General features: G+C 36.6%; 7 protein-coding genes across 8 annotated transcripts; 2 read left to right on the top strand and 5 right to left on the bottom strand.

The window, feature by feature from the left end:
* Window positions 1-4,515: 4,515 nt before the first annotated feature.
* Window positions 4,516-5,667, bottom strand: LOC109157774. The gene has a single exon (XM_019305614.1). The coding sequence runs from the start codon at window positions 5,665-5,667 to the stop codon at window positions 4,516-4,518; it is 1,152 nt and encodes a 383-aa protein (XP_019161159.1).
* A 2,562-nt stretch (window positions 5,668-8,229) lies between these two features.
* LOC109157773 lies at window positions 8,230-9,407 on the top strand. The gene is made up of 3 exons (XM_019305613.1): window positions 8,230-8,331; window positions 8,749-8,887; window positions 9,160-9,407. The coding sequence occupies exons 1-3, from the start codon at window positions 8,230-8,232 to the stop codon at window positions 9,405-9,407; spliced, it is 489 nt and encodes a 162-aa protein (XP_019161158.1).
* Window positions 9,408-22,090: 12,683 nt separating this feature from the next.
* Window positions 22,091-24,201, top strand: LOC109157837 (reticulon-like protein B12). Its single transcript, XM_019305673.1, has 4 exons — window positions 22,091-22,408; window positions 22,725-22,905; window positions 23,169-23,380; window positions 23,828-24,201. The coding sequence occupies exons 1-4, from the start codon at window positions 22,342-22,344 to the stop codon at window positions 23,995-23,997; spliced, it is 630 nt and encodes a 209-aa protein (XP_019161218.1). The 5' UTR covers window positions 22,091-22,341; the 3' UTR covers window positions 23,998-24,201.
* Window positions 24,202-26,235: 2,034 nt separating this feature from the next.
* On the bottom strand, window positions 26,236-30,224 carry LOC109157836 (E3 ubiquitin-protein ligase Hakai). 2 transcript variants are annotated; one of them, XM_019305672.1, is made up of 5 exons: window positions 30,106-30,224; window positions 28,885-28,927; window positions 27,951-28,276; window positions 27,744-27,802; window positions 26,236-27,461 (listed from the first exon to the last, which is right to left on the bottom strand). In XM_019305672.1, the coding sequence occupies exons 3-5, from the start codon at window positions 28,200-28,202 to the stop codon at window positions 26,390-26,392; spliced, it is 1,383 nt and encodes a 460-aa protein (XP_019161217.1). In that variant the 5' UTR covers window positions 28,203-28,276; window positions 28,885-28,927; window positions 30,106-30,224; the 3' UTR covers window positions 26,236-26,389. The 2 variants fall into 2 exon arrangements, with proteins under 2 accessions (XP_019161217.1, XP_019161216.1); XM_019305671.1 differs by lacking the exon at window positions 28,885-28,927.
* Window positions 30,225-44,967: 14,743 nt separating this feature from the next.
* LOC109157835 (fructokinase-like 1, chloroplastic) lies at window positions 44,968-47,760 on the bottom strand. Its single transcript, XM_019305670.1, has 2 exons — window positions 46,854-47,760; window positions 44,968-45,726 (listed from the first exon to the last, which is right to left on the bottom strand). Exons 1-2 carry the CDS (start codon window positions 47,694-47,696, stop codon window positions 45,034-45,036), a joined length of 1,536 nt encoding a protein of 511 aa, XP_019161215.1. The 5' UTR covers window positions 47,697-47,760; the 3' UTR covers window positions 44,968-45,033.
* A 14,820-nt stretch (window positions 47,761-62,580) lies between these two features.
* LOC109157838 (heme-binding-like protein At3g10130, chloroplastic) lies at window positions 62,581-63,538 on the bottom strand. The gene has a single exon (XM_019305674.1). The coding sequence runs from the start codon at window positions 63,305-63,307 to the stop codon at window positions 62,690-62,692; it is 618 nt and encodes a 205-aa protein (XP_019161219.1). The 5' UTR covers window positions 63,308-63,538; the 3' UTR covers window positions 62,581-62,689.
* A 1,044-nt stretch (window positions 63,539-64,582) lies between these two features.
* Window positions 64,583-65,677, bottom strand: LOC109157772 (L-type lectin-domain containing receptor kinase VIII.2-like). The gene has a single exon (XM_019305612.1). It carries the CDS (start codon window positions 65,675-65,677, stop codon window positions 64,583-64,585), a length of 1,095 nt encoding a protein of 364 aa, XP_019161157.1.
* Window positions 65,678-72,089: the final 6,412 nt, after the last annotated feature.

Below are 72,089 nucleotides of genomic sequence, written 5' to 3'. Positions count from 1 at the left end.
CACTAAGATGCTTCCAATCTCTAAATCCATCATTTGCTAAAGCACTTGTATTGTTATTAGATTTAAACAACTTACAACAAAAACAATATACTTTATCCACATGTTTTGAGTAAACTAACCATTTTTTATCACTAGTTTCTCCATTACTCAACTTTCTAGTATAATAAGCATATGAAAAATGCCTAGAGTTATTATCTAAAGGAAACACAATATTTAAATCTCTTATATAGGCCCCTTTTCAACTAAAATATCTTTTTGATTTATTATCAAGATTAGAGCAATTTCTAGGGTCATAAATATCAAAATAAGGAGTAATTTTTTCATTAGATTGTTCAAGATTATCTACGGTTGGTCTTTCTCAATTTTCAATAGATTGTTCAAGATTATCTACAGTTGGTATTTCTAAATTTTCATTAGATTGTTCAAGATTATCTATGGTTGGTCTTCCTAAATTTTCATTAGATTGTTCAAGATTATCTACGGTTGCTCTTTCTAAATTTTAATTAGATTGTTGATAAGAAGATCTTACTATTTTAATAAATTTATTCATAGATCATTTTTGCGAGTTTATTAACTGCTCAACTTGTTTTTTTTTTTCTTTTTTTTTTTTCACTTACAGATAAATGTTTTTTTAGGCAACATTGTATATAAAAAAAATTATTATAAAATTCATCTTAACAAAAAAAAAAAAAAAGCACATGTGAAGCGTTTGCACTTGTGAATCAGTTAATCAGGGTAAGTTTGACAGTAGGCAGTATTTCACCGTGCTTCTTAAATTAGGGTTTGGTGAGAATGTAGTACTTTCTCCTCCTGCAACAACATATTGTGTAATATTGTTGAGAATGTCAGATTCTCAATGAATGGAATGGTATATCTCATGTTAGAGCAAGTAGAAGGAAAGAAGCTTTATTCATGTTGTGTCTTGGAGAAGCAGAAAGCAAACGTATATATATATAACTGCCTGAAAGGGATGAAAAGTCTAAAATGACCCTTGACTATTTGACTTTGAGGTCCACTGCCTTCTTGCTTCTGCTCACTTCTTGTGCTGATGATCCAAGCTCAATAAGCTGATGATGGCTTCTTCCCTTACTTCAACACCCCCCCGTAAGGTGGAGCATGAAGATCCTGAAGGGCCAGCTTAGCATGAAACACATCAAACAAAGGCTTGGAAAGAGCTTTAGTGAAGCCATCTGCTGTCTGACTATGAGATGGAATTGCTAACAGCTTTATCACACCTTCTTGCACCTTCTGTCTTACCACATGACAATCTATGTCAATGTGCTTAGTACGTTCATGGAAAACATGGTTTTCACCTATAGCAATAGCAGAGTTATTGTCACAAAATAAGGCAACATGATTGTGAACTTTCACTTTCAAATCTGCCAACAAATAAAGGAGCCATTGTATTTCACAAGTTGTTGATGCCAATGCCCTATATTCTGCCTCAGAAGATGATCTAGAAACAGTGGCTTGTTTCTTAGTTTTCCAAGAAATTAGGGAGTTCTCAAGGTAGATGCAGTAACCTGTAATGGATTTTCTGCTTTCAATGCAAGTAGCCCAATCTGAGTCTGAAAACCCCTGCAGTTTAAGGTGAGAATTGGAGGAGTAAAAAAGACCTTTTCCAGGTGATGACTTGAGGTACCTTAGAACCCTGTGAGCTGCAGCTAGGTGGATATCTCTTGGCTTGTCCACAAATTGACTCAGTTGTTGGACAGCAAAGGTGATATCAGGCCTGGTATTAGTTAAATATAGCAGTTTGCCAACCAATCTTCTGAAGACTTCTGGTTGTTTAATGAGACTGCCATCCATATTGTTTAGCTTCTGCCCTGTGGGGAAAGGAGTCTTGGCAGGTTTAGCTTGTAAGAAACCATTTTCCTCCAATATCTCTAGAGTGTATTTTCTTTGACAGATATTGAGACCCTTTGGAGTTCTGAAAGCCTCAATGCCTAAAAAATAGTTTAGATGGCCAAGATCCTTGATCTTAAAGGACTTGTCCAACATTTGCTTTAATTCACTGATCTGAGTGGGATTAGGACCTGCAACTAATATGTCATCTACATATACAAGTAAGGCAATAAAAGAGTCACTTGTCTGCTTAGTGAAAAGGGATGGATCTGATGATGACTGCTGAAAACCATAAGTTTGCAGAGCCTTGGTTAATTTGGCATTCCACTGTCTACTTGCCTGCTTCAAACCATATAAAGATCTCATCAACCTACAAACTTGATTAGGTTTGTCAGTATGGAAACCAGGGGGAGGAACCATATAAACTTCTTCATCTAAGTCTCCATGCAAAAAAGCATTGTTTATATCAAGTTGCTGTATATCCCAACCCTTTGCAATAGCCACTGCTAAGAAAGTTTTGATGGTTGTCATCCTAGCAACAGGAGAAAATGTCTCAATGTAGTCCACCCCCAATTGTTGAGTGTATCCTTTGGCAACCAGCCTTGCTTTATACCTTTCCACACTGCCATCTGCTTTGTGTTTTACCTTGTAAACCCACTTACAACCAATTGGTAACTTTCCTGCTGGTAGATCTGTCAGAATCCAGGTCTTGTTGTGAATCAATGCTTCTATTTCAGTTTGCATAGCAATCCTCCATTCCTCATGTTGGACAACCTCTTTATAGGATTGTGGCTCATGCACAGAAAGGATAGAAGATGCACAAATTCTATGATTGGGAGATAAGTGATCACATGAAACAAATTTCTTGATGGCATGTGGTGAGGTTCTGATAATATCGTCTGTCATGGCAGAATGACACAGGTAATCATGTAGCTTGAGTGGTATATTTCTTGATCTAGTTGACCTTCTAGTCAGTTGTTGCTCATCACATTCATCATGCAACAGATTCTCAAGTTGGATAGGTGGATTATTAACAGAAACTGGCTGTTGATCATTGACAGATGGTGAATAGTTCTCTGAGTCTTCTTCAGCAATTTGTTGGTGATTCACAGGCTGTCCACCAAAATGAATATAATCTTCTTCATCAACATGTCTCCTTGTTGTTTTTGTTGGAGGAACTTCTGTGTCAGCATTAACTGGAATAAGTTGGCAGTGGAGGATTGAAAATTTCTGAGTTGGTTCCACATTCAGTCCCTGAGTATCCATTCTTGAAAGGAAAGACTTCTTCATAAAATTTTACATCCCTTGAGACAAAAACAACTTGGTTAACAACATCATACAATATATATCCCTTTACAGCAGCAGGAAAGCCTAAAAATATGCATTTCCTAGCTCTTTGCTGCATCTTATTTCTCCCTTGTGAGATAGTTGAGGCAAAACACAGACAACCAAAAGATTTGAACTGACTATAATCAACATTCCTCCCAAGAAGCATTTCAAAAGGAGTTGAACCATTTAGGACTTCAGTTGGTAGCCTGTTAATCAGATATGATGAATGTAGTACACAGTGACCCCAGAAACTATCTGACAACCCTGACTGAAACTTGAGGGCCCTAGCAATGTTCATAATGTGCTGATGCTTTCTTTCTGCAACCCCATTCTGTTGGGGTGTATACACACAAGATTTTTGGTGTACAATCCCTTTCTCATTGAAGTAGTACTCATCATAAACTCATTCCCATTGTCTGTTCTTACTGCTTTAATCTTGATTGAGAACTGAGTATAAACATGGTTATAGAAGTTCTGAAATATGCCTTTCACTTCTGATTTATGATTCATGAGGTGTAACCATGTAAACCTACTAAAATCATCCACAATGGTGAGAAAGTAATGTTCTCCTTTCAAAGAAGGCACAGAAAAGGGACCCCAAACATCCATATGTATTAAATCAAAAGCTTTTGCAGATCTGGTAATACTGAGGGGAAAACTGTTTTTCTTGTGTTTGGCAAAATGACATGTATCACATACAAAATCAATAGACTTATGAGGGAAGGCAAGTTTTATTTCTTTCAACATTTTCATTTTATTCACAGGATAATGCCCTAGTCTATTGTGCCACAACTGAACAGAAAGACTGTTACAAAGAATATCAGAAGTGTTGTTGATGTTTCTTTTCTTAACAGGAGGCTTAGCAATCAGATACAACACATCCTCTTCCTTAGCAAAACCATCCACTATTCCAAGATGCCCCTGAATAGTACAAGAGTCAGTTCTCATGACTATCTCACAGTTTGATTGTCTAGTTAATTTACTTGCAGATATAATGTTGAAAGTGAAAGATGGAATGCACAACACATTCTGCAAAACTATCCCCATGTCCAATCTGATATGTCCTATATGAGTAACACTGACTGTGTCCCCATTAGGTAGTTTAACAGAAATCCCATGAATAGCATGACAAGATTCAAAAAATTCCAAAGAGCAGGTAATATGATCTGTAGCACCTGAATCTAAAATCCAAACACTAGATGAATTTAGAACAGCATTGGCAAAGGAGTTAGGGATAAACCTGCCTTCATTGTGATTTTCCACAGGACTTCTGAAATCAGATCTCATTCCATTGTTTGTAACTGTCACAACTGCATTGGTTTGAGATTGGTTTCCTTGGTTCTAACCTTGCAACAAGGTCAGTAGCTTCTGGAATTGTTCAGCAGACAGGCCTGTATCACTGACTTGACTAACAGAGGGATTAAACTGTTGTGCATCTTGAGTCTGTTTATTTTTTGTCTTATAACCTGCAACCCAACCAGGGGGAAAACCATGCTTCTTGTAACATTTATCAACTGTGTGTCCAGTCCTTCCACAGAAGGTACAATTAGGTATATTCTTCCCTGAGTTGCCATTAAATTTCTTCTTATTGTTTGAAATTCCAGCAGCCACAACTGAATGTTCATCTGTACTGGGGATCACAACATTCTGAATGGCATTTGCTTGAGTAAGATCAATAGATTTCAAGTTAATAGAGCTCTTAAGCTTCCTTTCCATTTTCAAGGCCATGTTAAGGACCTTCTCCATGATTGGCATAGGATCCATAACAAGGATTCCTGCCTTGATGTTTTCATATTCTTCATTCAGGCCCTCTAAGAACCTGATGATCTGATCTTCCTCCTTTTCCTTTTGAATCTTACTCATCAATGTACAAGAACACCTAGGCACACACTCACATGCAGGAACAGGCCTCATAGCTTTCAATTGCACCCACAAAGCATTACTCTTAGTGAAATATTCATTAATAGATAGATTACCTTGTGTGCACTTGTAAATTTCGTTCTGAATCTCAGCAATTCGATGAGGATCGACCTGTGAATACCTCTTTTGAAGAACATTCCAGATATCTGCTGCAATCTCAAAGTACAACACTCTTTCTGCTATTGTGGAACTCAATGACTTGAAGATCCATGAGCAGACTATATTATTACACCTCTTCCAGACAGGATATCTAGGATCGTCGACTCCAGGCTTCACGATTGTTCCATCAACGAATCCAAATTTGTTTTTGACTTCAAGCGCAATTTTCATTGCCCTACTCCACGAGGCATAATTGATCTCAGTCAGCGGAGGTGAGACAAGAGCCAGATTCGGATTCTCTGAAAAATGCAGGTACATAGGTTCGTCAACTTCGTCTGAGCGCTGCATCGCACTCTGGTTCATTGGATTCTGATTTGAAGCAGCTCCTGCTTGCTGTCCAGTTGAAGTTCCTTCACCGTTTTGGCTTTCCGTCGTCACGACTGCGGCATAGCTCCGGCGAAGCTCTGATACCATGTTGAGAATGTCAGATTCTCAATGAATGGAATGGTATATCTCATGTTAGAGCAAGTAGAAGGAAAGAAGCTTTATTCATGTTGTGTCTTGGAGAAGCAGAAAGCAAACGTATATATATACTGAAAGAGAAGAAGATGGCAGTTATAACTGCCTGAAAGGGATGAAAAGTCTAAAATGACCCTTGACTATTTGACTTTGAGGTCCACTGCCTTCTTGCTTCTGCTCGCTTCTTGTGCTGATGATCCAAGCTCAATAAGCTGATATGGCTTCTTCCTTTACTTCAACAAATATGTCAATTACAAGTCTTATACTTGGGTTCTGTCATTAAAAAAAGAAAAAAAAAAAAAAACTACTCGACACATTAGAAAAAATTTGTTTACAGTAATTCTAATTCTAATTACAGTAAACAGAATGCACAGAATTGAATTAGGATTTGCAGATCACTGTTTGCACTTGTGAATCAGAATTTGTAAATTGTAGTAATTCAATATGCAAATCCTAATACCCAGAATAATTTTACTGCATTCAATTCTAAATCCTAATAATTTTACTGTATTCAATTATAATTCAATCTGCAAATCCTAAATCCTAATAATTTTACTGTATTCAATTCTAATTCTAATTGAATTGAGTTCATAATTCACTGCATTTAGATTTGTTTAGGATTTAGAATTGAATTGAATATTAGGTAAAATTTTTGTCATAAATCCTAATTCTAATTACAGTAAACAAATCACAAATTATAAATTCCTAATTAACTGCATACTCCTAATTCACTGCATACTAATCAAAAGGCAAATTTATAAGTAGTTGAAATAAGAAAATACCTTTGCAATTAGGGTGTTAGGCCGTGAGCTCGTGAAAGTGAATGGTGATTAGGCGAAGGTGGATTGTGGAAAGCCTAGTGGTAAATGGTAATTGAAGGCGAATTTGCAGATATGGCCTGTGAAATTAAGTGTCGTCAATGGTGGATGATGGATTTGCAGATTGCAGTTTGATAGAGTGTCTAAGTGGATTTGCATATTGCAGATTGCTTCTAACTTCTGAGCTTTTATTGATGACTCCATTTTAACGTTGAGAAGGCTGGCAACGCTTGGACTTCGTGTGGGCGGTGGTGCGAGAGAGACAGAGAATCTGCGCGTCTCTAGTCTCCTTGTCTTCTTCGACTCAGGCCTGGCTTCCTCGCTTCCTTGTAAAGTCGCAGAGACGAAAACAAATAACAAAAAAAGAATTTTTTTTATAATATATATATATATATATATATATATATATATATATATATATATATATATATATATATATATATATATATATATACATATAGCTATAGACTATGGGCCCCTAGGTAGAGGTGGGCCCTGGACAAGGGCCCAGCCTGCACTTGCTCAGGACCAGGCCTGGGGGCACGACCCCCTACACCATGCAGGTGGTTCCGCCCCGGTTTTCGATCAAGCTTCTCAACATTTTCGTAATTAAATATTGGATAATAGGGTGGTTATAAATGGTGGACTTGGTTATTTGCATGAACATGAAAGTTGAATTATTTTCAAAAGTTGAATTGTTTTGAGATAGTCGAATTACTGTGGATTATTTGTTGATTTTTTTGATAGATATCTTTCTAGTAAATGCCTATTTAGTAGTGATGGACTTGATAGGATCTCTAGTGATTGAAATTTTGCTAGTGGCCCTTCTATTGGATACTGGTTTAAACATTTGAATTTAGTGCATCCCTTCCCGCGGTAACAATGTTATTTTTGTCATAAAATAGTCATCTTGGCGGTAGAAGGACGGCTTGCTCGTGAAGAAGGTCATGGTGGGAATGAGGTCCACGCTCCCACTAATGCTCAACTGGCTCAAGGACTTCAGCAGTGACTCAAACTTTGGGTATTACGCTACTTCAGAATGGCAATGGAAACAATGTGGCTAAGAAGGTTGCTAGCCGCAATCCCCATTTTTATGTTGGACAAGAGGATCCTCGTGTGTTGGAGGATTGGATAAGGGCATTTGACAAGTTACTGGATGCTAATGGGCGCTCGACGAATCAAAAGGTGGAGGCTGTTGTGTACTACTTTCAACAAGAAGTAGACATTTGGTGGGCAACTAGTGGTCCGAATCTTAGTCAACGACCTAACTTTGACTAAGCGGTCTTCAAGGCTACTATGAGAAATTGATTTTATCCTGAGCATGTTAAAGTTGCGAAATATGAGGAGTTCTTGCACTTGAGGCAAGACAATTTGTCTGTGCAAGAAGTACCATGCAAAATTCTTATAGCTTGCTCGTTTTGCATCTGTGTTGGTGCCTGATGAGTTTAGCAATACTCAGGAATTCACTAGGGGACTGGCTTTTGGGACCCAAAAGGCGGTTTGTGTCTTTGGATGTCAAATGTTGAACGAGGCATATAGTAAGGTTGCTAATCATTATCGTGTGGAGCGATTCAAAGAGAAGCCAACATGAAGAGTAGAAAGAAAATGGAGGGTTACGAGGAAGGAAAAAAACAAGTGGATAAGAGGCCAAGGTTCAACAATCAACGGCCTAACAAAGGATTTCAAAATAATAGAGGCAATGTGGGCTATCATGATGGTAATGAGCAAGGAGGTCAAGGGTAGAGACACAATTAAATGGGCAAATATATGGAGAGGCACTATTACTGCAAGTTATGTAGAGGTGATCACCTGGAAAAGACTACCAAGGAAACTTGGTACAATGCTTCAAATGCAAGAAGATGGAACATCGAATTTATGAGTGTTACTTGTGAGAAAGTGCGAACCAACATGATCAAGGATCAAATAGTAATGGAGGAAATCAAGGAAGACCTAGATTAAATAATCATGGGGCAGAAAATAGAAATCACAATGTTGGAGGCAACAATGCGAACAAGAATGGGAACAATCAAGTAGTTAATAATAGAAGATAAAACAACAATGAGGGGAGCAACAATTGAGGAAGGATCTCTGTCACGAATAGAGTTCAAGCTTAAGCAAGTGATATAGTTTCAGGTACTTTTCTTGTAAGCGCTTTCCTACTTTGGTTTTATTTGACTCTAGTGCATCTAATTCTTTTATATCCATTGCTTTTCTTAAGAAATTGGGTTTAAAACCAACCTCTAAGATTGACATTAATGTAAAGACTGCATCTGGGTGTGTTGTTGCTTGTGGGAATTTATTTGAAGATGTCTCTATAGTTATTATTGATACTAACTGTCATGGGGACCTTATTCAAGGTGAAAATTTTGTGTATGAATAAAAAATGGTGCTGAAAGGATCGTAAGAAAATCGTATTTCTTATAAAGGAGTTGTTAAACCTGGAGTGAAATTGGTATCCATGCAAAAGACGAGGAGTTATGTAGAGAAAGGAAGGGAAGCTTATTTATGCATGATTAGAGATTTGGAGGTTGAAAAGGGGAATATTAATCAAATATCAATTGTGAGGGAGAAGAAATTCGTGGTATGCCACCCAGTAAGCAAGTGGAGTTTACCATGGACTTGATTCTAGGGATTGCTCCTATTTCGAAAGCACATAATCGTAATACTTGTAAGGAGATGCAAGAACTGAAAGAACAAGTGGAGGATTTGTTGAATAAGGGATATATTCAACCTAGTGTTTCACCATGGGGAGCTCCAGTTTTATTTGTGAAGAAAAAGGATGGAGGATTAAGACTATGCATTGATTATAGGGAATTAAATCAAGTGACAGGAAAGAACAAATATCCTTTACCTCGTATAGACGATATTTTTGATTAATTGAAGGGAGTTGGAACTTTCTCAAAGATTGACTTGCGATTCGAATATCATCAATTAAGAGTGGCTAAGAAGGACACTCCAAAGTCGACATTTTGCACAAGATATAGGCATTATGAGTTCACAATGATACCATTTGGATTGACAAATGCACCTATAGTGTTCATGGACTTGATGAATCGAGTATTTCGACCTTACTTATACCAATTCGTGGTGGTTTTCATTAATGAAATTTTGGTGTATTCTAAGACCCTGAAAGAGCATGAAAATCATTTGAGGATTGTGTTCCAGACACTAAGGGATAATAAATTTTATGCTAAGTTGTCCAAGTGTGATTTTTGGAGGAACGAGGTAGTATTTATGAGGCATATTATTTCTAAGGAAGGAGTGTTAGTGGGTCCATCTAAAGTGCAAGTAGTGATGGAGTGGCCAGTACCTACGAATGTCATTGAAGTTCGAAGTTTCTTAGGATTGCTGAATATTATAGGAAATTTGTGAAGGATTTCTCAAAGATAGCAAGGCCAATGACTAACTTGATGAAGAAGACTACAAAGTTTCAGTGGGATGAAAAGTGCGACGGGGCAATCCAAGAACTTAAGCAAAGGTTGACATTTGCACCAATCTTGACTTTGCCATCTGGGATTGAAGATTTTGAGGTTCATAGTGATGTATCAAAGAAAGGACTTGGATGTCTATTGATGCAAAATGGCAAGGTGGTGGCGTATGCATCAAGGCAATTGAAACCCTATGAAGAGAATTATCCTACTCATGATTTGGAGTTGGCTGCAATTGTCTTTGCACTAAAGATTTGGCATCATTACTTGTATGGTACCGCTTATAAGATTTACACAGATCACAAGAGTTTGAAGTATATTTTCACACAAAAGGAGTTGAATATGAGGCAAAAGAGGTGGTTGGAGTTTTTTTTTTTTTTTTTTTTTTAATATCTAACTGGAAGGGGGAGACCCAAACAACAATTTACACTGGATCATGGGTATTGCGCCAAAGGGGCAACCCAGCCTTATCATCTTCTAGATAGCCTAGGAGCCTATGCATACCATCACTAAAATGTCTTGAAAATTTTGCTAATGCATCAGTCACGTGGTTCTGTTCCCGTGTAATGTAAGAAACATGCCAAAGCTCAAACTTCCGGAGCTCTCTTCTGCATGCTATCAAGATGTTGTGCGCAGATATACGAGGAGGATTACCGCTATTAAGGAACTTGACTACTTCATCTGAATCACTTTCGAACAACACCCCTTGGTTTTTTTCCGTGGTTTTGGGATTTTCCATGTAAATCTTGTGTTCCTTGCGTTGTTATTTATTTTGGGCTATTTGTATTATCTCATATTTGTGCACCATATCGGGTCTGTGATTTTCATTATCATAGGACGTGGAATTTTTCCCAACAAAGTGGTATCACATCACTTATTTTTGATTGGGCAAATTTGACATGGTATGTACGAGACTAGATATTGCTCATGCAATGGGTATTGTTAATAGATTTCTCTCAAAGCTAGGAAGAGAACATTGTGATGCTGTGAAGTAGGTTCTGAGATATCTTCAGTGTACTTCAAGTCTGAGTTTGTGTTTGGTACAGGGAAACATATTCTTACTAGGTACACTGATTCAGATATGAAAGGAAACATTGATACTAGGAAATCTATTGTAGGCTATTGGATTACCTATGCAAGGGTAGCAGTTGTTTGTTGTTTTATCGCCGGGATGACGATATCTTCTACATAGTCGAGAGGGGGAGTTTGTTGGGTTGTGATTCCCTCTTATGTGGTAAATAGTTTATGTTTGGACCAAACCTTTTCTGTATCCACTATATTTTTGTTGAGCCCTAATTATTATTATTATATTATTATATTATTATATTATATATATATATATATATATATATATATATATATATATATATATAATAATAATAATAATAATAATAATATTAAGAATATAAAAAGTTGGGGAAGTAGAAGAGTCATGCATATGAAGAGGTGAAAATTAATTCACATTTACTCTTCGTAATTCCCATGTTCAAGTAGTGAAGCTGTCTTCTCCAACATTGACACACACACATGTTGATTCGGCAGAGAGCAGGCAGACGTGAGGCAAGGCAGTGAAATAAACAAAGATTTCTTTTACTTGTCTCTTTGTCTCCTTCGGTAGTTCGGCAGCAGTGTGTTCGGTGGGTATCATCCTTTTTCGCATGTTTGTTGGTTTTTGCCAAAGTTCTTGGGTGGTATTTTTCATCAAATACTTTTTGAGAGGTCAGCTTGTTTGTTCCAAGCATCTTTGGGTATTCCGTAATATCTGTATTCTTTTCACCTTTACTTGTGGTGGTTGAATATTTTTAAGTACGAGTTGGCATCCTTTTTAGGTCTGTGGAACATTATAGAAGTCTTTGGTCTAGAGTTGTTTTTGATGATCTTTGGATGTTTGGCTCGTGTGGTAGCCGGAAACTTTGTACCCAAAATTTGTTATTGTGGAACTGTTATTGGTGGTGGTCCTGTGATTTTTCCCCGTGGTTTTGGAGTTTTTCACGTAAATCTTGTTCCCTTGTGTTGTTATTTATTTTGGGCTCTTTATATTATCTCGTATTTGTGCCCGTGTCTGGTCTGTGATTTTTATTATCACAAGTGAGATTTTTTCCAACAATAATGTCGGAGTTAAATTAGGACATTTTACTGTATGTAACAGCTTTTAATTTCCAGCTTTGGGTAAAACGAAAATAAGACATTTTACTGTATGTATCTTAATGTATGGTGCTATGGCAGAAATATAGTGTGAAGTTTTGATCATGTTTGTCTTGGAAACTAAGCAAGCAACAAAAGATACGAAGAAAGCAAAATCTTTATCCACATAGGATTGCTCGTAAAGGATATGTGTGTCTGCTAGTGAACTTGTAAGTTGTTAGTCCTGAATGGGTGGCGAAGAGTCTAGAGGACCGCCGGGGGGGGGGGGGGGGGGGGGGGGGGGCGAAGGGGGTGAATAGACTTTTCTAACTTTTATAAGACAAATAACACGTTGGTAATTTCAACTCCATGTAGCAAGTATGAACAACTAATCAACTTAGAGTGTGCAGCGGAATAAGCATGCGGTAAAGTGTTATACTTGATTGTGCAGTGCTCAATGATGAATTCTAAACATGCAACACGTTCAAAACACTTGATATAACTCAAATGAGATGTGTGCAAAGTTTGGCTCGCATGCAAACGTGAGAACTATCAAACCCAGATAGATAAAGATATGCGATCGATAATTATCGGGTTAGTTTGAAGTTATAATAAGCATGCACAAAATAAATGAGCAGTAAGTAAAGTAGAGAGAGAGAGAGAGAGATTTAGAGTGGTCCGGAGATGGTGTAATTCTCCTACTCCACTTTCTCTTTTAACTCTAAAGGAGAGATTCACTACCTTCGTTCACCCAGATACAATAGTGAATCAGTGTCCACCGACACTTCCCGAGTGCTTCGCATAATGCTACACTCCACCAAGATTTTTCACAAGCTCCTCTTGTTACTCCACTCTTACAAGTTACAAAGAACCAAAGTATTTGAAACTCAAACTTGAAAGTATTTCTATGAAGCTTAAATTCCCCTTTTTGGCTAATTTGAATATTGCTTGCTTTTCTCTCGCTTGTGTGCACTTGCCAAAAATTGTTGTTAGTCCTCAAGTCTGATTGGGCAATTTTTAGCCAATGAAAGCTATTTGCATGTTGATCAATTTTCGATATCGATCGTCCATCTTTGTATGTAGTTGATCAAAATGTGCCAACTTAATCTGTAATATTAGGTAGTAGTCTTTCCACCGCTTGTTAGATAATTCAAATAAATTTGATCGTTGCTTGTATGAGGATCTGACGTACCATCCCTTGAAAATTGTAGCCTCCAAAATTTGAATAAATCCTTCACGTGAAAGCTTGACAGTCCATGTTGTACTAATAGATCAAGTTGATCATTCAAATATCTCGTCTGTTGATTCTTGCTTGAGTATAAAATAATTTCTTCGTAAGTCAGCTTTTTCCGAATGCCTCTGGTTCCATTGTAAAAATGCTAATGTTCATCGTCCAGGATAAAATCATATCAATCATTTTCTTCTGCAAAAATGTTGTATTGGAACCTCTGTAGAAACTTAATAATTCTTCTGGTGCATTGCTTTAGTATATGGTTCTTAGAGTCTTGTACTTCGTCTAGTGCACTTGCTTAGTCTAGTTGTGCACCTCGTCTGCCTCCGCCTCGTCTCACTTCTGCCACCTACTCTCATGGCGCCTCATCTAGTTCTTCGCTAAGCGAAACCAGAAATGCTAAAGAGGAGATTCAAATCATGGATCATTTGACTTGCATAGCACAAAGTCTTGATCCAACTCGGCAAACTTGACTTTTGGTGATCTTTGTGCTCTAAAATGTTTTCAGCTATCATCCGCTCAAGTCTTCTCAAGTAAAGTATGCACTTTAGGACTTAAACTTTGACGTGAACATTATGCATGAAGACTACATGTATGCATGAACAGCTACTGACTTGAAATAAAATTGGAGAATACTAATATTTCAACAATACATTTGGCTCATCAAAACTTTACATTTTATTCCTAACATAAGTAATTATGCTCACTTTCACTATTATTACATAAACTCATTTTCACCATAAGTTTGAGATAAAAATTGTTAAATCTTCTTGCCTGTAGTCAACAGAATTGTGTGATGATGCGGAAGTAAATAGAGCTATACTTTGGAAGAAGAGAAGTACAAGGAGATATGTTAAAGACAACATTTTCAACGATTGTAAGCAAAACCTTTACTTGTTTATCCTCTTAATGTATTTGGAAAGATTGTGGTTATCATGGTCATTTGTGATGCATTACATGATGAATATATTAAACAAAAGAAAGAAGGTTTGTTGAAACTTAAAGGAACAAAAGAAGACATCCTTACACAGACTCTTGAATCTAAAAGGGTCGGGTGAGGGCTATAGGAGGACATGTCAATCCCGGGTGTGACGCCTGAAAACTTCCCGCAAACAAATCTAAGGCACTCGCTGAGGTTTCCGCCCCAACGGAGCAGTCCCAAGACGTTTGTGTTTGCTGTCACCCTACGAATGGACCACGAAGTCCGAGAGGCAACCCTATCAGCGTATCACATGTTTCGGAGAAAACTTGGTACGTTTCTGAAGACACCGAGACGCAACAGAGCAACAGCAGCCCGTCCAAAGTCGTTCAGAAGCACAGTCGCAATCCTGCAGCCGCCAGAGCATTAACTCACGCATTTACAGCTCTAGCCGCAATCCAGCACCGTCTAAGGCAGTGAAGAGTCAGCAAAGAAGCGAAGGGGTATGTCTCTTCGGCCCCTCCTATAGCAAACACTATAAATAGATATCATTTTGCCCATTCCCAATTTGATTTTTGCTTACTTGTTGCTGAGACGTAGCACATAAATAAGCAGCCCCTTAGAACGAGAGTTTTCTAAGTATTTCGGGGCCTAGACAGCGTGCACGTCCCACTAAAGTCCAGGATGGAGTTACCAACGCCCAAGGCGGGCAACAAACAAACCTGGAGCCTTCCAAGAGACGGAAGGGTTCCAAGTCAAGAGATAACCGAGCTCAAACCCCCCCCCCCCCCCCTTACGGATGGGTTGAAGTTGCGGTTAAAGCTCGAGGCCCTAGAGGTTGGGTACGAGCATTTAGAGGACCGCCGGGAGGAAACCCTAGAAAAGGTCGACTTGTTGGGAGCACGGGTTCCGAAAGGTTCAAAACCCTTATCTTAGGCCTTCAGGACGCCGTGAAGGAACTTGAAGAGAATGTTTGGGAAACAGTCACCACTTGCTACGCCCAAGCGGAAGCCCTGAAGGAGGAATCACGAGCACGGTCCGCACAATTAGAGCGGCATGTGGGCAAACTATTCCGACAAGTCGAAGTTCTGCGGCGAGCGCCCGCAAGGAACTTCGCACCCCAAGAACGGGCTGAGGTCGCTCGAATCGATGCACAGAAGCTCCCACCTTTTAAAGGAAATCGAGACGCCATGAAAGTTGATAATTTCCTGTGGCAAATGGGACAATACTTCGAGTTACTGAACATACGGGACGAGGAGACTCGAATACGTACCGCATCGCTTTACCTCACCCATAACGCTGGGCTTTGGTGGAGGCGTAAATCGACAGATAGAACAAGGGGAACCATTGTCTTAGGTATGTGGGACAAGTTTGTCCGAGAATAGAACACAATTCTACCCCGCAAACGTGGTTCACGAGGCCCTGGGCAAGCTTCGAGTCTTGCGCCACACTCGTACCATCCGAGAGTACGTAGAGGAGTTCACGGTACTCCTCCTTCAAATTCCGGACTTAGGCGATGATCAAGCCCTCTTCTACTTCAAAGATGGACTCATGGGGTGGGGCAAAAGCCGAAGTCCACTAGCGAAATCCAGTGACACTCGACGAAGCCATCGCTTTTGTCGAGGCGTTACACGAAAAGTAACCCGAAAACCGAAACCCATTAAGGGGAGACGCGCGTTTTTAATAAAACGACGTCGTTTTTGCATCCGTATGCACCATGCATGGTGCATACGGATGCACAACATAATTTGCCATGGAAATACGTCGAATCGAGCTTTAGACAATTAGACTTGGACCTGGGCTTGAACCTGGGCCTGGGCCTGAGCCTATATGTAGGCTTTTTGTTAAGTTCAAGCTTGAGCATATAATTAATCTGGAGCAAATTATGCAGTGGACTCGTGTCCATAATGCATTGTGGACACGAGTCCAAAACGACGTCATTTTCAGGGAAAACGCGTCATTTCACTTAAAAAAAAATTTTGATTTTGTCTCGTCGTTAGCGCCGTTAACGGCGTTATTCGTTTGTGCCATTATGAATGTACAGTTATGGCATTATGAATGTACAGTTATAGAATTATGAATGTAAGTTATAAAATTATGAACACAGAGCTCTGACAATATGAACTTACAATTATGAACATATAGTGATAAAATTATGAACATAGAGCTCTAAAATTGTGAACATCGAGCTTTGAAAATTATGATTTTACAGTTATTGCATTATGGATGTACAGTTACGGAATTATGAATGTACAGTTATGCAATTATGAATGTACAGTTATGAAATTATGAACACAGAGCTCTGACATTATGAACTTACAATATGAACATATAGTGATAAAATTATGAACATAGAGCTCTAAAATTGTGAACATAGAGCTTCGAAAATTATGAAGTTACAATTATTGAATTATGAATGTACAGTTACGGAATTATGAATGTACAGTTATGGAATGAACATAGAGCTCTGACATTATGAACTTACAATTATGAACATATACTCTTATAACGAAGCGGTCTGAAATTAAAAAACAAAAAAAAAAAAAAAAAAAAAAAAAAAAAAAAAAAAAAAAAGATAACAGTGTCGTACTGTTACCCATGTCCAGCATGCATGCTGGACACGGGTCCATAGCATAACGATTGTTAATCTGGCCAGGTCTGAAATCTGTTTAATATATAGACCATTAAAAAGGCTTAAAAGTAAGTTTTGCGTTGAGCCTATTTAAAACTTATATATTAAGTCTTTTTAAAAACTTTAATAAGTATTTCTAAATAATTTAAGAAATATATATAGCTAATACAAAATTAATATATAACTACATAAGTATATCGCTACAATGCAAATATAATAGTACTAAAACATATATAAAATAAAATAGAACAAGTCACAACTTCAACATGCTTGTTAACTTGTTTAGGAATGAATTCAGTTGTATTATAGATTGCCATCCTATATAATCTCATAAATAGACAACAATCAACTCACATAATTAAGTCGCGACACTTCATTAAATATTTAACAGTAAGAACAATTAAACAACAAGAACACTTATAATACGATTAACAACAATGTTTATATTTGAGTAAGAAATTAGAATGGACTTTGGAGGTGGAGGGTTAGGGTTTGATAATTAATTAATTATATATATTTGGAATTATATTGTAAATATAAAAATATATTAGATATAAAATAGAATATATACTAACTTAATATTACAAATAAATTATATATATATATATATATATATATATATATATATATATATATATATATATATATATATATATATGTGTGTGTGTGTGTGTGTGTGTGTGTGTGTGTGTGTGTGTGTGTGTGTGTGTTTGTGTAAATAGCCTAGGCCTGTAGACCTGAAGACCGAGCTTGGTATAAATCAATCATTATTGCATGGACCATATTCCATACAATTGTGTGGACCATAAATAAAAAGTACATTTTTAATGTACTAAGGGTACATTACTTTATATAATGTACTTTCAGTACAAAAATAATGTACCTTCATGTATTTTTAATATATTAAAAATGTACCTGATATTTATGGTCTATACAATTGGTCCACACAATAATTTACCGATATAAATAGGTCTGGCATGTTTAGTTTAATAGGCTTCAAAATGAGTCCAAATTTGACCTTTTTACTAAACAAGTCAGGCATATAAAGGCCTTAAATAAGCCGGACCTTAGCCTCTTACGCAGGGTCTGGCCTATTCCCACCCCTAATTTATTGTTTTTTTACTTCTTTTAATATAGTTTTTTCGAGGCTTTTACACTTGTGCCCCTAAGTATGGTACAACTTGCGCTCTTGTACTTGGGGGGTACTATCGGTGATTAAGCGTCTCTTTCTTTTTTTTTTTTTTTTTTTTATTTTTTTGAAAAGAGTCTCTTGCTTTTTAAAACCTTTTGGGGGTCGTTTACTTCATTTTTCTGTTTTTCCATTTCCAGTTTTCCATTTCTCCAATTCTCCAGTTTTCCTTCTCCATTCCTCCAGTTTTTCATTTCTCCAATTTTCTAATTTTCATTCTCCATTCCTTCAGTTTTTCATTTCTCTCATTTTTTGATTTAGAATAATAATATTATTATTATGTAAAAAAAATCGTCGGTGGTTATTTAAAGTGTATGACTACGTAAAAAAAATTAATTAAGGTATGTGCGACGGTTATTTAAAAGCATGTTGTCTATTAAATGACGTAGTATAACAAAATATATAAGATGGTGGTTATTTTAAAAACATCCGTCTATTAATAACTTAGGGACGAAAAATGCAATTTTTCCTAATAATAATAATAATAATAATAATAATAATAATAATAATAATAATAATAATAATCAAAGTAGTAATAATAATAGTACTCAAAAAAAAAAAAATAATCAAAGAAATTAAAGAAGAAGAGAAAGAAAAAATGCAATTTTTCATAATAATAATAATAATAATAATAATAATAATAATAATAATAATAATAATAATAATAATAATAATAATAATAATAATAATAATAATAATAATAATAATAATAATAATAATAATAATAATCATCAAAAAAAATAATAATAATAATCAAAGAAATTAAAGAAGAAGAGAAAGAAAAGTAGTGACAAGTGTGTATTAATAATGAATTAAAGAAGAAGAGCCTCAGCCCTCACTCAGGCGCTACCCGTTGATAAAGGAAAACACACTCCAACAGGATTTGAAACCAAGACCCCAAGGTCAAGAGACAGTGTTCACCCGCTATTTCCATTCCTCCATTTGGAGATGTTTGTTTTAATTCTCTCCAAATTCTCCAAATTCCTTAAGGAATTTGGAGAATGGAAATAGAATATGGATTTGGAGGAGTACCATTTTCCATTTTTCCACTTCTCTAATTCTCTATTTTTTTGGAAAATCCTCCAATTTTCCATTTTAGTAAACAACCCCTTACTTTCGCTAGTACTATCAGTTGGAGTATCAAAGTTTAGCTTTTTTTATGGATTTCAATTGTTATGTGATGGATTTATGATTATTTGAGCTTTGAGTTATGTTTTAAAATAAAAAAAAAATAAATCTAAGTACAGTACACTTTCGCATTTTTGCAAGTATAATCTTTTAATACTAAATGGATAAAATATTAATACTAAATGTGAAAACCTAAATTTTTTTTAAAAAATGTAAATTTTAGTGTTAAGTTTGCATAGTAAAGTTCGTGATAATTATGAAAATGCGCATTTTTTAAAAAATCTGATCTAGCCCATTAAAATTTTCGAAATGCAAGATTAACATTGATTCTTATATATATATATATATATATATATATATATATATATAGGGAAGGGTTCAGGTGCGGTTGATGCTTCCCGTGTGGTTGGACGCACCTTAAGCATTAACATGGCGCACCTTAAGTACACAAATCACCACGCACCTTAAGTTCACAAACAAAACATCTTAAGAACACAAATCACTCACCTTAAGTACAAAAATCACGCACATTAAGCACAGAATAAAGCACATTGAGCACAAAACTCACACACTTAAGATTTTAAAATGTCTCACATTAAGCACAAACTCACGCACATTAAGTACAAAACTCACGCACATTAAGCACAAGTCATAATGCACATTAAGCATTAAACTGAGTTCTCTGGCTCCGCCCATGTCCCCTACCCCCCATGAGTAGGAATGGCAATAGGGCGGGGTGGGTGCGGGGGACATATCCCCCACCCCCGCACCCGCATTTCCAACCCACTCCCCGCACACCCGCACCCGCATCCGCGCGGGTAATGAAAATCCTACCCCATACCTGTCCCCGCGGGATTTTGCGGGTGCCGGTAATACCCAACCCGCAACTCTAATTATTTATGTTATCACATTGATTTAAAATCTAATAAAAATCTTATACTACAACTGTAATTATCACATTGATTTTTTTATAAGTTTGAACATAACTCTAAAATTTAATAAGAGCCAATGAAGTTAGTTCTTAATTGGAACTAAAATTGTGTTGATAGTATAAATTGTATTAAGTGTTTACTCATTATGTTATTTGTGTTGTTCCTATTCAAATTTCATAAACAAAAAACTAAGAAGTTTAATTCATTATGCATTTTCAATTATAAAATATACATAAACTTATATAATAAATGAATACTAATAACAATATATATAAGTGCGGGTGCGGGTGCGGGGCGGGGATACCTCCCCCCGCACCCGCCCCCATACCCGCGCGGGTATATAAATTTCCCCATACCCGCACCCATTATCCAAATTGTGAGGGTACTTTAAAACCCGTAGGGGCGGGCATGCGGGGAACCCGTTGGGTGCGGGTAGAATTGCCATCTCTACCCATGAGTAGCTCCGAGACCTCTGGCTCTACCCATGTCCGTAGGGTCGAAGCCAATATGGGGGCAGTGGGAGCAACTGTCTCCCACCCCCCCCCCCACCCCCACCCCCACCCCCACCCTTTCATTACCAACACTTTTTTTTTTCTATCTTCTATCATTTATTTTATCTCTTTCATATCTTCACAAGATAAATTAAATATTTTTTTAGTCTATTTTTTATGAATCATTTAATTAATAATTTAAATTCTCTTTTAGTCTATTTTTTATGAATCATTTAATTAATATAGTATACAAGTTTATATTATATTTTATTGTATTCGAATTAATTTAGAAATAAAAGTGATATAACTAAAAGAAATTAAAATTAAAATGTATTTATGAATATAATGTTATTCAAATTATTTTATCTAATTGATTATGTTTTATATTTTATAATGTATAATGTATTTTGTATTTTAACCTTATTATGTCTATTTGATATTTTGTCATTAATATTTCTAACGTCATTTAATATTCATCTCTACTCAGCTAATTTTTTGAATTCGTCCATGCATACCCGTAATTATTGATAACTTATGTTACTTCATAAAATAAATATAACTCTTTCAAATTCAAAATTTATCTCATATATTTGGAATAAGGTTCAAATTGGCCATTGAACGTAACTTGAAAATTCAATTAGACCACTGAACGAAAAAAAAAAAAAAAAAGTGCAATTAGGCCACTGAACACTCCAAAAATGTACAATTTCACCTAATAGCAGGTTACCCTCAATTTTAGCAGGTTATCTGCTTACGTGGCAGCTGGGTTGACATTTTGTATAACTTTTAAATAAATTTTTATAAATTTTAATAATAAATTTTTATTAATTTTTTTTTAAAAAAATAAAAACGACTTTATTTTAATTTTATTTATTTTTTTTCAAATTTTTTATAAAATTTATTATTAAAATTAATTATTAAAAATTATTTAAAATTATTAAAAATGCCAACTCAGCTGCCACGTAAGCAGGTAACCTGCTAAAATTGATGGTAACCTGCTATCCGGTGAAATTGCATACATTTGAAGAGTTCAGTGGCCTAATTGCACATTTTTTGAGTGTTCAATGGCCTAATTGCACTTTGTTTTCGTTCAGTGGTCTAACTGCATTTTCAAATTACGTTCACTGGCCAATTTGAATCTTATTCCCATATTTTAATTAAAAATCTAAGCTAATAATTATCTCGGTAACGTTTTCCAACAAGCGTCAAAACTTAAAACCTTTGAAAACAATAGTCCATTGTCCACAGTTTTTTGGTGTAGAGCGAAACCAACGTTTTCTGGGGAAAGTGGGAAACGTCATTATCTTCCGTAGTTCCGTCTATTTTTCATTTGTTTATTTCCAGATTATTTCACAGTCCGTTTTCCACTTTCCCCCTTTGCCCCACCCCACTCTGAAAGTGAAAGCCATACGTCCAACCCCACTTTCAACTTTGCAAATTAATAAAATAGTAATAATACTATGGAAAAGACAGGAATGAGTATGTTTTTCAAGCTTTTAGGCTGGAGGCTGAGACTCTGAGACCCACAATTTTCCCCCCTTCTAACGTTCTTAGATACCCACAGCTCACTTGTATAGTTGTATACGGTGGGTGGTACATCAGCTTTGCCTGAATCTTGCTTTTATCATTCACTGAAGATGATGGCAAAGCTGTGAGCTTTTTCCTCTGATTGAATCCAAATCATAAGGTCTTTGCTTTTGGAAATCTTGGGTTTTTCTTGTTTCCAAATTCCTGAGAATGGGTTCATCAGATCGGCTGTTTAACAGACAGAGGAGTGTTCATCAGATCCTTGGAGGAGGTCTTGGTGAGTCTGCTCATCAGCTTCAATGCTTTTGATTTTGGGTTTTGGATCAAAAAATTTGGCTAAAACTGTTAACAATGTACTCACTCAATCAACAACTTTGCTTCAATCTTGTTTTCTTCAAGGAATCTGATCTTTTTTATTTGTTAGGCAAATATAATTGAATTCTTATTACTTTCATTGTGCAGAAAAAAGAAAAAAAAATCTTGTTTGGGGGTCAATTTTCCTGCATATTTCAGCAAAAAGTAGCTGCTAGTTTTGTTTGTTTGATTTGAATGGAGAGAAATGATTGATGTTTATGATTTTTCTTGAAAAACAGTTGCAGATGTGATACTGTGGAGGATTAAAAATGTGACAGTTGGGATCCTAGTAATTACATTGTTTGCTTGGATTGTGTTTGAGAGATCAGGCTATACTCTTTTATCCTTAACCTCAAGTGTTTTGTTGCTCCTGCTTGGTATTCTTTTTCTATGGGCAAAATCAGCTGCTCTTCTAAACAGGTGACATTGCAATTTTCTTGATGTTTGTGGTTTCTTTTTTTGCAATTAATGTTAGAAAACTACACAGTGGGTTAATTCACACTCTCAATAGATTTGAGCCATAATTTTAACTTTGGATTCCACCAGAAGTTCATTAGTTCATTTTAGTTTTGGTTTGATTTCTTTTCCTCTTGTTTTGTAACTGAAATACGAAATGTTGTGAACACTATACGACTTGAATATAATGTGGCTATTCTGATTATGTTCTTAATGTGTTGCAATAGACCTGCACCACCTTTACCGCATTTGTATCTCTCGGAAGAAAGAGTTAATGAAGCAGCAGTATTCATCCGTGATCACATTAACACGTTGCTCTCTGCATTTGAGGATATTGCATTGGGTCGGGACACCGAGTTATTTGTTAAAGTAGGTGCAGGTCTGTTGCTGGTTTCTGTCATTGGCGGCCTCACGGATTTTCTGACTTTGGGTTACACTGGTAAGCTAAGCTTCAAAAACTCATATTTCTGATTGAATTTTTAGTTCCCAGTTCCGTTTTTACATGCATACTATGGTTCCAAGCAACACGTGGACCGTAGTCGCTTATCGGGTGACGTAGAGATTCGAACCCATGACCTGGCTCTGATACCAAATTGAAGCATGTGCTTCATCTCAACTAAAAGCCTAAGCTGATAGTTGATGGTTATATGCTCAACACTCCCGGGGGCATAGCTCAGTGGTCGAAAGGTTGAGTGTGGGTGTAGTGACCCAGCAAATACCCGGGTTTGAGTCCTCAATATAGGAGGATCTCAGCACTCAGACCTTGCATCATTGAAGCAGATCCTGCGATTTACCTCGTCCCACAATCCCCAGGGCGGGGGTGAGGGGCCCTCGGGTTAAGGGTTTAAACCTATGCATACTATATTCTTTGCCTCTTTGGTGGCAGGCCTGTTGATTGTTCTCACAGTACCTGTACTTTATGAGAAGTATGAAGAGCATATAGACAGATATGTGGTGATGACATACAGGAAATTGCGGGATTTGTATTTAAGATTTGATGCAGAATGTATTTGCAAGACTCGGAACTGGATTGCAGAGAAGAAGAAATTAGACTGATCTCTTCAGCTGTCTCTACTTGACATCTTTTTTTCCTTTTTCTTTTCAATTTTGAGGAGTTTTTTTCCCATCCTCTTTCATTTTGTTTCTTTGATATATCCTTAGTGAGTAGAGGCATGATCATCTGTCAATTTGTACAAGTTTGTAGATGTATAAGGATGTGTTTCAAATGCACTGCACTGGCACCTGGATTTTCAAGCAAAATGGTATGTATAAACACATAGATCTCCTCCACCCTGCTACTGTCAGTAATCATTCTTGAAATTGCCTGTCTTTTTATATTAATATACCTACCAATAATATCACAAAAAGATCATGGTGGTCTGACTTGATGTCACGACTAAAAGCGACAGTGTGGAGGCATAAATCCCACTAGAAACATGAATGAAAATAAAGCTCGGGATGATGGAAGGTGTGAATTGAATCACTTGTGCATGCATGAAAATTAAGGTCTAATCGGTGGACTATTTGCGTGACTCACGATTTACCTCTAATGTGGCTCCAAGAATGAGATCTTGTGGGCATTAATCTCACAAAGTTGCTTCTGTGCTTGCTATTAAGAATATGGCATACCAACGATTCACTTACTTACGGGCTTACTGGAATGATGAAAGGGAAAGGTATTCGGAGTTCTTCACCCCGACAGAGAAAAGTCCTTACTTTGACTTAGACTGACCCGAATCAAGTCAAGGCGATGCAGCAGGCTCAAGGCCCATCTTCTTAATTTAGTTCTCTCTTTTCAAGTCAAGAATGTGCCAACCGAGGCCATTGAATTCGCTGCAGTGCAAATATCATCATAGTTGAAGAATAAGTTCTTCTTTTTACTGAATCAACTACTAATCACATGTTTGGAATCGATCTAGCTGATTATCCGGTCGTTTAATAAGCCCGAAAGCAAGAGAAAAGAAGGTTTCCTTTACCACGGGAACTGCAGTAGCGGAACTAGCACGACGAACAATGCTCGACACTCTGTCAAGCGAGCCCCTCTAATTATCTAGAAGCCCCTTTCCCCTATATAAGCATTATAGCTCAGTACCCTTTCACCGTCTTCTCACGCACCCTTACAAAAGAGTAAATACCCAAAATGGTCCCTCGACTATAGCTAAATTCACAAATTGGTCATCGACTTTCAATTTCAACCAATTAAGTTCTTAACTTTGTAATTTTAACACAATTTGGTCCTCTGTCTATTTGACCGTTTGTTGACTGTGATTTTTGAGGATATATATGTAATTTCATGGCCCATTGTTGGTTTTTTAAGGTTCTGGTTGCATTTTCAGACCGCACTGTTACATTTGAATCCACTGCCGAAAGCAATCTACCAAATTCGGTTGTCTTTCTTCATCCTCCCTTTTTGGATTCAATGTAGTTGAGTTCGTACCAGAGCGAAGAAGACGACGTGTTTCCGAACCAGTGCAACGTCATCCTGGAGGCCTCCACGTGCTCCGACGAGAGCTGAAGGTTCTTCTGGTCGATCTCGGTCAACAAACGGTCAAATAGATGGAGGACCAAATTGTGTTAAAATTACAAAGTTAAGGACTTAATTGGTTGAAATTGAAAGTCGATGATCAATTTGTGAATTTAGCTATAGTCGAGGGACCATTTTGGGTATTTACTCCTTACAAAACAATTACTGCGACTTTGCGAGAGCCTTTAGAATGGAAGCCCTTATCATCCACTTTCTTATTCAATATTGAAGCTGTGTAAGCTCATTCAGTGGTTCACTTGTGACGGATTCTTAGTTGATAAGAGGATGTCTTCTTTTCACTCAAGTTTTACCAAACAAAGTTGATAAGAGGATGTCTTCTTTTCACTCAAGTTTTACCAAACAAAATGAGGTCATCGGCAAAGAAGCAATGAGACAGTCGTTGGCCTCCTCACCCGACTTGACCTCTATGGCTATTCTGTGTAATGGCTTGATTCTTGATTCATTCCGGGCAGGAGGGAAAAAGGTGACTTCAAGGCTGTTAGTGCTAAAAAATTTCTTTCTTATTCTCAAGAGCTCACCTCTCCCATGTCTAGGAATCTACTCTTTCATGGCGCCACCTTTCCATGGAGTATACAAACTAAATTTTGAAAAAGTTTGGAAAGAAAAGTAGACAGAACGACACCTATGAACTCGGATAGCATTGTGGCATACCTTTTCAACTGAACTAGGCTACTTTCTTTCTTCTCTTATGAAATATTTAGGATCACCTAAGTATTTTAAAAAAAAAAAAAAAAAAAAAAAATTACTCCCCGCAAAAGACTTCACTTATTGATGCTATCAGTTTCCATTACAAAACACATTCAACAAGGACAACTGTAAGCAAAAAAAGGTTACAAACAAACATTAAACAGTAAACAGAAAGGCTAATTTTGGCTATCATGCTTCTCTTGTTAAGTCCTGGTATCATGACTCTGTATCACCAGAATAGGATCTGCCTCTTTGGAGCTGGTGCATATGGGGAGGCAAAGGAGGAGGAGGAGGGAGAGGCATAGGTTGTGGTGCCAGAACAGTCTTCCCATCCACCGAATATCCACCCTGTCCGGTTTCTAATCCTTTGTTGGCCGACGAAGAAGAGGCAGGAGGCATATTTGGAGGCAATCCTGCAGAATTTCCTTGAAAGAATGCGTTTCTTCCTTGAGGATCAGGTGCATTCATGAAACCATCCATAAATCCATGAACTGCAGTAGAATCAAAAGGCCCAACAGCCTGCCCCATATTCCATGGCCGAGGGTAAGCTTCTGCAAAATTTGCAGCCCCTGCAGGACCAGGTGGAAAACCCAGTAATGATCCTTGCTCGGATCCAACTTCTGCTGCTGAGTCTGGCCTTCGCATATCATACGGGGCGCCATAATATTGTTGGGCTCCATCAGGTACAAAATGAGGGTAACCAAATTGAGGGGGGGCCAAAACTGGATTTGGATTAACAGGCATAAAACCATGAGGTTGAGGAACATTAATAGGGTATTCAGGAAAAGGAGATGCTCCAACAACTCCTTGTTGCTTGTCTTGAAATTGGCCCGGTTCTTGCCTCATCCCACCCTGCGTCTCAAAAGTCTGCTGAGGAAACTGATTCTGGAGTCCAGACCTCTCAAAACCGGGGGGAGGATTACTATCACCCTGATTCTCTGTTTGATGACTTTGAATTTGCCCAGCAGAAGGTTGTGTGAGCTTTGATGGCAGATGGCTAGCTTTGTCTTCGCGATCATGAACCTGGGAACCTGGACTAGGAGAGAAGGCAGACCTAGGGGGTGCTTGAACAGACGAATCTGAGGCTGCAGGTTTTCTAGCATTGGCAGTGTCTGACACATTTCCTTCTTTTTCTGCATTTGGATGGAGGAGGTCAGCATGGTTTCCATGAATATGAGCCTCAAACTCATTCTTCTTTATGAACGACTTAAGACAGTGAGGAGCTGCACAGATGAAAATCCCTTCCATCAATTTTATTGTCTGTATCTTCTGAATGCGTTCATCACAGCTGTAAAAAAAAAAAAAAAAAAAAAAAAAAAAAAAAAAAAAAAAAAAAAAACATTACAATAAAGGTAGCTTAATTTCCATACTTATTCTCTCAGTAGTGCAAAATAAAGCAGTGGATAACAGTCTCAAAGGGAGGATTACATCTTTCCAGTAATTCTCCATTAAAATGTAGCCTTGTTCAGTTTCACAGGCCTTGTACTCCACACTCACTCTCACAATAATGAAAACAGGTCAAGAGGGAATAAATAACCGTCAAATAATAAAATATGGAAATGGAGCTTACAGGTAGCAGAGAGAATCACTCCTTGCACAATCCAAACAGAATGCATGCTCACATGGGCTCTGCAAAAGACGATCTTAGTTAGAAATTCATAGTTTTAATGCAATTGGGGCAAGGAGAGAATTGACACTTCCCTCCATGAGCAATGGAAAAAGGAGAGTCTTGATCAAAACGCAGAAAGAAAAACAAGTATGCTTTTATTTAACGCACCAGACGCCCATAAATAGCAATAGGGAAATCGCAACGAACACAAAAATGCACTCGCTCCCCAAGCTGACGACGGGATTTGCGGCCAACAGCTTTTGAAATGGATGCAGTACTTGCCAAACCAAGGCTCTTAGCTACAGGAAGATCAGCTAAGACAAGGTGATCAGGGCATGCAACAGTAATGCTATCTACGGGTAAGGGCTTTGCAGGACCCCCACTTTCACTGGATGGCTTTCTGAGCTTAATCTGAAGCATCTCTTCCAATATTTCTTTCCTCCCTAAACAACCAATCTGAGTTCTTCAACTTAAATAATGTTTTTCAAAAAATTCTGCAGAGGTTCAATAAGGAATTTCAGCTACTTCCTCAGATAAACAAACCAAACCAATATCATTCTTTCTACCCTATCTCAATTCAAAGAATTATATCAAAAGGAAATATAGTATGCTAGCAGATAACCAAGACTCAGAATTTTCCACTGTGATTTTAAGTATATGTTATTGAAAATAGAAAGAAAGAAAAAAGGGAACCCTAACCTATTGGGAAATCATTAAATTAACCGTAAAGCATTATCTTTCTTCAAATGTTCGCACATTTTGAACAGCTAAACAATCTTCCAAAACATACATATAAAAAAATTGTACTAGATCTTCAAAAGAATCTGAAACCTACCACTAAAGGGCGTTCTTTCTAATGAATGAAAAAAACTAAATCAGTTCCTATTTTTATTCTTTTAACAACGCCACTCTTTAATTCAGATGCAAATTAATCTTTCAAATTTATTTTCTAAGGGTTTAAAAAATTCAAACTTGACATTTACGTGTTGTTTCTTCGAATCGCAAAAAAGAGGCCGCCCAGAAGAATTAATATAGAAATGTCGATTACGAATAAAACCCTAATTTAGTTTCATCGCAGAATCAAAACAAGATTGAATCTTACCAGAATCCAGAACCCTTTCACCTTCGCGCTCTTCAGTTAAACCCTTGTTGGAGAAAATATAAAAAATAATACTCCGTGAATGGGTACTTTTATATGGTCCAGTTTGGACCCAAGGTTTGCAAATGGATATTATTTCTGGATAATTGTTTTTCCGTTAGGAATGGAAATAAGCCAAGTCTAGCCAAGCTTTAACAAATTAGGCTTGGGACTCGTATGAAAACCTAAGGCCTGAGCCTGGGCCCATTAGTAGGATTTTTTTAAGGCTCAAACCTGAGTCTACAATAAGTCTGCCCTGTCTTGGCCAAAAGCCTTTTTAAAAGATTATTTAATATGTAGGCCATTAAAAAGGCTTCGACGACAACATATTGTAGGCTTTGCCTTTTAAAGGATACATATTTGTTTTAAAAAAAGCCCTAAACGGCTAAACCTAAACCTAATACTATAACAAGTCATCAATAAAACATATTCTATAACATGATAACTAGTCCAATACTTCACATGAAAACCAACCAATAACCACAAATCCATAAAATCCAAAATATAAAAATCTAAGTTCAATACAATGTCTAGAATCAAAACCAAAAGGCAGCAACATCATTTCTAAAACATAATCCCACAAAATCCTCCAAACATATATGCAGAATTGCCAGAAAAAACAAATGAACAAGTCAAAAGCATCCCACCAGCAACATCACCCATTCACCCCCAGTAAAGCCTCTAAGATAATGCAACTCGGTAACGCAGCATAGCATGCCTGACAGCCATCCTATATGGACAACACTCTGCTTTTGAATCTTATCTCTTCTAAAACCATTTATATTCTGGGCATTGTTAAATTAAGTCAAGAAGGCACAAAAAATTGCCATCAAATAGTTTTTCATTCAAAGATATCAAGAGTCTACAAATATGCAATTTTGCAGTACATCAAATCATCAACATCACACACAAATAGAGAAACTATCTACTAATCTAGGAAGGACAAAAAAAACACAAATCCATGCTGAAAATACACTTAGAATATACACAAATTCGTAGGCCGCAACCCACGGAGGGAGCAGGAGGTCGCAGTTCACCGCCATAGACGCAGGCCGCAACCACAGCGGGAGGCTGCGGCGGTGAGTCGCAACCAGCAGTGACATTCGAAGGTCGAAATTTTGGCAGGAATGGCAGCAGGAAATTTAAATAGACATAAGGATAAAGAAAGTAGAAGAGAAGACCAACCTCAGCTAGCCGTCCGACCGTCGTCACTCCACCGCTGTTCTGCAGTCCGCCATCTCCATAAAACTACAGCAACGTCGCAAGAAAACGTCAATTGTGAAAATTAGGAGAATAGGGTTAGTGATTTGGGGCTAAAATATAAATAAATAAATAAATAAATAAATAAAATATATAAGTATATATTATAAACTTTTGAAATTTGTAATATGAGTTAATTTCACTAAAGGTCTCATATTTTTTGTGGTAATCGTAAATTTAATCTTAAATTATATATATATATATATATATATATATATATATATAGAGAGAGAGAGAGAGTCAGGTTCCTGTGAGGTCAGGTCTTCCCGTGCGGTCAGTGCGGCATACACCATTAGGTATGCATAAATGAACCACACGTGTTCGTAAATACACCATTATTTGTGGTGTATTTTTTTTTTGTGGTATATTTTTTGGCATTTCATTCTGGTGTATTTTCGAACACTGTATGGTGCATTTATATATACCTAATGGTGTATGCCGCACTGACCACACGGGAAGACCTGACCTCACAGGAACCAAAATCTATATATATATATATATATATATATATATATATATATATATATATATATATATATATATATATAGAGAGAGAGAGAGAGAGAGAGAGTGAATTGATTTCATTTTTTTTATCCTAGATTTATGTGTCAGTCTATTTTTAGTCATTATTTTTCAAACATTCCCGTTTTCATAACAAATTCTCATATGAGAGTTAAAGAACTGCATAATTAATACAAAGAAAATTTTCATGATTTTTTGATTTCATGAAGTTTTTGCTGCATAAACCTGATTTTAATCTACATAAAGATTGGCACGGAGCAACATAGTCAACATTATATAGAACAAAAATACTTACTCCACTAAAATCGATGTTACTATCGAACTCATTCAAGCTTGAAATTGATTCTTTGATTCTGAAGTCACCAACTGCATCTAATTTGCCAGCATCTACTGTGACTTCATCAACCTTGTGAAGTATTAAAGCAAACGTAGGAGATGAGAAAGTGGCAGCAGTTGGTTGAGTCTCGCCATCCAAGATCTTTGATTCATAAGACATTTAATTGGCCCATACTGCTTGCCTCTTCCGACTGATTCCATCACAATAAGTGGTGGCTCCTGGTTGGTTAATAAAAACAATGTGTCTAGTTCAATCCTTTCTGTTCTGTCAAATGCAAAAAGTTTAGTACAGTTGTTGTTTCATACAAACCAAATTTCACTATTGATTCCACTAGAGTCGGAGAATTTGTCGAGCATTCAAGTGTTTTTTTTTTTTTTTTTTGGCGAATCAGATTGAAGGTAGTGTGCATCATTGGCTCTCTTTAACTTAGTCCTCTTCCGGATATAAGTGAAAGAGATACACCGATGATATGGTTTTGCCCCTTCTCTATCACTTCTTTTAGTATATTTTCAGCATTCAATTGTACAAGTAATGCATACTCATTCAGGCCCGCATGGGTAGCTCAACTGGTCATAGAGGTGAAACTTTGGAAGAATGACCAGCGATCAAGTCTGGTAGTGTGGGAGCAACCTCTCAAAGTGAGGGGGGCTCCTTGTGCGCAGTGAGCACTGTTTTAGCCTTTATGGTTCATGTTCAGTTGAGTCACAAACCATGTTTGGGGTTCAACCTTTTTTTTTGGAAGAATGCATACTCATTTAGTCATTGTTGTGACGCTATATATGTTTGCAACTCATACAACAAAGCTACAACCTTTAAATCCAATATAATTATTAAATGGAAACAACACCAAAAGTAACAATAATATTGTTGATCTATTTTGGATTCAAATTTGTTCTTCTTTTGCAAACTTGCACCAAAAAAAAAAAAAAAAAAAAAAAAAAAAAAAAAAGATGACAAGCAATGAAGACGAAGACAATGACAAATATATCCAAAAGCGAATTAAAAAAATTGAGAGTAATTCCAACTAAAAGTAGTATCTACTACTTAATACCATACTAACTACAATAAATATTTAGATAATTGTTTTTAGAAAAGTCCAAACATTAATTTTAATGCCAACTATAATGAATTTCTCCTATATAATCTTGCATTGATATACTTTGAATTACTTATTCAAATACAAACATTAGACATTAAATCAATCGCGCAATGTGAGTGTAAAAACTAGTGTATATATATAGAGTTAATTCAATTTTTTATCCTAGATTTATGTGTCAGACCACCTTTAGTCTTTTTTTTTTTTTTTTTTTTTCAAAACATCCATATTTTGTTCTAGTATTATTGTGACATAATCATTTTTTGTCATTCGTTAATAAAATTGTTTGAATGACATTAAATACAATGACATTTTACTATTTATTATTATTATTATTATTATTATTATTATTATTATTATTATTATTATTATTATTATTATTATTATTATTGTGGTGGTGGTGGTGAATTACAAAGATGAGTGAAATCAAAAAGAAAAAAAATATTATTATTGTTGTTACAGAAACAGGAAAACAAAAAAAGGGTAAAGCGATAACAACAAGAGAGATATAAATGTTATAAATAATAAGGATAAAATGGTCATTTCATAGTGAAGGTCAATCTACTAACCAAAAATGCTAGTCTCCAATAAAATAATGTAATAAGTCATTTTATCAAACACTTAAAATAGCTTGTTGACTAGTCAAATCAGTCAAAATTAATTGATCAGCTATGTTACCAAACATGTCGTACTATGTGCATAGAAACATTATAAAGCAATTTTCTTAACTATACAAAAACAAACTTTAAATTATATACTGCCAATATCATACGGATAAAATAATATTATTAAAATTATATACCATATTAAAAAAAAATTAGGTGATACCACATAAATAATTATAATATTTTTTCCTTTATTATACAATATATATATATATATATATATATATATATATATATATATATATATATAATTAGAGTTATGTATCAGATAAAAATGTTCTAAGTAGCCTATAGCTCGCTCAGTTGGTTTGACCGATCATCTTAAAACCTTACTCTAGCAACACTGAAAGGCAAAGGGTGTGAACCTAGAGAATGACTTATAAATTAGGAAACCTAATATATCAAAAATAAATTCTAAGTATTTATGTGGTATCACATAAAATTAATTTATATGGTATATAATTTTAATTATATTATATTTATGAGAAAATTTCAATTTTGGTCTACTGACTATTGGAGTTGTGTTAATTGCAACACTTGACTTTCAAAAATGTTAATTTAGTACCTTGACTATGTAATTTGACAATTTCTATCAATTTTGGTCACGCTGGCTAAATTGACGGCCAAATCTCACCGGAAATATTTAATAGGTTAAATAACAAGGGTATTTTAGTCATTTTATCCAACTTTTCTTTCTTCTCCGATGAGCCCATTTCTGGCAGACAATTTTTTCTCCGATAAGCTTCTCGCTATACGCAAACTTGTAATTCTTCCCTTCACGAGCGCAGTTTTGGAAATAGAGGAACCGTGGGTCCCACACCGGTTAATGCAAAACCCATCGACGGTAACATCCGCGGCAGTCATGACGACGTTGACGGCGTCTTTTCCCTCGCCCTTTCCGGCCAGGTCAACGATCCGCTTCTGGGTCAACGATTTCCCCAACGAGTAGCTCTCGTCGAGGACCTGCTTGTTCAAATACGTCGACAAATGATTTTTGGAGCTGGCTAAGTGGTAGTATTTCTCGGTGATCTTCCACCAGGAGGAGACGGAGGGGTGGGGTTTGGGGGCGGCGGAGAGATAGGATACGAAATCGGCGATTATAGCTCTCTGGGCTGGCTTGAATTTTCCGTACCAGATGAGATTTACAGAGATTTTGCGGCGAGCAATGGGCCCTTGTGGTACTGGAGAAACTGATAAACCATTTGCGAAGAGATGATGCGCAGCCGCTAGAGTTTATGTTATCAAAATTATCAAATTGATTACCTCTATTTGAATATTTAAAAACAAATTTCAAAAGAGAAAAGTCTGCTTTCTAGTGTAGTGATTTTCTTTTGAATTCATGGCCTAAGTTGAGAGCAAGGAAATGGAGAACAACGTAGTTGGAAATGGAGAAGAACGTCGTCGGAAATGGAGAAGAACGTCGGAGAAGAAAGAAAATGGGTAAAATGACTAAAATATCCTCATTATTTGACCTATTAAATTTTTTTGGTGAGATTTGGCCGACAATTTGACCGGCGTGATCAAAATTGATAAAAATTGCATAGTCAAGGTACTAAATTAACATTTTTGAAAGTCAAGTGTTGCAATTAATACAACTCCAATAGTCAGTGGACCAAAATTGAAATTTTCTCCATATTTATCATTACAAATTTGGTAGCATATGATTTGGTTTTTGTATAACTAAGGAACTTATTTTATGACATTTTCTTTCTTTTATTAATATTTTAACTTATAGCTTAAGTTGTGATTTAGTTTAATGGATTGTATTGAAAGTTAAAATTAGTCATTGTTATACAAAAAATGGCACAAGTACAATTCTGGTTAGTGACAATTTAATTTTTTTTTTTTTAAAAAAAAAAAAACCAAATTTTTTTTTTTTTTTTTTTTTTTGTTTGTTTGTTTGCGGTTTTTTTTTTTTTTTTTTTTTTGTGGATTGCTTGGCCATTTGCATAAGTTTTGCTAGCTAGCTAGGGAAGCCGCGTTGCCGGTAAAAGAACCAACATATGCTTCGACACTGGAGGGACCCAACTTCGTTGGCTGAGTTTCAACGTCTTGAAGCACAACTGTGCTTGCTTGAGACCCAGGAGGATACCTTTTGGAGGCAGCGTGCAAAGCAACATTGGCTAAAGGGAGCGGATGCCAATACAAAATTCTATCACAGGTATGCTTCTACCTGTAAAAATAAGAATATGATTACCAAGTTGAAAAATGATGTTGGGGGTGGGTAGATGAGGATGCTATGAAGTCCGTTGTATTGAATTACTTTAATGGTATTTTCTGTTCTAGTAATTCTAATAGTGAGGATCCTCTATTTGATTCTGTGGCCCCTCGTATCTCCCCTAGTCAAAATGCATGCTTGCTCAATCCTTTTGGGGTTGACGAGGTTAAATCAGTTGTGTTTTCTATGTTCCCTGATAAGGCACTTAGGCCAGATGGTTTGAACCCCGACTTCTATCGGCACTTTTGGAGTTTTGGGGTGGTAGGGGTTGATGTGACTGCTTTTGTGCTTTAATGTCTGAATACTCATTCTTTTCCTGTGGGGCTAAATGATACAAACATCGTGCTTATTCCGGAAAAAACTATGATTGAATCTGTGGCTGATCTTAGGCCTATAGCTCTGTGTAATGTGGTCTACAAAATCATGGCTAAGATGATAGCTAATCGTATGAAGCCACTATTTGGAGGACTCATCTCGGAGGCTCAGAGTGCGTTCATTCCGGACAAACTTATCACTGATAATATCCTAATGGCTGCGGAGGTAGGTCATTATCTTAACAGGAAGCAATGTGGTGTGGTCGGATGGGGGGCTTTGAAGTTAGATATGACAAAGGCATATGATCGAATGGAATGGCCTTTTTTGAAGAAGATGTTGGGAGTTCTGAGTTTTTATGAAATATGGATAGATTTGATTATGCTTTGCATTACCATTGTCTCATATTCCATCAATATTAATGGGGATTCTAGTGGGCATGTGTTACCTACTCGTGGCCTCAGGCAGGGTGATCCTTTATCTCCCTATTTGTTTATATCTGTGTTGAGGGCCTATCTTTATTGTTGCAGAGTGCCCAGGATCGAGGCCTTATTCATGGTTGTAGTGTTGCCAGAGGTGCCCTACCTATATTACCACTTATTTTTTGCAGATGACAATCTTCTGTTCTTCAAAGCCAATGCCCAGGAAGCAAGTGTAATCAGGCAATGTTTGTGTAAGTATGAGAGCTTGTCAGGTCAGACAGTTAATTTTCATAAATCTAGTATTTGTTTAAGTAAGAATACTACAGAGGCGGACAATGAAGAAGTGGCTGCATTATTAGGCATGATCCAAGCTCCCAATTTTGAGAAGTATTTGGGTTTACCATCCTTTGTGGGTAAGAACAAAAAGGCGGTGATTTCGTATATTGAGGATAAAACCAAACAGAAAATTGGTTCGTGGAATAAGAAGCTCTCTAAGGCTGGTAAGGAGGTTCTTTTGAAAAGAGTGGCTTAGTCTATGCCTACCTTTTCTATGAGTGTCTTTTTACTCCCTGATTCAGTCGTGTATCCATTGAGAGAACCATGAATAGGTTTTGGTGGGGTTCTGGAAATGATAGAGGTATTCACTGGAAAGCCTGAGATCGGCTCTGTGTTCCTAAGAAATTTGGGGGCTTGGGTTCAAAGATCTTCATGCTTTCAATTTGGCCATGCTAGGAAACAAGCCTGGCGTTTTTTTTTGACTAATTCGGAGTCCTTGGTGGCTAAGGTATATAAGGCTCGGTATTTTCCAAAAACCTCTTTTTATGATGCATCTATGGGTAATTGCCCGAGTTTCTGTTGGCGTAGCATTATGGCAGCTCATAGTTTGGTTTGTGGTGGAGTGCGGAAGATAATAGGCGACGGCAAGGCTACTTTAATTTGGGGGCATCCCTGGCTCCCTGATGAGCCAAGTCCATTGGTTCAAACTATTATGCCTAATGAGTTGAGTGGCTCCCTGGTCTCAGGTTTGATTGATCAGGATACAAATACTTGGGATCCATATATTCTAGCTGATATTTGCGAACCTGAGGATGTGGTTCGCATCTCCAGGATCCTGGTCAACCCAGATTATGTTGATTCTTGGTATTGATACAACTAGCAGGGACGAAGCCAGAAATTCGTTTGAGTGGGGAGGGGGGGGGGGGGGGGGGCGAAGCACTAGGGACGGATTCAGAAAATTTTTGCAGTAAAAGCGAAACATTAAAACAAAAGAGATAATTTAAAAAAAAAAATTACCTAAGAAATATAGTTGTAAATATTGTTGGATATGGGCGAAAAATAAAACACATCAAAACTTTATAAAAATATTCATAACAAAATATGAAACATAATTAATTTGATAAAATAATTTGAATAGAAAATACATTATAAATAACACATCTCACTATAAATATAAAAGAATGATATATATATATATATATATATATATATATATATATATATATATATATATATATATATATATATATATATATATATATATATATATATATATATATAGATTTTGGATCCGGTGAGGTTACCTTTGTCGGGCGAGGTGGTGAGGCTTGATCTGGTACGTCTATTTGTTTTTTTGGATGGATGAGATTTGGCTGTCTAAGGTGCCACGTGCGTGTGATAAGTGTGCATGTGGGGGTGTTGATGTCTTTTTGGTGGTGTCTTTATTAGGTTATAATAATTGATTAGCAGATTTTATGGGCTTGTGCACTACTAATTATGGTATTTATCAGATGATTAAATATTTCAGACTGCCGTCTCTTCGCTTTCTTCTCTTCTCGTCCGTTTGTTCCTCTCCGAGAAGGGTGTTGGCGTCTCTGGCGTGTCGTTCCTTTTCCGTGCGGTTGACGGCGAATACTTCTCCACCTCAGTCTCGGGCGCTCTTCATGGCGGGGTCTTCATCACGGCGTTCCAAGCGACAGAGGCAAGGATCTTCTGCACGCATTCCAGGTATCCCGTCTGCATTCACTTTGAGTTCGACGTGTTTTGTGTATATGGGATGTGGGATGTTGTTGCATGTGGGGTGTGCGATGTTGGTGTCCGTTGATGGGGGCATAGCGTGGTGTTTCTGCGCCGGTAGGTATGTTGCTTGTTTTTGGTGGGTTGTTTCCCTTTTTTAGGATTTTTAGACGGGCTTTTCGCTGTTTTTTTTTTTTTTTTTTTGGGTGATTGTTTTTTTTGGGTGATTTTTTTTTACTGCTTTGCAGAGTGCGGGTGGGGGGTTTTGTGGGGAGGGGGTTTAGGAATATGGGGGGGCTTTGCAGATATGGGGAATTCAGATCCTCCAGATCTTCATATAGCATGCAAATTCTTAACATTGACATCTCCAGATCAAATGCAAAAGTTCCAACAATTTCATGACATCCAGCTCCAATACTTGTCCAACATCATCTATCATTCACTTTTTCATAGTGAAGATTAAGAGCATGATGCTGAGGAGACATGTTTTACAACCATTTTACAGGAGCAACCACTTCAAATTGAATACTAAATATCTTTGCATGTATCTTAAGCATTTGAAATAGATGAAATATTAGCCTCCTTTATGACTACTCACCTATCTTGTAGAACTAACTTCTTGATTGAACATGTAATGATGCAGAAAATTTGAAAGGGGAAGTCACATCAATTGTTTTCTAGTATATAAAAACTCCATAATTGGAAAATTTTAGCAAAAGCAACAAAGCAAGGATATTTTATCATGCATGAGCTTTACTGCCTTTACACATCAACTAGTAATTAATGAAATGGCAATTTCTACCAAGGATATTTTGTGCAGTTTGGTCTTTTGGTCTGTACAGATGGGTTTTAGTTACTTGTTATTTTTTTTGCATTTCGATATTACTACGTCGTGCACTCATATGTTGTACTGAATGCAGTTACTTTATCCTTTACGTTTTTATGTATACCATTATTAATGCAGGTTGTAAATGCGAATGTGTACGCACAGGCTATTTCATTTTTGTGCACCAGCCTAGGGCAAATTCTTCACACCTTCACGTCTACATGTACGCAAAACCATCATTTAAAATCATTTTAAGAAGCTATCTCAATGAAAAAATCCTTCTAATTCGCAAAAACGCACCCATAAATCGGCATGCCACATTATCCTGCTCACATTAAACTAACACTCTAAATCGCACCAACGCACCAATAAATCGGAATGCCACATTATCCAGCTCATATTAAACTAACAACTATTCGCACACTGCTCCATACGCTAACGCATACACCTTTTTGAGCAGTTTACACATACATTTGTGACCGTCATCCAACTCAACCTACTACACTTGCACTAACCGTGTGATTCCTACGCACAGACCACCAAAACCCAACAACACTGCCCCTTAATTTGTTCTCCATGACTTATTACGCAGTTTTATTTGGTCGCACATGATGCACACGCATGTACAATTCGTCGTCTAATGGAGAATTTATCAATTTATAATTGTTTGCCAATCTCAATAAAGGCTAGGGCATATTTTGCCTTAACTTGCACATGCAACTACCCTAACTTGCACACCCTAAAACAAAATTTGTACACACTATTAAACTTTATTGGAAACGCTAGACTAAACATACAAGACATCTTGCACAGACATTATGCTAACATGCATACGCTAGAAACATATAACTATCACATAACCTCCACTCGTATTAAAATTGAATTGCTCATAATACAATCTATCATTAAAATTGAATTGCACGGTATTACAAAACACTTTCACATATCTTGCACTCTCATTACGAATACAATGCATACACTTTACAGTAATTTGCACAGGCTACTACACAAACTTGCACATGCTATTACACAAACTTGCACAACTAAAACATAATTTCCACACGCTATTAAACTATTTTGGACACGCTTACCTAAATATGACTGACATCTTACACAGACTGTATTCTAACATGCAAACGCTAAAAACATATAAGTAGCACATACATTCAATAGTATTAAAATTGAAAAGGCTAAACTCAATTGCCGAGAAATCTTGCACAGACATAACACGAACTTGCACAGAGCACATGTAGACTTCAGGAACACACACTTCAGGCCACAAAATGAATAGCGTTTGTTACTGTTAATATATATCTAATCATATTACCATTCGGATGGTATGTATCCCAATTGATTTGTAACCAAAAATAGTTTAAGAATACAATGACTAATTCACCTTTATGCTTAGACTACTACCTTAAATATATAAGAAATCTCATTCAATCTCAACCTTCTATTTGTAATGATTTAATGGATGGGATGAGATCTCATGATCTCATCCATATAAGTGACCTCATGGGATCCGGAGCCTATATATATATATATATATATATATATATATATATATATATATATATATATATATATATGTGTGTGTGTGTGTGTGTGTGTGTGTGTGTGTGTGTGTGTGTGTGTGTGTGTGTGTGTGTGTGTGTGTGTGTGTGTGTGTGTGTGTGTGTGTGTGTGTTAAATATTAAAAAAGTTATTAAAACGTGACTATGTTGAAGCCTAGGGGAAGGAGTCAAAAAAATTGTAAAACTCTCTCTCCCATTTCAATACACATCAGTATCAAAAAAGAATAAAAAATGCATTCTCTCTCTTCCATGTCATTTAGAAATGGGTAAAATTTCTGGGATGGGGTTACCAAACATGTGCTCTATCAACTAATCTAACTCATTTCTTGTTGACGTTTAATATTTTTTTATACTAATACTAAAACATGTACTATATATACATATATGTATTATATATGGGATGGGAGTGGCGTGGTGGCGGGGGGGGGGGGGGGGGGAGGGGGGAGGGAGGGGGACAACTGCCCACCCCCTGGCTCCATCCCTGGGTACATCCCTGTGTGTGCTATACGGTTGCTATTATATATGGGATGGGAGTGGTGTTGTTGTAGCAGTACTCTACCAGCTCTGGCGGGCGAGGAACCAGGCAGTGTCGGAGCAGTCGATGTCGTCGCCGAAGGCCGTCTGGAAGCAGGCCGCTACGTCGCTGCAGAACTGGGCAAAGATTCATCACCGGACTCCACAGCTTCAGGTTGCTGCTACGCTGCCAACCAGTACGTCACGACCACGATGCTATTTCGATGCGGCATACAATCCGGCAACAAGAAGGGCTACCTTCGGGGCCGTTCTATTGTCCCACGACGGAGGTTTTGTAGCGGCATGCAACGGGCCACTAATGGATTGTTTCTCACCTATAATGGCGGAATCACTTGCCTGTAAGGAGGTTTTATCTTGGCTTAAAGACCGGAACGTGCTATTCGTGAATTTGTTTACTGATTGTTCGGAGCTCCGCAGCAGTTTGTTGTCTAATGACCCGCCAATTTTGTCCTACGTTGGGATATATATCTATTGACCATTGTAGGGAAACCATGTCTATGTTCACTTATTGTTCTGTTAGTTTGATTTCTAGAGCTTTAAGTTTACATGTTCATACTCTTGCTTCAGCAGCTTATGCTCAAGCTAGCTCGTTGTATTGTTGCTTTTATTCATTAATCTATTGCGGTAGACTAATGAAGTTATAAACCATGTTTTAACAAATAACTTCAATTGTAAGTTCGTTTATTGAATTAGATTTAAAGTTTGAATAAGTTATTAGTATTCTAATGGGGATTTGGTGTCAAAAATCTTGTGGTCTAGTGGCATCAAGTTGCTCTTCCATGGCAAATTATGTTGTGCATCCGTATGCACCATGCATGGTGCATACGGATGCAAAAACGACGTCGATTTATTAAAAACGCGCGTCTCACTTAAAAAAAAAAATCAATTTCGATTCCCAGCAACAACATTATATTGTGCATAATTTGAACTATATATCCAGAATCAATGAACTAAAATTCCAGAATCTATGAACTAAAATTCCATAATGAATGAACTAAAAATCCATAATGAATGAACTAAATATCCATAATGAATGAACTAAATATCCAGCATGAATGAAAAAAAAATCAGTTTCGATTCACGTCTAAATATCCATAATCTATGAACTAAAATTCCATAATCTATGAACTAAAATTCCATAATCTATGAACTAAAATTTTAGAATCTATGAACTAAAATTCCAGAATTAAAACTGGATTTTTTTTTAAAAGTGGGATGCGCGTTTTTAATAAAACGACATCGTTGTTGCATCTACGGATGCACAACATAACGCTCCGTCTTCCATATGGAAGATTGTGGATTCAAACTTCAGTGGAGTCGGTATTGACTTGTATACATCATTGCCATGACATCTAGCTACAAAAGCATATTTAATGCTTTAATTAATAATTTTACTTTATTATTTTATTTTTAATAGTACAAGGACAAAATTAACCAAATTTATAATATAGGGATTAAATTAAATATTTTTATGTGATCACCATTTTTGCTGGTTATGTTGTGGGAGTAACTACCAACAAAGCTAATTGTTGGGCGAATGGCGGTAAAGGGACAAGCCTAACACCTTCACTTTGTCTCTCGAAAATGTGACAGTAAATAAAAAAATAAAGTTGTGTATTCGTTGTGGGCAAATTATGCTATGCGCACGGCCCTAAAACGGCGTCGTTTTCACTGAAAACGACGTTGTTTTAACTAAAAAAAAAAATTTGTTCGAAACGCCGTTAACGGCGTTAACGGCATATTCGTTATGAAATTATGAATATACAGTTATGACATTATGAATGTACAGTTATAGAATTATGAACTTACAATTATGAACATAGAGCTTCGAAAATTATGAATGTTCGGTATGGAATTATGAATATACAGTATGGAATTACGAATGTACAGTTATGGAATTATGAATGTACAGTTATGAAATTATGAATGTACAGTTATGAAATTATGAACATAGAACTCTGACATTATGAACTTGCAATTATGAACATAGAGCTTCGAAAATTATGAATTTACAGTTATTGAATTATGAATGTACAGTTACGGAATTATGAATGTACAGTTACGGAATTATGAATGTACAGTTATGGAATTATGAATGTACAGTTATGAAATTATGAACACAAAGCTGTGAATATATGCTCCTATAACGAAGCGGTCTGAAATTAAATTTTTTTTTTTTTTTAAAAAAAAAAAAAAAGGAAGATAACGGTGCCTGACGGCACCGTTACCGTGCCCATGATGCACGCTGGGCACGAGTCCACAGCATAACGACTCTTCGTTGTGAGCTATAGTTTTTTATGTAGTGGTAAGCGTTTGATCATAACAAGTGGTATCAGAGCCAGGTCACCTGCCTCTTAAAATGCGTCTTCGTTATGAACTATAGCTTTTGACATAGTAATAAGCACTTGACCCTAACAATAACTATGTATGTATTGAGTGCAGATATGAAAAGGACAATGCTTGCATTTACAGACTGCATCCATGGCCTGACAGTAGCAGAAGCCGAGGAGCTTCGGGTTTTGAGGTACAGTGTGAAGCACTAGAAAGAGAAAGAGATTGAGATTTGAGAGTGAAGAAAGGAGGAAAGAGATTGAGATTTGAGAGTGAAGAAAAGAGGGTGATGGGAGGCTGCCCTATGACTCCCAAGGAGGCAGACTTGTTTCTCAAGGCAATGGGTTACCCCTCCACCGCAAAAATCTACATTGTTGCAGGAGGAATTTATGGTACTAACAGCATGGACAAATTCTGTGCAGAGTACCCCCAACGTGTTCTCTCACTCAACACTTGCAACAGAGGAAGAACTGCAAGTGTTTAACTGGTATCAAAACCGCCTTGCTGCCTTAGACTATGGGGTGTTTAGTAAATAGTTGTTAGCTGATTGAGTTAGTGGGTTTGACTAATTGATAATATTAGCGAATTGTAGAAAAGTGTTTAGTAAATTAGCTGATAGCTAATTACCTGCAAAATGACTTTCTCAAAAAGTTGATCGAAAAAAAAAAAACTATTTTGAGCATCTTTTTGAATTTTTACATTTTGGAGCAATAAGCTATTACAAAAACTAATTAATCAAACATTCATATTGATTGTTTAACCAAGCCAAATAGCTAATAGTGATAAAATAAGTCAAAATTAACTGATAAGCTAACTATGTTATAAAAAAACCTACAATGTGGCCCTTGGGCTTGACAGCAATGTATTTGTTTACACATATGACTGGAAACATGGCAAAGGCAGTTCAAGGACATAGGAGGTTTGCCGGGTTTAGGAAGACCATTAGCCCTGATAGGTTATAACTTCTACGCTCAAATTCTTATGCTTAGGTTTTCCTATGTCTCTCTAGGGAAAGTCTAATAACTTCATTATATAACTTCTGGTGCTTTTCAGGTTGAATTTTGTGAAGTTGATAAATTTGTTGGATAGGGGTGCTATAACTTGGGATGAGTTTTCCATGGAGGTTAAGGCCTTCCATTCCAATAGGGTTGGAGCTCCATACCTTAGAAAAGCTGGAGGGTCACCAAAAGTAGAGGAGAACTTATACACGAACCCTCTTCCTGGTCTGACAGATCTCAAACATATATGGGGTGTTTGGTAAATAGTGGTTAGTTGATACATGTTATCTAATTGTGTTAGTAGGGGGTTAACTAGTTGATAGCATTAGCGAATTGTAGAAAAGTGTTTGGTAAATTAGATGTTGTTGATAGCTGAGTACATGCAAAATGACTTTCTAAAAAAACTGATCGAAAAAACTACTTTGAGTAGCTTTTTTTAATTTTAACATTTTGGAGCAATAAGTTGTTACAAAAAACTAATTAATCAAATACTCATATTGATTGTTTAACCAAGTTAAACAACTAATAGTGGTCAAATAAGCCAAAATTGACTGATAAGCTAACTATGTTACCAAACAGGGCCATATAAGTTGTAAATTGCAAGATCTACTAAAAGAATTGTACTATCATGCCCTTAAGATGAAGAAAAAAACTTAGATGATACCTAAGAACTAAGCTATTAGACAATAGAGATCTTGGAACTTGGAAGCAGATATACAAGTCATTAATCAAGTATGAATTTAGAATGTTTACTCTTTCACTGTTCATTGCAGATTAGCAGATATGCAAGTCATTGTTTATTGTGTATTGAAAATCTTTTATTCTTTACAGATTCAAATGTAAAAATTGCTGAAAATCTTAACAAAAATAATTATACTATTGCAGCATCTTTTTGTCATCTATTTTCTTTAGTTGTGATTAAAGTAAAGAAGAAGCACCTTGGAGGAAGGATTCATAAATAATAAGGCTACCAAACAACAATTTCTATTCAATGTAACTGAAATTTTACCACATTGATGGCACATAGACTTGTTCTTTCAGGTTCTGTGTGGCACTTTCAGTGGGAAAACCCCTTACAGCGCCAATCGTCCACTGGGATATTATCCCTGCAGAAATAGCAAATCGAAGTTGCCTCTCCAAAACATCTTGGTTCTCGAACATCTCTGGCTGAGTCGTGAGTTTTCTCATGATTCCCGCAACAACAGCATCCCCAGAACCGGTTCTGTCACACGTGAATGGCGTTATAAGTACATCTTCAGTCCCGACTACAACCCCCTCAAAAGACGGGGTGTAATAATGAAGCCGAAGGGTTCCATCCGTCACGAACAAAAACTTCAAACGATCATGCCATAATGGAGCTACTTCTTCCCGGCTATAGTGGTAATAGTTTCTTATCTTCCTGGTTTGCTGAAAATCCTCAGCAAAGTATTGAGGTTTATAGTTTCTTTTATGTTCATAATGATCTTCGTCAAGAAGAAATTCTAGCTCGCTCCTTGAAACTTCAATGATATCTGCTTGCTCCCAGGCTCCCTTGATCACTTCCCAAGTCTCATCCCGCGATTTCCACAAAGGCAGTGGCAGATTCAAATCAAAGAATATAAGGCCACCAAACTTTTTTGACCATGAAATTGCTTTGAAAAGGGTGGAATGCATAGTGGGAGATGTTAGGACTTCTGAATTAAAATGGAAAATTCTAGCCTGCAACAGAACATCAGAACCAAAAATTAGTTCCAGATACCCAAAATCCCAGAGAATGCTACTCTTATGTACATAATTTCCAATGCTATCATCATATCATTTAAGCAAAATATCCATCAAAAATCATATTCAAAATTGAAATTGCAATCTATCAAGTTATTTGCAGAGCTATTCTCAGCAACTTCTTATGCAAGTATTGAATATCTATTTACATCTAATAACAGGCACAAAAACTACATTTCAGAGACAACGATGCCTTTCAGCAATCATTCATTTCTAGTGCATAAAATGCAAAATCACCGGGGATAACCCAACCAAATTGATCAGGCTTTTGACTTGGTAACCACAGGATTACAAGTTCAACTCCCAAGTCCCAACGAGAGCGGCCTATTGACCTTTTAGGTGCAACCTAGGTTAGTTTACCTCCATGTGGTCACAACTCACAAGACCCCAAAAATGCATAATCAACAAGGGTAACTGCATAGCAAGTTGGTGAGGCTGTTGACTTGATAAATAAACGATTACAAGTTCGACTCCCCACGGGAGCAACCTATTGGTCTTGTTTGAGTTAATCAACTATGGGCAATCTAGGTTGGTTTACCTCCATGTGATCACAAGGCGATGTTTACCCAATGCACCCCAAATTGCATAATCAACAGGGGTAACCGCATAGCAAGGCGACGTTTACTAGTGCACCCTAAAATGCATAATCAACAGGGGTAACCGCATAGCAAGTGGTGAGGCTATTGACTTTGATCAATAAACGGTTACAAGTTCGACTCCCCATGAGAGCGGCCTATTAGTGTTGTTTGAGTTAATCAACTATGGGCAATCTAAGTTGGTTTACCTCCATTTGGTCACAAGGTGAGGTTTACCCAGTTTACCCCAAAATGCATAATCAACTGGGAAAGCCTCGTAACAAGCAAGTTGGTGAGGCTGTTGACTTGATAAATACACGGTTACAAGTTCGACTCCCCAAGGGAGCAGCCTATTCGTCTTGGTTTGAATCAATCAACTATGGACAACCTAGGTTGGTTTAACTCACTCGGGAAGGATTTCCCTGGTAACCCAAAATGCATAATCAACAAGACAAATGAGTAAGATGCTTCTCTTTAACTACACTATACCTCTTTGAGCACAGCAAGATTCAATTCAGAGCTGAGCAAAGAATCTTCAGCACAGTCCTTAACTTTCTGCACCTTCATTTTCCCATTCTCAAACTTGATTTTCATATAGGAACAACCTGTCCTCGCATTTCCATCAATTTTCACGGCCCTCGTTTGCACTTTCTCATTATTCATCAATAGAACCATCTCTTCCCCAAACTCGTCATCCCCGACTTTCCCCATAAACGCGGCTCTCCCACCCAGCCTCACGTGAGATATAGCCACATTTGACGGCGGCCCTCCCGGAGCTCTGACGAACTCCGGCGGGTTCCACTGCAGCATCTTCCATTCGGAATATATATCCGGGTCCATTTGCTCCGGCGCCACCCTCACCGTGGGCACGAACTCCTTCTGGGCCGCCCCGAAGCAGCATATCAGAGGCGGGGATTCGTAGGGAAAATCGACACCGTCGTCGTAATCGTCTACCTCGTCAGCATTTACCGGAGGCTCAACGTAGGACTCAAATTCTTCGGTGTCACTTTGAGTTTCTTTTCTTGGACGAGCCCTGGACCTTTTTGTAGCGACAGATTCTATGGTTTCACTTTGAGGTTCTTTTTTTGGACGACCTCTGGGCTTTGAAGAAGGTGAAGTCTTTTTCAGGGCACGGCGGGAGGTTTTTGAGGGTTGTTGAGTGGTGGTGTGGTCATCGGCGGAGGAGGACTTTGGCGGATTTGGGTGGCAAACGTAACGGTGTTTGGGTAAAAAGGTTGATACTTTGAAATGGGTAAGAGAGTTGAGGGCTAGAGAGTGAGAATGCTGAGAAAGGGAAGATGGAAGGAAATGAATTGCTGCCATGGCCATCATTGGTGTTAGGGTTTATCCATTTCTATTTTCTAGCAATTTTGTGGGATAAAAGAGAGGGGTTTTGCTTCTCAAAAAAAAAAAAAAAAAAAAAAAAAAAAAAAAAGAGAGGGGTTTTGACTTTCAGCCATAATCGGGTCATTGACCCGAATAATAAAATCGGCAACTGCACTTTACATTACTACAATTTTATTTTTTTTTTTTTTGAGAAATTTACATTACTACATTAGTTCCCAATTTAGGATTGTCATTCCTCTTCTTTTTTCTTTTTTTTTTCTTTTTTTTTTTTTTTTTAGAAATTTACATTACTACATTAGTTCCCAATTTAGGATTGTCATTCTTATTATTTTTTTTTTTTAAAGCCAAAGAAACCTGGTATTATAAAAGCGTAGAAATATAGTCTGTCCGACAGAGTCCCAGCACAAAGAGCTAGTCTAAGCATAGGCTACTGTAGCAAGAGTATGTGCAAGTAAATTAGCCGAGCGTGGCACTAAACTAATAACACAATGAGTAAAAGAAGATAAAAGTTTCCGGCAATCATCCACCACTATCCCCACATATGAGAGAATACTCAGTCGAGATGGCGACAAACAATTACGAAGCTCTGAGCAATCAGTAAAGAGATCGAAAGCCGAATATCCACGATCTTTAGTCATGACAAATATCTGTGTCATGAGGTCCTCCACATACATTGCAACAAAGAGCTAATGCCATGCACGGTTGAGACTTAGCTTCAAGCTTCTCTATTTTGGATTGAAGTATCTCAATCTCATGTGTCATTGCTTCTACATTGGCATCATGGCTACATGTTCTTTCACTTCATACATCCCGGACTTAGAATCTCTCTTTTGTATCAAAAAGAAGTGTTGGACGAGATTCTCTCTATAAGTGCCTCGGCATCCGGCGGTGAAGATGAGACAAATACACCATTCGATGAGGAGTCTAATAGCATCTTGCCTTCGTCCGTCAAGCCTCCATAAAATGAACTTATCACGTCCCGCGGATGAAGTAAATCCGGGGGACATTGCCTCTTAAGTGACTTGAATCTCCTCCATGTCTCGCCAAGACTCTCTAATGAACTTTGCTTGAATTCTTGCACTTGCTTGCGTATCTTCGTAGTCTTGGTCAATGGAAAGAATTCGTTCATGAATTCTTTGTGCAATTGCGCCCATGATACAAAATGATGGTCATCTTGAGAGTCTAGCCATCTTTGTGCTTCACCAATCACCGAGAGCGGAAATAATTTCAATCTCACAATCTCATCTAGCGCACCTTCCTGCTGAAACATCCCACATGCTCTTATAAACCTTGTAATATGTGTATGCGGATCCTCCGAGGGTGAACCTCCAAACGGGCAGTTTTGCACTAAGTTTAACACCGGCCGGGTGAATATGAAAATTGACGTTTTCCAAATCCGACACTCGAATTGAGTTGTGTATAGAGAAATCGGGAGTCATGTACTCTGCGATGGACCTCCCTCTTTGCTCGTTTGGTGCGTCATAGAATTCCTCGCCTCGGTTGGGATCCGATTGTCCTTGTCTTTCCATCATATGGTCCTCCTCTTGATTTGGTTCTTGAGAGATTTGAACTCATCCTCCGAAAACATGTGCTCCTTGATTAATTGGTGGGTTTGTAGGTAAAGGGTTTCATCTTCCAATTGCACTTGATGGTGCCATTTCTTCAATTAGAATGTGATTACGAATGGTTCTTCTTCTTGTGGCTTTAGTTATCTCCGAATTCAAAGGTAACAATCCGTGATTTCCTTTGGCTCTTGTTTGCATTCACCTAAGAATGAGAAACAACAAAGCATTCCTGCCACAACTAAAAGTAGTTGAATGGAGGGTAAGTGCAAACAATTTTGTGTAACAAAACAAAAAGAAAAGAATACAAAACAATAGTATCAAGGCAATAAACCTAAATCAACTCAAACTTCTAACTACTAATGTTTGTCATCCCCGGCAACAGTGTCATTTTGATGTATCTCTTCTCTTCTTACGCGTCAAAAGATTTGGGATGAACCCCGAGTTTTATCGTTCTCTAGGGATGGAAAATTGGAAGAGTCGGAATGCATTGAGTTGAGAGAGGCCTATTGCCGATCATGTACCCCGTCACGATTATGTACATGATTGAGTCGCTTTGTAGCATGTAGAAGAAGTCAAACAACAATAAAAATGCTAAATGAAATCAAATGTACAGAGCTAGGATAGGATTGCTCGCCTCTCTCTTGATGCATCCAGGATCATTAATATAGATTAGGATATCGCAAAAGTAGAGTTATGGGAAGACATGCTAGGTCTGTTCACCTCTCGGTATACTAGGATTCCTCTAGGCTTAGAGCAGCTTTAGGTGACTAAGTCCTAAGGGTCATTTCTACAAACACATTGCCTACACTTCATTCCTAGTTTCATCCGCGCGGATCTTGAACTAGGAAATGCCAAAGAAAGGGGTCTACAAGTGATCTAGCTATCTCTTGCTTAGCTCACTTGCTTGGATCAACTTGAGGAGTTGGGCGGACTCCACAAGAAGCATACAAAGCTATCAAGGGCAACACAACTCATAAACATATTCAGCATCCTTTCATACAATTGCAATATCAAAACCTAATTAAGAATTGTATCACACATTAGCATCATGATCGAGATTCACAATCCTAATCCTATCTAAATCTAGCCCCACATAGCTAGTTGCAACAACAAAACAAAGGAATTGAAATAGCAATTAAAGTAAGAAATCAATTGAAATAGGAAAACAATAAATTGTACCAATCTAGAATGAAAATCAATGTCTTCTTCTACAATGAATCTTGTAGGGAAGGTTGTCAATCTTCTTCTCCAAGATCTCCAAGCTAAGAGAGACTAGCAATCTAAAAATCTAGAAAGAGAAAGTGTTCTTCCGCTCTCTAATTCTTCTCTCTAAAATCTAAAACTTTCCAAAAAAGAACTCCCCTAATCGCACTTGAAGACGTCGTGCTGCTTTCCCACGCCACGATTCATGCGTGTGGATCCGTCACTAAAGCTGGGCCTCGCCTCCTCCCACGCATGTGGAGGAGGTGCGTGGAAGTTTCTATTTTGCTTCCACACATGTGGGCTCCTACGTGGATCTTTCTGTTTTGTTTCCATGTAGGGTCCCACGCGCATGGCTGGTCTCAGCACGGCTCCGGTTTTTCTCTTCCCTTGTGATGCTCATTTCATGCCCATACGCCTCCGTTTCAAGCTCAAAACCTTCACAATTCATAAAAACATAAAGTAGAGTGGTGTTTTGCAGCACATTAGCAATTATAAGCATAAACAACCATAAATCATGCACAAAGGATATCAAATAGATATAAAATTCCCTCTTAAAGACCCTCAAACATGTGTGTCTTTGACACTTATTAGAGAGCCACTTGATTGTCACACCATAGCTTCGCAGGAATATCAGCCTTAGTCCTATTTCATTCATAATGTGATATATCCACAAGATTTCATAGGTTACTTGTGATATTGCTCTATACTCTGACTCTACACTCGACCGTTCGACAACATCCTGCTTCTTACTTTTTCACGAGATCAAGTTCTCACCAAAGAAGACACAAAATCCGGTTGTAGATCTCATATTCTCCTTAGACCCTGCATATGCAAAGCACTCAATCTTCATATGTCCATGGTTTTGATATACAATTCCACGCCCTAGAACCCTTTCAAGTAGTTCAAGATTTGTTCAACAGCTCTCCAATGGTCAACAGTTGGAGATGCCATAAACTAACTTACAATACTGAGTGGGTAAGCGGATATCATGACGAGTTACAGTTAGGTAGTTTAGCTTCTCAACCAATCTTCTATATCTTTCTGGATCATCAAATGGCTCCCCCTCTGATGTCAACTGTGAATTAGGGATGATTGGAGTATTGCACAGCTTTGCTCTTAGTTTCCATGTTTCTGTCAATAGATAAAGTACATATTTTCTTTGGGAGAGAAATATACCTTTCTTACTCCATATTACATCGACACTTAGAAAATACTTTAATGTACCAAGATCTTTAGACTGAAATTGACTATGAAGAAAGGTCTTAAGAGATACAATACCAGTGATGTCACTACCTGTGATGACAATGTCATCCACATAGACCACTAATAAGATAGTACATGTGTAACACCCCTAATTCTACTAAACCGGAATATCAAAAATAGACAACATTTTCTTATTTAAAAGACGAAATTGAAATGCGGAAGAAAATCTCTATATATGTTAAAGCAAAATGAGATACTGTAAAAAGTTCCCGCCCAATGTAATATTAAGTTTAAGCCAATACCAAGTTTAAGCCAATCAAAATCAATTACTAAGTTTAAGCCAGCCAATCAAAATCAATTACTAAGTTTAAGCCAATCAAATCAATTACTAAGATTAAGCAGCCAATCGAATTGAAATCAATTACTAAGTTTAAGCCAATCAAATCAATTACTAAGATATCTAAACATCTATATATATTTTACATCCTCTGCAATACAAACACTATCAAGGAAGTTGTGATAGTGTATGAAATCCAGAAATGCTCTTCGCTTGCGAGTTATGAGAGCGTATGAAATCCCCGAGAGAAAATCGTCTTCCATAATCAAAGCCAAGGAAGTTGTCTTCCATGAACAACAGGTAAGTTCTTTTACAAATCTTAATTCAAATCAAGCTACATCAATCAGTTTATACGAGACCTTGTCAAAAGCTCTATTCTATGAAAACTAAGAAACTGAAGGAATTGTGAACATCAGGATGAGATCTTTGTGTGTGAATTTTGAATTTTAAACAATTGAATGATGAGAACTGAATAAGTTGTATTGTATAAGCTGTCATTACAATTGTACGGACAGGAGAAATATATACAAGAGGAATTATATGAAGACTGGATTGGGAGTCATAAAGTGACTCAAATACAAAGAGTCCTAATATTCCCCCTCAAACACATGGTATACTAGTAACATGTACTTGTCTCTAAGAAAAGAAAACCTAGAACTAGGCAAAGCTTTAGTAAATATGTCTGCAAGTTGATCTTTTGTTGAGATGAAATTGACTTGAATTTCTCTAGCAGCAACTCTATCTCGCACAAAGTGAGAATCTATCTCTACATGTTTGGTTCGAGCATGAAAGATGGGGTTGGCACACATATATGTAGCTCCAAGATTATCACACCATAATTTGGGAATTGAAATATCTAGGACGTGAATCTCTCGTAGAAGGGACATTCATGCAGTTAAATTTTCAGAATGGTGTGAGGCTATGGATCAAGAATTTATATGGAACAGGGCCACGGACCAGGAGAGCTAAACCCGTTTCAACTATGTGTCTATGCTCTCGTTCGACACAATCGTTTTGTTCATGAGTGTAGGCACAAGACTGTCTATGAACAATTCCTAATTGAACAAAAGAATGATGTAACTTTTTGTATTCAGCCCCAAGGTCAGAGTGAATGGATTTTATTTTTCTATTGAAGGGGCGTTCAACCATTATATGAAACTTATCAAAGATGGCAACAAATCTGATTTTAATTTCATGGGAAAATACCAAGTGTAGCGGGTATAATCATCCACAAAAATAACAAAGTAGCGATAACCATCAATAGACAATAAAGGAGCTGGACCCCAAATATCTGTATATATTAAATCAAGAACACTAGTGGTGGATGACTCAACACGTGACAGTGGAAATCGAGAAAATTTGCCCAATTAACACGCTGAACATAAACTGGAATTACAACGAATAGTACGACTAGAGCCACTAACCGAACAAGATTGAAGAATTTGAGTAAGGACACGTTGATGAGGATGACCCAAACGATCATGCCAAATCGAAGCGGTAGCACGAGCGGAGAGAAACACAGAAGGAGACGAATTTGGAATATGTAAAGTGTATAGGCCACCCGAACTATTGCCTCGTAGGAGGATTTCCTTAGTGGTGATATCTTTCACAAGAAAAAAAAAAAGAAGGATGAAACTCAAATAACACATTATTATCTATAGTAAAACGTTGAACAGATAATAAAGAGGTAGACAGACCAGGAACATGCAATATATCAGACATCATAAAAGGCCTAGAAGGGGTATTAAAAGTAGCATGACCCACATGATTAACAGATAGGCCCATACCATTACCAACACGTAAAGTGTCATTACCAGTGTACTTGTCCGAGGTTGAAAGAGCAGCTATGTTTGGAGTTGCATGATTTGTGGCTCCAGTGTCCGGAACCCAAGTATGAGAATTTGACAAGGTTTTAGTTCTCAAACCATCCTGAAACACCAAATTAGCCTGAGAACCCGGAGCCCCTGAATAACGTCGAAAACAATTGGCTCCCGTGTGACCTAAACTTTTACAAATTTGACACGGATCATCATAACGCCAAAAATAATTGGCTCCCGTGTGACAAAAACCTTTACAAATTTGACACGGATCATCATAGCTCCAAAAACAATTAGCTCCCGTGTGGTCGAAACATTTACAAATTTGACACGGATCATCAAAGCCACGTCTACCACGTTGTTGACTTCGATGCGGACTATCACGATTCCAACTACCATTGCCTTGTTGCATGATTTCATCGTTGGATGTTGACGAAAGAGTCATTGTTGGCGTCGAAAGAGTCACTGCTTGCTTAATCTGATTCTTGGATGTCTGCATACGTTTCTTGGAAATTATGCATTATTAAACAACAAACACAAGGCACTCTGATCTTGGAAATTATGCATAATTTGCTTTGATATTGTATGGAAATTCGAGACCATCAGGCAAACTGTGTTGTCCTCTAAATTAGATCGATAATAATAATTATCATGAACTCTAACTAACTGATATCAGATGAGAACTGAATAAGTTGTCATTACAATTGTACGGACATGGGAAATATATACAAGAGGAATTTTATGAAGACTGGGATTGGGAGTCATAAAGTGACTCAAATACAAAGAGTCCTAATACTAGTCCTAATATGAATGATAGTGGTTTTTTTTTTTTTTTTTTTTTTTTTTTTTTTTTTTTGCTGAACAATGAACATATAGACATTTTTTGTCTAAGGCATTTCAATGGGGGATGAGATGTCATTCCTACTTCGAATCTGATAGACATTTTATTATGTTTTTCTATATTTCATGATGGATTTGTCTAAGTTATTCCTACATCCTTATTACTATTTAGAATAAGGTAGCAACAATGCTTTCTATGCTATTTCATAATATTTTGCAGGTTTAGAAGTACATATACAAGAACACATCACCATAGCAAATGAGAGGACTCCAAAAGCTGATAGAATTTTATTATCATTATCTATATTTCAAGGTGGATCTCTCTAAGTTATTCCTAATTCCTTATTACCAATTAGAATTAGGTAACAAACAGTGCTTCCTTTTGGCTTTGGGTTTATTTTGCCAGATTTTGGAGTACATATACAAGAATACATCACGCAACAAATGAGAGGACCAAGGCAAACAATGTGAAACAACTAATTTCAAGAGCACATATATCATGCATGAAGACACAAAAAATAGATTTTTTTTTCCTACAAAAAAAAAAAAAAAAAGGTTATGATAGAATAGTGTAGGACATGTATTCTATGTAATAATATTGTTAAGCTTTAACCTGCACAAAACACAATACATGACATTTTGTTATTAATGGGAAAAATCACAAAATAGAGCTAGGAGTCATGGTAACATCAAAGATATTTTTTGTGATAGTTTTTGACAATGAGTAGAAATTTATAAATAGAATGATATTCCTCAAAAAGACTAATCACATATAAAGATTCCAGTAAATAACACAGTTAAACTAAAAAAATAAGCATAATTATTCAATATGCTCATTGTTTTAATATTTAAATGATATATACATTTAAATAATCTTTTTGTTATTATTATTATTATTATTATTATTATTATTATTATTAGTAGGAGTATTAGTATTAATTACTTATAGGTATAATTGGATAATACTATATTTATATATTATTATATACATATATATCATACATCATATAGAGTTATTAGGATCGTATTTAGGAATGATATATATAATTGGGTAGAATAAATTAATTATATATATTAATTTAAAAGTAAACTATTAAAAGGTTTGAAATGATGTAATAAACTACTTTAAAACTATTTGACAGATTGGAATGTCGCAAAAGTCTCTCTGTAATTAAATTTTTTATTTGTAATTATGAAATTAATTACCATATATAAAAATAGTCTATTAAAATGCAGAATATTTATTTATATAATCATTATTATTTCAATATGAACGTATGTAACTGTCAATTCCATTATTTACAATATACTCCGTACATAATATACTTTAACAATGTAAAAAAAAAAAAAAAAAAAAAAAAAAAAAAAAAAAACACACACACACACACACGCACACACATTAACTACTACAAATTTATAGGCCGTGCTTCGCACGGGTATCATACTAGTTAAAACTTTAAAACAAAAAGGGGTGTTATGCCATGCTTGTGCAACCATCTAAACCCAAACGCACATGCTACAAGATTCTATCTATAAATCTAATTACAAAGCATATATACAACAACTCAAGATCTAACATAAACCATATACCATGAACAACTCGGGATACTAGTTCTATGCCACACTCTCAACTAGCCACAAGATCCAGATCCTGAAAACATATTTCAAACATTAGTGAAAGAATGCTAAGTAAATTCCCCTCCAACTCATAAAGACTACATACATATACTTTAGTATTCGAAATAGGTTTTGAGACTGGCATATAGAATATATAGCAACGTAACCAACTCAACAGAGGTTTTTAAAAGATTCAATTTCCCAGGAATACTAGGTTCAAGACCAAATCAAGAGATGAGGTAATCAACAAGAGAATTCCAAGCAGTGGTATATATATACATAGCCAAAGGAAATATATATATATATATATATATATATATATATATATATATATATATATATATATATATATATATATATATATATATATATATATATCCATAGCCAAATGCACAATAATAATACAATATCCAACTGTAACACAAGTCTATCCGAAACACCAGTCCATCTGAAACACCAGTCCAACCACACATACCAAAAGTGGAGTCGAGGCTCTCTTCCACCAATCCAAATGGAGCCGGAGCTCATATTCCACCAATCCAAGGAACCGAAGCTCAATAATATAATATATTCAAAGAAATGTATATATATATATATATATATATATATATATATATATATATATATATATATATATATATATATATATATATATATATATATATACACATATACCCACATATAACACACAAACCAAATGGATATCAAGGGAATAGGATTCATGATACAATAAAAATCCGTAGTTTAGGCAAAAGAGTTCATAAGACACTGGAATAACTCAACTTGAACCAAAGTCTGACCAACAATGCACTGGAGACAAAGAAATAGCATACTGAAAAATGCACAAGACCAAACTGAAGAGGGAGACGGGGTCACTGGACTCGCCAATCCCACCCATGAAGGAAACGGGGAAGGGAGACGGGCGCAATGACCCCGTCGTGCCCCCCCCCCCCCCAACACACCTTGCGGGGTTGGTTAGTGGGCTCCTCACGTTCGCTGGTCACCCTCGCTAGGTAAAAACATAACAACGAAACAGAAGCTCAGCTTAACAGTGAATGATACTCATCAACACAGTAGCCAAAATACATCAGAAATCTCAACAACTCAAGACTAAAACACTACCAAAAATCATAAGGATTCAATACATAGAATATAGCTCAATATCAACACAACTCTTCAAGAACAAGACATTTATCAAGAATAAACATCAAGTACATACTCAGAGATTTCAAGAATACATAAATCATCATTATAGAAGGAAAATAGGTTTTGTTAGACATGAAAATTTACCTCTCAAGCTAACAATCTAACCTCAACCTCCAAGCATCGCCCTAGCAACCCTTCTTCACCTTGATCCTCTAAGAACCCCAAAACCCCAATGTAGATAAATGAAGAAATGATATATAAATATGATAGAATGAGAAGGGAAAATGCAAGAGAAAGGTAGTTCTTACTATATCCTAGTTTGAAGATGGATAAAAGATGGAGCTTTGTATTATTTTCTTTGAGTGAAATGGAGATGAATTTTTAGTGGATGGGGGAAGGGAAATGGCGTGAAAGTGGAGTGGGGAGGAAGACAATGTGAGAATGTAGTCTAGGTTATAATACAAGATGTGATAAGATATATTAGATATTCATATTTGTATATATTAGGTTAAGATAATAGGAAATGGGTTATGGTAATATATCCAATGGGCCACTTTATTATATGAAGTATATATATTATAAATTCAAGGCTTAGTTTATAAGACTGGGTCAATAAAGCATAAATTGAAGTAGAATATTAAAGTCCATAAATAAAGGTCTTAGAAGAATTATATATACTATATATACTCATGAGAATTGGGCTTAGAAGGAATTTATACAATCTAGGGATTATTTATAATTAAAAGATTTGGGCTTAATTTGAATAATAAACCCCTTAGAAAAATAATTACAAATACTAATTATGAAATAATTAGTACGGGGTGTCACAACATGTTTTAGAATGCTTATAAAAAACATAGTGATCAGACTTCCTTTTCAGTTGCTTGATTGAATTTCCCAAACCATGCACGAGGGCTTTGTCTTAGGCCATAGAGAGATTTGCGAAGGCGACAAAATTTACCATACTCCCCCTAAGCAACAAACCCAGGTGGTTTCTCCATGTAGACTTATTCGTGAAGATCACCATGTAGAAAAGCATTCTTAATGTCTAGTTGGTGTAAGGGCCAATCGTATGTAGCAGCCATATAGATGAGCAATCTAACAGAGGTCAATTTCGCGACAGGGGAGAATGTGTCAGAGTAATCAATACTTTATGTTTGAGCATACCCTTTTGCAACAAGACGAGCCTACAATCGAGCCACTGACCCATCAGGATTAACTTTCACCGCAAACACCTATTTGCACCCAATGACCTTCTTACAAGCAGGTAAATCCACCAAGTATCATGTACCATTGAAATCTTAAGGCATTTATTTCCTCAATCATAGCGTTACACCCCCCAACTAGAATGTGACAAGGCTTGTTTCACAGTTTTAGGAGTTTGTATATAGTCAAGAAAGGCAATAAAAGAGCAAGAAATAAGGGGCAAGTGAGTATAAGAGACAAAAGATGAAACATGATAAGTACATGATCTTTTACCTTTGCGGAGAGCGATCATACGAAAAATAGTCGGCTCAGGAGTAAGGACATGAATTAGGCATACTGTTAGGAGCCAAAGAAGTGTATGGGTTGGGGTTAACTATTTTTGGAACAGACTGTTGTTTACGAGAATATACCTGAGTGATTGGTGGTCGTAAAGCTAGGATAGAAGCGGAAGCGGTGGTAACCGTATAGATGAGAGCATCTTCATCGTCTCTATGGCTTTCAGAATTTGAAGGAGGTGAAAAGGGAAAATCTTCATGAAAGGTTACATTAATAGACACTAGATATCTTCCTGTAGACGGACAATAACATCTATACCTCTTCTGGACAAGAGAATATCACAAAAAGATGCACTTTAGAGATTTTGGATCTAACTTCGTGATATGGGGCCTAACATCTCTCACAAAACAAATACATCCAAATGTTTTTGGTGGAATAGGAAACACAATTTTTGTAGGGAAAAGACACTGATAGGGTGTTGTACCATGTAAAATCGAAGATGACATACGGTTGATAAAAAAACACGCAATAGAAACTACATCAGCCCAAAAGTGTTTGGGAACGTGCATTGGGAACAAGAGAGCCCAAGCAGTTTCTAATAAGTGTCTGTTTTTTCTGATGGGGAAATCGAACATAAACTTTTCGTATCGATCCCTACGAACGGCGCCAATGTTGGTTTTATGACTTTTGGGCAGTCAACGGCAGACCAACACTACGGTTAAAATGACGAGAAAATAGAAAAAAATTGTGCATAAAATATTGGAACTTTATATTAATGAGTATTACTGGTGAATAATGAAAGTTGTCCCCTCTCCCATGGATGGAGGGTCTATTTATACATATTTCGGGCTAAGAGCCCTACAAGGAATAAAAATCCTAGACTGCCTCATATTGGGAGTCTTTGTTACATTGAGAATAATAAGACCTAATTCTATTATACTAAAAATAATGAGTCCAATTCTAATTATATTGGGAATAATAGGCACAATTCTTGACAAACTCTTGGGTTGCTCCGTATCGTTTATCTTTCTTGGGTTTTCTTAATCCAATTGCTTTCTTAGGCTGGTCCATGTGGCCCAGGCCTAGTACACTATCCATCATTTAGCAAACTAACAAGACTCACAATTTAAAGAAGACACCTTACTAAATTGCGAACACATCTTTTTTCAACAAAGGTAAAGAAAGGTGTCCCCAAACGACAATAGACTTCAAAGGGAGTATACATCTCGAAGCAGTCAACATTTCTTGGAATATAGGAATCAAGAATATAGAGGCCACCAGACTAATGCCCTTTACCAATAATTCGCTTCGTCGTAAGATCCTGAAACATGCACTGAGTAGGAAAAAAAGGTTACAGAATAATTCAGAGCATTAGTGATTTCACTAACAGAAATCAAATTAAAAGACAAGTTGGGAAGGATCAAGATAGAGGACAATGGGATATCAAGAGTTGAATTAGCAATGCCAATTCCAAGTACCTTAGATGTGGATCCATCAACTAGAGTGACACGGGAAGTGGATGGAGATTATTGAAAGGTAGATAAGAGGCTAGAGTTACATGTCATATGATTAGTGTCACCCGAATCAATAACCCATTTGGAAGCTAAAGAGACGAGGCAAGTGTTGGGATTACCTGAGGTGGCAGCAGCTACAATTAAGACAGATAGTGAGGATTCTTGTTACCTTAGGAACTTAGCATAATCATATGTAGATATTACAACTGTTTTCTAACCATTAGCATCTAATTAAAGACACCACATTTGCAGACCGATTTCCTTGATTTCTATTTTGAAGCTTTCAACAATCCTTCTTCATGTGCCCCAATTTCTGACAATAATGACAAATGATCGTATTTGACTGTTATCCATGAGGATCCCTACTGTGATAATACGACTTCACATATTCCCCCTTAGATTTCTGGCTTACAAGGACACTATTCGATTGAGGAGGTTGAAAGGTCTCTGTGCGTAGTACTTTAAATCCGAGGATGGAGACCAACAAAAAAAATCATGATGGCCATATATTCTCGCTGTTTCTAGTTTTCTACTGTTCTTTTATATCCGACGTGAATGGCATTAACTAATTAAGGGCCTCATAAGTTTTCTTGAATTCCATAAAATAAGTCTACAGAGGTTTGTCAAGCATTTCAGTTCAATAAAAAGTCTTAGAAATATCATAGATTCCAATAATGTTGCCCTTACCCAAATACAAAAAATTGAGATAATCTAATAGCTCTTTGACAGTTTCACAGTAACTGACAAAACCAAAAATCTTAGAATCAATTGAGTTCCGTATTCAAAGAAATAACTTAGCATCATCACGCAACCAAATTTGTTTAGCTTTGTCATCTTCAGGTGGGTTTTTAGTCATATGGATATCTTTGTCAATACTACACAGATATATTTTAATGGTTCGTTTCCATTTCAAGTGATTTAAGTCATTTAGTTTGTGTTCTGTGATTCTTGCATTGACTTGAAAAATATCAGACACAACTAGCTAGAGACTTATTCTTAGTCATTATGCTACCAAAGAAAAAAAAAAAAAAAAAAAAAAAAAAAAAAAACCCAACCACACATACCAAACATATTATAGGCAGTAAATAGACCAACCACACTATCGACCAAAATTAATATAGAGAGATATTACCGGGGCCTCCAATGCCCAAATCGAGCCTAGAACAGTGTTGTGGATAATCGGGCGACCTTGGGATAAGAAGTCGGAGTTAATTCTGACGACGGAGTAGAGCTCGCGCCAGCCTCCAATGCCCAAATCGAGCCTAGAACAGTGTTGTGGATAATCGGGCGACCTTGGGATAAGAAGTCGGAGTTAATTCTGACGACGGAGTAGAGCTCACGCGCTGGCGCGTGGGATGCCGGCGAGTGACAGTGGCGACGCGTAAGGGCCACGCTCCGGACAGAAGCTCCCCAAACTTGGCAAAGTTGAAAGGGTAATAAAAAATCATAGTTGTGTTTTAAAAAGTTATCAATCAAACAATAATTATGATTTGATTCTCATTCCTAGTATGTAAACCTATGAACCAAACACACCATGAGTGTGCATAGTGATGCACATCTTGAGAGAGGGTAATCACTAATCAATGTGCTAATTATCTAGCTAACTTTCTCTCAAAAGGTTGAATCTCCAATCCAAGGATCCCCACACCCCAACTCGACAGAGCATTTGAAAAGATGTAAATCACGGTGATTCAATGGTTTAAACAAACATGGTTAAATTATCTAGTTAACCTTGATTAGGCAAGTGATTAGGAAACTACAAGACTGGAGAATCCTCCGTGCAAGATTAAAATCTTATTAGCCCCGAACGTGAGAAGTGTTCCGGCTAGGAGGATTAGATAACTTGGGGTTAAGTAACTTGTACCTCAATAATACTCTATGACTGTTTCAAATGAGAGGTTACAAGTTCAAACCTTAGTGAATGTATTAACTCTTTATATTTCAATAGGTTAAAAAAAAAACTTTAATAGGTTAAAAAAAATATGTATAGATGTATATTATATTCTAATAGAGTCCGTAGTCTTAAAAAAAAACCCTTTGAAGCTTTGGCGCACCAAAGGTATAAAAAGAATTGAAGGTGTGTTTGATTTATGAGTTTAGCTATTCCAGAATTGGAGTTTTGTGCTGCTAATAAGCCAATGCCAATCAGAGCAAAACTTGTAGTGTAATTACATACATGCTGACACAAAATACAGCAAGAAAAACACTGGAAAACAAAGACAAATTAAACTGAGGAGGGTGCATTAAGATTCATTCACTCCACTGGTATCATAACTTCATTCGTCTTCAATGGAGGCAGCGTCCATGGAGGATTATACCTACCCAACTCGAATTCCCCAATTATCTTATACCCATCTCTCTCCAAACACCTCTTCAGCATCTCCACCTTCTCTTCCACCACTTTATCCGTCGCCGTCCCGCTGAACTTCACCACCCCATATTTCCTCTCCCCTCCCTCCTTAATCTTCACCCGCTCGTCCAGCGGCTTCGGCGCCTCCTCCGCCCTCGCGTACTTCGACGGGAGGATGAACTGCATCGTCACCGCCTTGCTCTCCCCCTCCCCGCCGCCGCCCTTGGTCACCACGGGCGCCGTCATCGCGATCTCCTCCGACGACGACGAAGACTCTCTGGTGATCACCGGCGCCGTCATGGCTATCTTTTCCGGCTTCGCGTTCTGGGGGTTGCCCAGCGCGCCGATGTAATTGGCGAGCAGAGTGAAGCCGCCGTCCTTGTTGCCCCTGAACTGGGTGGGGTGGTAGGTGACCTCCGCTATCACGGCCGGCGGGTACTGCCGGATTTCGTACTCCGCGGCGGCGTGAATCACCTCGTACTTGGGCGTTTCCACCGTGATTTTCCCAAGAATCATACCCATTTCGAAAGAATTCAAGATATTATGAAGGAGTGATCGAGAATGAGGGAGAAGTAGTGTATTTATAAGGAGGTTGTGGATATGGCGAGAAGGTTGTTTCAGTGTTTGTGTGGAATGGTGGGCGGTACTAAGATGAAGAGTCAAAACTTGGGGAAGGGGAAAGGAGGATAACCATGGAAAAGCTCAGAAGCTATGTGGACATTCTTCTGCCACGATGCTCCTCCTATCACCTATTGCTATTTCACATACCCAACATTTATCCTTTCATTGGTTGATTCCCCTCATGGTAATGGTAATACTTAAACATAATCATAACATAATTAGATTATCACTTTATTTTGACTTGTTTAATCGCTATTAACTGTTTAACTGGTTAAACATTCAATAATATGAGTGTTTGGTTAATCAGTCTTAGTCGTTTATAACAGCTATTGAAGCACAAAGAGTCAATGCTCTGATCTTCCATTTGAAAGAGTCACACTTAAAACCCAAAGTCATTATTTGAGAACCAGTAGTTTTTTTATGGTGACGGAGGAAATCCCAGCTATTAAATGACCACAAAGAGGTAAACTAGCCACTTACTTTTTTGGAGTGACGAGAAAAACGAACCCATAGCTACTATCCGAGTACATAAGAAGGAAAACCAGTGAATTTCTATAAAGAGAGGTGACGGAGGAAACTCCAGCTATCAAATGACCACAAAGAGGTAAAATAGCCACTTACTTTTTTGGAGTGACGAGAAAAACGAACCCACAGCTACTATCCGTGTACATAAGAAGGAAAACCAATAAATTTCTATTAAGAGATAAACCAGCCTATGTTGCCCATAGTTAGCCGGCTCAAATTAAGAGGGATAGGATTCAAACTTGTGACCTTATGGAGTTACAAGTTTGTATCTTTAGCCATCTTAAGTGGGTGGGTTACCCCATTACACCCACTTCATTCTTCACTCGAGGAATGAGAAATCAAGTCAGATGGTTCCTTTCAAATGCATCAGATAACAGTGTTGAGGCCACCAGTAAATGAAACAACAAGTGATTTCAAGTTGGAAAATATAGCTACACATATTCAGCAATGACCTTACTACAATACACAGAAACAACAAATTAAAAGTGAGAAGGCAGGCAGATTGAAGCTGTATTTTAATGATCATAACACTGGTTACTCATATTTGGCCACTGATCATTAAAGTACAGCTACAAAATAAACACGACCGCAACCATAAAGACTGCAAAACTGAACGAGGATTTTACAAAACAAAACGCAGCACGAACGAACCTAATTCTTACCATCTTTGATGGCTTTATCATCTACAACTACTTGGAACTTCTTGTACTCGTATTCTTTAGGCTCTGGAGTGAGCTCCTCGGGCACAATAGGCCGCCTGTTTCTCAAGACGCTCCAAACGAACAACACCATGAGTGTCCCTAGCGCTCCACACCCGGTACCAAAGATCAAAGCGCCGAGGATTTTCAACCCACATTCGTCGCTTCTCTTGGGAACACTCAGCTGCTCGGGTTTCCCCACACGAAAGGCCTTGGGATCCAACGGCTGAGAATGCATCCAATCTGGAGCAGCCCTTAACTTGAAACTCCATGAATATACATTACACTTGTGGGATTGGTTCCACAATCTTGATGTGCTTAACCCAACAAACACCTCATCCTCTTTCCACATTTGGGATAAGTCAACAAAGCAAGAAAGCAGTGGATAACCTGGCCTAATCTCACCCCATTTGCTCAACCTCACCTCCAATCTCTTTGAGCTTGCTTCATAATCAATCCAAGATTGCAACTTTTCACCACTATTGAGCTCCAAATTGATGGATGAAACATTCCCCACTTTAACAGATACCAAACTGCTCAAGTCAACCCCAACATGATTCCCATTAACATCCCCATATTTATCATCCTTCAATATATCAAACTCAACCCCAAGAAACTTGTAATTCTCCTTCTCCCCATTCAACACCCCAAATGACCCACCATCACCATCAAACACATTGAAAGGATACCCATCTGGTAACATAACAAATGCAAGCCCATCCCCACTTAGCCTTGACAAAGAAAACGCAAAATAAGTGGAAAAAGACACCAATTTCCTGGGTTTTCCCTCAACAAGCTTAATGGGTTTCTTGCTCATGATTCTTCCAGCCCCAGGACTCATTTCACTACCATCAATTTCTATAGACAAACTATCATTAACCACCTTAGTGTCACCATACAGAGCAATCAGAGAGTCAAAGTTTGAATCTTTGCCAAAATTCTTGAAAGCAAATGACAAGTTTGGGTCTGCAGACATGAATTTGAAGCAGAGACTGAGGAAAAAGAATGCCAAAAAGTACCTGGGCTTGGGGCATGAAACTGAGGCCATTCTTGATCTTGGTTTGAGCCTCTAGTTCACAGTATGTATTTTGTCTGCTCCTCTGGAATCACAAGAATGGATTCTTCTTCTTTATGAAGCCATGAAGAAGAGATAAAGCATCATTTATGTGCGTGTGATGTTTGTGTTAATGAGAAGAATTAAGAATAGTAATTTCTAGGGCTTGAGAGTTGAGAGTGGAGAAAATCAGAAAAATCTTGGGGAAAAGAGAAGGGGTGGTGGTGGGTTGGCTAACTTGGCTTGGATGTTGTGACAATTAAATTCGTTTCACTTGATTTCTGCTACCACTCTCTGCATCTCTCTCTCTCTCTCTCTCTCTCTCTCTTTGAGGTAGCTGACTGAGGGAATATATTAACTATTATACAAGATTCTGTAGGATCACGTCCTCATATTTTTCCATATTTTGTTTTTAGTCCTTTTCTTTTTCCAAATTACGAATTGCAACCACATCTCACTCATGTCGCTATCAATTTTTTCAAACTTAAGTCCACACGGATAACTCAGCTAGTTTTTGAATGACAGGTTATAAGTAAAGACATAGAATCAAGTGAGGGTGGACGAGAATTTCACCCTCTTGTGTGCAGGCATTGATCCTCACATATAATGAGTTGCTAAGTTATTGTGATTTATCCATTTAAAATTCTGTCGGATCGGATCGGGGTGTAAGGATCTTTAGGGCGAGAGATTTAATCGTTTATTGGAAAAGTGTTTTCAAACTTAAATTTTGATGGACCAAAGTTTAATTGAGAGGGTGATGTTATCTTATTGTGATTAATGGATTTAATGATAACATATAACATTGGTATTTATGAAATAATATTTATGAAAGCATTAAAAACATTTACAATAACGTCAAAATATCAAGAGTTAAAATACCAAAACAAATTCATAATTGTTTTTAGATTTATGTTAATTTTATTACAAACTTTTGTAAGTAACAAGTGCTGGAAACTACTTAGTCCAAAAATTAAAGAACAAAAATATAAGTACAAACATTTTAGTTTATAATAAGGTCCAAATTGGTCACTGAACGTAATTTGAAAGTACAATTAGGCTATTGAACACTCTAAATATATGCAATTTCACCTTATAACAGGTTAATACACATTCCTTCCAGCTGTCTGCTTACGTGGATAGTGAGCTGACATTTTTTTAAATAATTTTTAATAAAAAAACTACAACTAGATTAATCCTGCTTACTAATTCTCTTATATTATTGAGTTAATCAATACATTATTTTAATGAATAAAATATCTAATTTCACTTTAGTTGTTCTATAAATAACATTTTTAAAAAATTTACCGTAATCTACTACCAAGAACCAACTAAGTTTAATAAATGGATGGTGTTTTTTCTTTTCTCCTTTTGGATGAGTCAAATCGGGTTAAAAAAAATATTCCATGCTTTATTTAAATTAATTAAAAGTTTTACTATTAATGTAAAAAATTGAAATAATATTTTAATAATTTATATTAAATTGTTTTTTTTATAAAAAATAAGATACAATCATTACAAAAGAAATAATTATAACCTTTTTAATTAAAAAAAATCAAGATCATTTTTATATACACATGAATATATTGAAGATTGAATCTATTCATTGCAAGATTCTTGAGACATGCAAGGTTGATAGCCCATGTTGCAAAAATTGCACCTAAGTGCGGATTAATCGGCGCTAGGCGGTGGCTGACCGCTTAGAATTTTAGTAGAGTCGTCGTTCTAGGCGACCGGCCGCCTAGGCAGATGTTTAAGTTGTCAGTTAGTTATTTTTTTGTGTTTTTTTTTAAAAAAAAAATAATTAAGAAACGCCTAGCGATTTATGCAACATTGTAGTTATAGCTTATAAGTGAAAATTAGTAGGGAAAATTTGAAAGTTTAAAAAAGAATAGGCACTTAGGTGGAAATATATAGAATTATAAGGTCAGAATTGCAAAAATGCCCAACATCCTAAGCAGCTTTCCGAGGACAGCTGGCAGTGCGATGCCACAACTTCACAGGCATTGAATGCCAGAAAACTGAATATTGGGTATTGGGGATAAATAAGATGGGTCGTTGAGTGGGTAGTAATTATCCCAGAGGAGTAATTTGTTTTATGAATTATACTTTTGCCCCACAAACTTTTTCATTTTTAATGATCACTTAATCACTTTTTTAAATCAATAATTAATGTTGTGATTAAAAGATGTGTAAGGGTAAAAAAAATAGATTGGTACGAGGGCCAATGTCTAAGTTGCAGTGTACGATATTTATTGCAGGTAAAAAAAATCAATTTAATTCTTTCTTATGTTTATTTTGTTTTATTTTTAATCAAGATTATAATAATTTACCCTACTTTTATTCAATTTTGTTTTTTTTTTTTTTTTTTTTTTTTGCATTAAAATTTTTCAATTATATTGATTTCATTTCATTTTGAGAAAAAAAATGTCAAATAGACTCTTGAACTTTATTCAGAAGTGTAATTAAGCCTCTAAACTTTAAAAAATTACAATTAAACACTCAAAAATGTCAAAATAAGTCAAATAAGTCCAGTTTAAATTTACCGCTGATGATCATCGTTGACCGTCGCTGAACATTGTTCACCGCCATTAAAAAAATCAATTTTTGGTGGAGAAGCCTTCTCCACCGGAGAAGACGATCGTTGAAATTTTTTTCAATTCGTACGACCACCAGAATTTTTTTAGTCGCGGGAATTGCCATCGTAATTGTCATTGGAACCCTAATGACCGGTTATTTCAGGTGGAAACCAGCTATTGGGTTTAGATGCACCAAAATAACAAGTTTAAATGTTTAATTGCACTTTTCTTTTAAAGCTCGGGAGTCTAATTGCACTTTCAAGTAAAGTTTAATGAACCCGCACGGGCTTAGCTCAATGGTTTGGTGGACAGTATTTGGGAGAAGAAGTAAAGTTTAATGACATATTTGACCCTTTTTGTATCTTTTTTTGACTCGATTGAAACAAATTAGTTATTTATTATGAATAATGTTATTTTTCCTCTCCTATTTTACCTCATAATGTTTACATTCTAATGTTGCAATAAATTTTTTTCATTCATTGACTATCGTGAACTAGTTGATCCTACCCCATGTTAAAAAAAAAAATAAAATCTATAGGAAACCAATAAAAAATTGTCACTTAAACCGTTTAGGACGAAATTAAGTAAAAATCACTAGTCAGGGGCCATTTTAAGTATTGTGGGTGGTAAATGAATTAAAAAAAAAAAGATTGGATATATAAGAGGGTAAAGGGTAAGTGGCATTGAGAGTTGAGAGTATAGTATTTATCCGACAGTAAGATAAGAAAGATGTGTTGTGCATTGTGCCCCTTACTTTGGCATCTCTCTTTTCTGCCATATCAAAAATCAAAAATTCAAAATTATATTAAAATTCCGCCCGCACGCCATAATATGCCCTCCTTGATCCACACCAACGGTCCACTTACATCAATAATATCCTATCTTTGGACCGTTGTCGGCTCAATACAATACACTCAACTTTATCAAATATTTTTGGGAAAAAAAAAATTAAATAAACCACCTAAATCAATAATTCATAGAAAATGGAACATGCATATCATAATATTGTTTAGTTCATGAAAATAATATACTTCAGGAATTATATTCTAATATATGGCTAGATTAAGGAATAGAAATGCAATAAGTATTAAAAAGATGAAATTGCCCACTACACTAGTATACACACATGTATAATCATAATATTTTGAAAAAATGTTTAAATTAGCCACCAAACTACGTGTAAAAGTGAAATTAGGTCATTCAATTAAAAAAATAACGCAATTAAGGTCTTGAATTATCTAAAATTATGTAAATTGATATGTAATGGTCACTTTATTAAAAAATATTATTTCTAATTTATTTTAATAATTATAAATAAAATTAAAATAAAAAAAAAAAAACAAAAAAAGAGGAAAAACCCGCCACCCTTCCCATCTTCGTCTTCGGCAGGGAGACGAAGACAGGAAGGGGCTGTTTTTTTGATAAAAAATTAAAATTATTAATATAAATTAAAAAGAATAATTTTTAATAGAATAATCGCCACGTCAATAATGATATGAGGAACATGTCAAATTTAGTTGAATGCATAATTTTTGACAGTTCAGCTATTCAAGGACCTAATTGCTCTGTTTTTGAATTGGATGGTCCAATTGTACTTTTTTGTGTTATGTGGCTAATTTAAACTTTTATTATTATTATTATTATTATTATTATTATTATTATTATTATTACTATTATTATTAGGATGATATATACGTTTCCGAAATTATCAACTACACTTTTAATATAATATGAATGCAACAACAACAAAAAAATTTTAAAAAAAATTATAAACTACTATTTAGAAAATATTTCAATATAACTAATATTTTAACAATGAGTATTAATATTGGACATCTATTTTTATGTATCACGCATAGAAATAATTAGATGAATTTTTGTTTGAATGGTGCGGATTGATACTACTCTAGTGCATTTAGCTTTGTACTTACTCCCAAATACATTCAAGGTTGTTTTGTTTTGTTTTGTTTGTTTTTCTGTTTGTTTGTTTTGTTTTTTTGTTTTGATAATTTGAATGGCGTGGTCAAATTTAAATATTTTTAGTTTAATTTTATTCCCCAATATGTAAAAGTTACAATTAGAGAAAGCTATTGCTAATATTATGTGTGAAAAAAAAAATATCGGTATTATCATGACAAACTATGTCTATGTTGTTGTAATTTGGCCTATCAACTAGCTCAGTTTTCGCGTGATGTTTGCATGATACTGCTTCGTGATTGTATGTATATGAGTATATAGAATAGATAAGTAAAAGGGAGATGAAGAACACAATGTATAGAACACAATTTCATAAGACTATCTTTTCATTAAGCCTTCAGCCTCAATTTATAGGGACCATTACAACCTTTCACATACTTATCATAAACAAGATATTAAGTAGAAGGCAAATGAAGAGTCTCAAGATTAATGACCACTAATTGAAATATTTATAACACTCCCCCTTGGCCATTAAATAACTATACTCATGCCTCGTTAAAAACCTCGCTAGAAAATCCAGTGGGAAAAACTAGACGAGGAAAAGAGTACACGAAGTATATTAAACCATTGTGTTGCACCGGTTGCCTCATTAAAAACCTTAGCCTAAGAAAACCCAATGGGAAAAAAACTTAGCTAAGGAAAAGAGTACAACCATAAGCCTTCCGGGCATAATCTTCAAGATTTCAAGGGCCTTCAGGACTATCCACTCAAGTGCACCAACATCGATTGCCTCATTAAAAATCTTAGCCTAAGAAAACCCTGTGGGGAAAAACTTAGCTAGGGAAAAAAGAGTACAACCATATGCTTTCAGAGCATAATCTTCAGGATTTCAAAAGCCTTCTAGATTGTCGATCAATTCCAGTGCAATTAGGGGTTGTCGCTCCCCCTGAAGATAACAATCTTCTAAGCCCACGCATCCCAATTTTATGAACATATTACTCCAAAGTGGATGTAGGCAGAGACTTAGTGAACATATCTGCAAGATTGTTCAGTGGGGAAAACATTCTCAACAAGAATTTTACAACTCTTCTAGAGTTCATGTGTGTAGAAGGATTTAGGTGCAACATGTTTTGTAAGGTTCTCCTTAACAAAATTATTACTTGCTTGTGCAACACAATCTTATTTGTTCTCATATGGGACATTGGGGGTAAAAATATAGCATAACCAGATTGGGACTTGGCATCATAGGGATCAAATAAAAGAGCCAGTACCCAAGTAGCCATCAAAACCACATGTTGGTTTCTCACATAAACGTCAAAATCTTTATACCTCGAAAATACTGGAGGATATGTTAAACACAATTTCAATATTTCATTGTAGAGGGAGCACTAAACTTTGCTAGCAATTTCATCGCAAATTCAATATCAGGCCTGATGCGACTATAGAACTTCTAGTTCTATAATAGTGCTCCAATAAAAATATCAAGTAATGGACTTCCAGTCCCAAAATATCCTCATTATCATCTTCGAGTCTAAATTGTCCTTTATCTACTTCAAGAGATTATTGGACAACCGTTAGTGTGATAAGTAAATAATACTTATCCATATAAAACATCTTCAAGACATTTTTCAAATAGGCTAACTGGTGTATAAAACTTCTTCAAGGAGAAGCTCGATCTTCAGGTCGAGACAATACTTGGGTTTCCAAGTCTTTTATTTCAAAACTCCGTCTTTCGGCATGAGCTGATATCACCAAGCTCTCTATGTGTTTCAATGATATTTAAACCATCAATATCGACTATGATAATAAACAAATAACTCCATTAGCAATTCTTTAACGAACACGTAATGGTACATATTTGCATATTCCTTCTTCGGGAGGAAAAATACATAGTTAACTCAATCATTCAACAT

Source organism: Ipomoea nil, unplaced genomic scaffold (assembly GCF_001879475.1).
Source record: "Ipomoea nil cultivar Tokyo-kokei standard unplaced genomic scaffold, Asagao_1.1 scaffold2792, whole genome shotgun sequence".
Lineage (NCBI taxonomy): Eukaryota > Viridiplantae > Streptophyta > Magnoliopsida > Solanales > Convolvulaceae > Ipomoea > Ipomoea nil.
Note: the sequence above shows the minus strand (reverse complement) of the source record. Positions and strands in the feature narration are given on the sequence as shown.

Excerpts from the sequence above, each read along its gene's own strand:
- LOC109157835 (XM_019305670.1), bottom strand. The coding sequence starts at position 47,696 with ATGATGGCCATGGCAGCAATTCATTTCCTTCCATCTTCCCTTTCTCAG. Across the intron at positions 45,727-46,853 it reads ATCTTGCTGTGCTCAAAGAG|GCTAGAATTTTCCATTTTAA; the intron begins GTATAGTGTAGT and ends GTTCTGTTGCAG.
- LOC109157837 (XM_019305673.1), top strand. The coding sequence starts at position 22,342 with ATGGGTTCATCAGATCGGCTGTTTAACAGACAGAGGAGTGTTCATCAG. Across the intron at positions 22,409-22,724 it reads GATCCTTGGAGGAGGTCTTG|TTGCAGATGTGATACTGTGG; the intron begins GTGAGTCTGCTC and ends CTTGAAAAACAG. Across the intron at positions 23,381-23,827 it reads TCTGACTTTGGGTTACACTG|GCCTGTTGATTGTTCTCACA; the intron begins GTAAGCTAAGCT and ends CTTTGGTGGCAG.
- LOC109157772 (XM_019305612.1), bottom strand. The coding sequence starts at position 65,677 with ATGGCCTCAGTTTCATGCCCCAAGCCCAGGTACTTTTTGGCATTCTTT.
- LOC109157838 (XM_019305674.1), bottom strand. The coding sequence starts at position 63,307 with ATGGGTATGATTCTTGGGAAAATCACGGTGGAAACGCCCAAGTACGAG.
- LOC109157836 (XM_019305672.1), bottom strand. The coding sequence starts at position 28,202 with ATGCTTCAGATTAAGCTCAGAAAGCCATCCAGTGAAAGTGGGGGTCCT. Across the intron at positions 27,803-27,950 it reads TTGCTATTTATGGGCGTCTG|AGCCCATGTGAGCATGCATT; the intron begins GTGCGTTAAATA and ends CGTCTTTTGCAG. Across the intron at positions 27,462-27,743 it reads AGTGATTCTCTCTGCTACCT|CTGTGATGAACGCATTCAGA; the intron begins GTAAGCTCCATT and ends TTTTTTTTACAG.
- LOC109157774 (XM_019305614.1), bottom strand. The coding sequence starts at position 5,667 with ATGGTATCAGAGCTTCGCCGGAGCTATGCCGCAGTCGTGACGACGGAA.
- LOC109157773 (XM_019305613.1), top strand. The coding sequence starts at position 8,230 with ATGTGGGCTATCATGATGGTAATGAGCAAGGAGGTCAAGGGTAGAGAC. Across the intron at positions 8,332-8,748 it reads TTACTGCAAGTTATGTAGAG|AAATTGGGTTTAAAACCAAC; the intron begins GTGATCACCTGG and ends GCTTTTCTTAAG. Across the intron at positions 8,888-9,159 it reads TCATGGGGACCTTATTCAAG|GGATTGCTCCTATTTCGAAA; the intron begins GTGAAAATTTTG and ends ACTTGATTCTAG.